Below are 68,015 nucleotides of genomic sequence, written 5' to 3' on the forward strand. Positions count from 1 at the left end.
GCTGACGTCGGGGAAGCAAACTTTCTCCCTCCCCTCGGCCGCCTCGCTCGCTCCGAGTTGCTAAAACGCGAGCTCCTCGGGCCACACGCCCCTTCTGGAAGCAGACCTCGCCCCTGCCTCGCCTCCTCCCTCCGCCGCGCCTCGCCCGCCCCCACCCTGCGGCTGCGGGGTGGGAGGGGGTCCCGCGCCGAGTCCGGCGGGAGGCTGGGGGCGGGGAGGCGGACGAGGGAGGGGTGTCCTCCCTTCACCCTCCCCACCCACATCGTAACGAGTGGGAAAGTTCAGTGTTTGGGGGTTTGTTAAATCCCCCAACAAGTGTCCGCGGGAGGCGACAGTGGAGGGATCAGCAGCGACCCCCCCCCCCACCGCCCCTTCCATTCACAAATTCCTCCTCAGGGGTGAAGGGGAGCGACTCTGAGACAGTTGACAGCGAAGAGCAGAACTCCCAACTCCACCCTCATTCCCCCACGCACCCCAGCTCTTTCTTAATCTGCGGGAAAGAAGCAGAAGCCTAGGTCCACCTTGGTCGCTCGACCTGGCCCCGTCGGCCAGAAAGCAGCTCATTCTGGAGCTTTCTGGGGTGTAGGCATCCGATGGCCCCCCAACACACACCCCTAGTAGCCCATCTCCAGGATGCTCCAGGCCCTCCCCAAGGAAAATCAAGCCGGTAGGAGAGAGTTCCTAGTTTAGATACAGAGAGGATAGACAGCCAGATGACAGCCAGACTGACAGATGGGGGACAAGGTAAGAGAGAGGCAGGCTTGGGTCTCCGCTCTTGTTTTTGTTTTTCAAGGAAAGCACGGAAAAGATGCCTCTGGTGGCGGAGCTGAGGTTGAAGGCCGTCCGGATGCCACAGGCCTTTCCCCGGGCAGCTGCAGGGGGACCGGGCCCTGTGCTCCTGCTGTCCCTGAACAGCCATCATGCCAAGTCACAGAAACAAGCCCCCCAGGAGAAGGCCTTCAGAGTGTCCTTTCTGGGCTCCTGCGCACAAAACCCGCCCAGTGTGCACCCCTGGGGGCCTGCAGCCCAGCAGACTGCGTTCTGCATGAGTCACTTTTTTCCCCCAGAGACAATGGACAAGCCCCTAAAATGAGGCTGAGTGTCCCCCAAGTGGAGTTGACCGGGTCGGTCCATGGAGGTGCACACTTGGGTAGATTGAGGGTTCGGAACTAATAGGGTTCTTCTTCTTTGGAAAGCTGCCCCCAAGGAGTGCCCAGTGGGAAAAGTGGGCGAAAGGGGAGCAGGGCACACAGTGTGTGTGGCTGAAGGATCTTCTGAGGGACCGAGCAGAGTGGGGCTGCTACTCGGCTCTGGGAACTCGCCCTGCTGGAGCGCCCACCAAGTCCAGGAGTGGGGGCTCATCCCAGGAAAAGGGCAGCTCAGCGTTCCGAACAGCTTTGGTGCCAGAGACCAGGTTCCAGGCCCAGCTCTGCTGGGCACCCCTGTGTGGCCTCCAGCGGGTCACCTTCCTTTTCTGAGCCCCAGCTTCTCCCCCTTAGGATGGGCCGAATGAAGTATCAGTCTCCCAGGCACTACGGGTATTCCGCAGTTGAAATCTTGGGCCCGGGGCCTAGAATACAGGGAGGGTACTGCCAGTAGGGGCCTGTGGAGCTGGGAAGGGCCTGAGGGGCCATATACGTCCTGTTCCCTTGGATGGGGAAACTGAGGCAGCAAAGGCAGAGGCTCTTTCCAGAGCTGGGAGAACCATGGAAACTGTTCAATCCAAGCCCTTCCATTGAACAGGTAGGTAAAGTGAGGCCCAGGGCTGAGAAGTACGGTGGTTGGGTCTCTGTCACAGTGACTTCCTCCATCAGCTCAATCATTCATTCATCCATCCTACACGCACAGAGAGGTAATGTCCTGTATCTGGGTACAATGATGGTGCTCTGGCCCCAGCCTTCTGGGTTCAAATCCAGACCTTGAACTTCCTAGCTGTGGACCTTAGAAGTCTCTTTAGACTGTTTCCTCTCAGTTATCTCATCTGTAAAATGGGCTGTTAGGAGAATTGAGTAAGTTGATATAGATATAGGTTGATCAATCAATCGATCTATCTATCTATATATTGTGAAGCACCTTGCATGGGTAGCTCAGTCGGTTAAGCGGCTGCCTTCAGCTCAGGTCATGATCTCAGGGTCCGGGGATCAAGTCCCGCATCGGGCTCCCTGCTCAGGGAGCTTCTCCCTCTGCCTGCCACTCCCCCTGCTTGTGCTCTCTCTCTCTCTTTCTCTCTGACAAATAAACAAAATCTTAAAAAACAGAACAAAACAAAACAAAAACCACATTTATTCCAAGAAGCAGTGCAGGGCAGTGATAACACAGTCAGACTCTGGAGCTGGGGGGACATGGGTTTGAATCTTTTCCCTGCCACTTACGAGCTGTGTGGCCTTGGAGAGGTCACTCACTAGTTCCCTCTGAGGCTGATCCATCATCTGTACCTAGGGATAATAAAGGGACCAACCCAAAAGAATTCTCACGAATGTGGCATTATTATTATTGTTGTTGTTGTTGTTGTTACTACCCTTGCCAGTCCTGGCACTGGGGGCCGGGGTGGTACGGGGATGGCAGAGTGAGGCAGCAGACATAGGCCGCTATACCAAAGCTGAGCCCTTGAGCAAGAGCTCCAGGCCTGTTGCAGCCTGGAAATGCACCCAAGGAAACTCCAGTTAATCCCAAGAGGACAAAACTCATTACCCCAAAGGGATACAGCTAGAAAAGAAATAATTTCCACTGTGATTTAGATCGATGCTGTGATGTTAACCCAGAGTGGGGAATGAAGAGTAAACAGGATCCCAGTTGGGAACCTCAGTTCAACAAGGCCTTACAGAACCAGGCCCTGCTCCAGGCAGCAGGGATGGGGAGAAATAGAGGAGAGCAGAGACGATCCCTGCTCTCCAGAGAAGATTCCAGGGAGAAGGAGCTGATCCTTAATTGGTGGCTCTATTGGAGGTTGGCTCCTAGGTCTCTCCATGAGTCGAAGTGCATATTTACCCGAGTCTCAAAAGCTCCTGTGCTAAAAAAAAAAAAAAAAAAAAAAGTTGATTTTCTTATCACAGAAATAAGATGCTTAATGTGGAGATTTTATTTTTTATTTTTAAGATTTTATTTATGTATTTGACAGAGAGAGAGCGTTAGTGAGAGCAGGAACACAAGCCGGGGGAGTGGGAGAGGGAGAAGCAGGCTTCCTGCGGAGCAGGGAGCCTGATGCGGGGCTCGATCCCAGGACCCTGGGATCATGACCTGAGCCGAAGGCAGACACCCAACGACTGAGCCACCCAGGCGCCCCTAATGTGGAGATTTTAGAAGACATAAGTAAAATTAAGAAAATAAAAATCACGTATATCCCACTGTAAGAGCTCTCTGACACACAACAGATATTCAGTACGTTTTTTAAAAGTTGGTTTAATGGAAGAGATTGAAGATAATCACTATACTTATTCAATATTGAAGGCTAAGGAAAAGGAGTGAGCTAAAAATAACTTTAGAGTATATCTTTCTAGCTTATATCTGTATCCTAGACAGACAAAGATCATCACGCATGTTATAAAAGTCAAGCTACAATGTAACAACTTTTTATAACTTGCTCACTGTATCTCCTCCACCACTATTTTTAATGAAAGCCCAGTGGTACATCATTCCCTACTCTGCTATACCTCCGTACTTCTTTTCTTGATAATAAATACCTAGGATATCTGGCTGTGGTGGGCTGATATTAGCCTCCCAAAGATGTCCCAGTCATAGTCCCCGGAATTTGTGGATTTGGTAGCAGATGGAATTAAGGTATCAGATGGAGTTAAGCTTGCCTATCAGGTGACCTTAAGATAAGGAGATCCTTTTAGATTACGGTGTAAACCCATGGGTCCTTTAAAGGAGAAGAGGGAGGTAGGAGAGCCTGGATGTGAGAAAAACTCAGCAGGCCAGCACTGCCTTTGAAGAAGGAGGAGAGCAGCTTCTAGAAGCTGGAAAAGGCAAGGAAACAGAGTCTTTCCCAGAGCCTGCAGAAGGAAATGCAGCCCTGCCCAGCCGGCCTTGATTTCAGCCCAGGACTATCTGATCTCTAGAATGGAAAGTTAAAATACATTTATATCGGTTTAAAAGACAAGGCTTGTGATCATTTGTTACAGCAGCAAATAGAAAACTCACACACTGGGTCAAAGATTCTGCAAAAGATTTAAGACTTTTGATCATATTGCCATATAGCCTCCAGAAAGGTTGCATCAGTGTCTACTCCTGGGTCTCTGCGTCCCGGTTAGCATGAGCTATTTTACTTGTTTGTTCATGGCAATGTCTTTCCGGTTTTATCTAACACAAATAAAACATGCACGTGAGCTATCTGCTGCTCTTTCCAGAACAGCTTTGCGGTTCTTGGGCAAAACCTTTTGAGGACCCCCATACAGTAAGCTCTGTTGCACACCAGCATCATTGTTACTTTCAGCTCCTCGATGTTGTGGACCAGAAACTTCTGGAAGCCACTGGATGGCAGGTACTCTGTTTTCTTGTTGCTCTTATAACCCCCGTTGGGCCTCAAGAACCGGCCCCCGAACCTTCCCTGAATCCTATGGCCAATGCCGGTTACATTTCATTGTGACCTATCAGTCTCACTGGTACCAGATGAACTTCTTGGCTCTCTTTGTGATGATCTCGGACTTCACCAGGGGTCCGAGGGCAGCATGATGCCAGCCGGGGTGGCGATGGCTGCCCCCTCTGCCGGCAGGGCTGAGCCAGAGTGGTAATCATAATTTATTTTAAATTTTGAAAGGCATTTCCTGTTTCAACCTGCATACATTGAATTATTGATGAATATTTTTGGTATATAATGCCCTTTTGCATCTCTCATTTGTAAGATGTCTCTTTATGGTCACTACTCATTTTTCTACTGCAATGCTTCTCTATTTCTTCCGGAGTTATATCAATGTCATTCTTTGGTCACGACAACCTTGGCAAGACACTTGGCCGTCAAACACTCAAGGACCAGGTCCATTTCACAGATGGGTAAGCAGAGACCAAGGATGACGTGGAATCCTGAGGCTCTTCTGGGTCACCTGATCAGCTCCAGGAGCCACATACCCAGGAGCCTCTTCCGAAGGAGATGGTTTCACAGGGACGGCACACAGGCTAAACTGTGTTCACTCTTGTGCGTCTGGGGAATCGTAAACACCGCAGGCTGATGTGACTCAGACGTGACCAGGCATGACCGTGACAGATCGCAGGGTTCTGTAAATATTGTGTCAGGTTGCGATCACAGCAGGGCTCCCCATGTATCCCGGACCCCGGTCCACCCTGTGGGAAGTAATGCCAAGCCCAACGGGGCAGGACATTTGGCTCTCCCCCTCAGCTCTCTGCCCAGACTTTTCCCAAGCCTCAGTTTCCTCCCTGGGGATCTCCCTACTGGGATATCCTGCTGAAGTGACTGGTTCTCAGCTCTTGGCAAGGGTTGAAATATTATGCCCCTTTGAAAAATGTTTCTGCCTCACCTGCAAATCCAAAGATAGAGATGGGCTCCATAAGAGAGGGGCTCACATTTCACGAGCGTTACTGTGAACCAGGCGTACTGTCTTGCAGCATCCTCACAACTACCGTGCCAGGAGGGGAAACTGAGGCTGAGAAAGCATACGCTCTGTGTCCTGCTAAGTTTGTGAGGCTCCTAACCATCATGCCAAGTTGTTCCACGAGAATGTAGGACTAGGAAGTTCTGTATTTCTCTTGAAGAATTATGGTCTCTTCCTAAAAAACAAAACAACAACAAAAAAACAAAACAAAACAACAACAACAAAAAACCCCCGAAATAATGAGACCTGGCCAATCATTGCATTTCCCTTTTTGCCTTGCCAACCAGGAGCCCCAGAGCTAATGTGAAGACAATCACAGTAACTTTATCTGTCCGGATGACAAGTCAGCGTATTAGCTTCTCTTTTCTTCTCCTTCCACGTGGCAATTTTTTTCTTTTTTTTAGGTTAGCCAAATGCAGTCATGAGAAGAGGGGAAACAGTAGGACAAGGGGCTCCATCTGCAACTGACTGAAATTCAGATAACCCGCTACCTCCGGACCAGCCTCCACGTGGCCTTTTTGTTTTTCCATTTCGGTTTTAGATTTTTGGGGATGCAGTGGCCTCGTGTTGGACACTTTCCAGCTGGGGGAGTGGGTCCCTTCACCTCTCTGGACTTCCGTTCCCTGGCCTGTCAGCCGGAGGTCACAACAGGGCCTACCTCACGGATGGAGTGGGCCTGGCGCGTGGGACATAGTGGACGAGCCTCACGTGCGGGTATGAAGAAAAGGCTTTGAACGGTGGGACTCTGATGAGGTGTTGTCCAGACTAGACTTGGATGCGTCGGCCATTCTGTTATGACAAACACTTCTTCCAAGCCGTGGGCTCTAGGCTGCTGGGACCCATGTGACAACCAGGAGGACCCCTGTTGGAGAACTCCCTCTTGTTACAGATAGAGAAACTGAGGCTCAAAGGGGAAAGGACCAATCCCAAACTGGGGACCCACCTCACGCTGCAGCTGGCTTCTGGAAGACTGCCCCTAGCACTCCAGCCTTGCCTTCTCTGAGAGTTGGGGGAAGGATGCCGGGGGCCAGGGGCACAGGCTGAGGCCCGGGAGCCCTGAGCTTGCTTCACAAAGGTCTCTCGAGCCCTCAGGCCCTGCCCTGGCTCCCTCCCGGCCCCTGCACCATCTTGCTGTGATTACTTTGCGGTGAGTGGGGTGGAGCGTATGGGGCTCCTCTTTGCACACAGCATGGGGGGGCATGTGCCACGAAGGGGGGGCAGCGGCTGAGGACAAGGCGGGGATGGAAGGGGGGGAATGAGGTTTTCAGCTCGCCAGCTTAATTGGGGATATAATGGTTATTATTATTTATAACTTGTTCTTGAACCCACGCCAGGAGAGTGTGTTCACAGCCTGCACGATCCAGGCAGGCGTTAAATAATTAAACCAAGGGCCTAATCGGCGGCGAAACTCCCCATGGGCTTCTACTTCCTTCGTTCGCTGATTGCTGATATTTTGGGGGTGAAATATGACCATTTTTACCATCAAAGAGATCAGAGTTCCAAAGGCAAGAAACGGAAAAAAGGGTGGGCGGGTCGCTCTGCCAGTTTTCTTTTCCTCTGACTTAGTGGTCTGGTAAAGTTTCTTTAGACATGCAAAGATTTACACACCTTTCTGCAGGGAGCCTTAAATTACTCCCCGATCCCTCACACATTTCCCCGAGCGCGGGAACAGTAAGTCATTGAAGAATGAACAGGCCTCCCCATAACGGCTCTGGCGGCCTTTGAGAAGGAGAATGTCTAATGACTTTTTTTGAAGTGGAGGTCAAGGTTTTTTAAATAAAACAATCTGTATTAATGCAATTTCCTTTTTAGCTGTAGCATTGGATTTTCCCCCCTCCTTTTTGGGGGGGGGGGAGGTGGGAGGGGAGGCAGGGGTGGGGAAGGGCATCATTTTTCTCCTGCCAGACAATATGTCCCTAATGAGATACACTTATTTAAAACTCTGTATATCATCACCCTGTCAGGGCCTGCAAGAGGGACCCTGCGTCTCCCTCTGTGTTTGTTTCAGATTAGCCGGGCTGCCGATGGCCTGCAGGCCACGGGTCTCCTGCTCCCTCCCTTCATGGAGCCTTGACCATTGCATTTTGTGCCCCTGCCCTACCACCCCACCCCCACTGAGTCACCCAGATCTTAGTATAGCCCTTCGGCCTCGGGGCCTTTCCCTTCCCCAACACCCACCTGCCTCTCATGGCTCAGAGCTGCTCCCTCTGACTCCTGAAGGCCTTCCTGCCTCCACCAGGAGGAAATAGGGAGTTCCAGTCCCAGCTCAGCCCTTCAACCCCACGACTGTGGGCCAGCAACTCAGTTTCCCCAAACCTTCACTTCTTTATCTGCCAAATGGGGTTAACAAGAGCGACCCACTCTCCCTCCCCGGGGGGACCGTGAGGCTGTAAGAAGGTTCTGCCGGGCCTCCCTAGCTTCTGCCTGGTCCCCAGCTCACAGGACACGGTCACCACCACTGTTACTGCTTCCCCAGACCTAGAGCAGAACCTGCAGGCAGGACTGGCCTGTTTCCACCCCCCCCCTGCCCCCCAGCTCACAAGCCAGATGCACCTGAATACAGGGCTCAGTACCTCTATGACAGGTTTTCCACTGAGTGCTGTCTGGTGCTGGTGCTGGGCTGGGGCATGGGGACAGAGTGGTGACCCAGATAGCCCAGAGAGAGAAGATAAAGAAGCAGCAAGAGCTGGGGATCATGGGTTCATGTGGGCGGGGGGTGTGGGGAGGGCTTCCCTGAGGAAGGGGCATTGAGTGGACTCCTGAGGCAGAGCAGGATTCAGCATGAGAAAGAAGCTAGCATCTTGGATGTCCAGGTGGGGGACCCAGCCTGTGCAGAGGACCCACAGAGCCTCTCACCTGACCTGTTCCAAGGGGCCTGGGCCCTGCTACAACATCCTTTTTGGTCTCACTGTGACTCACTTTCCCCTCCCTGCCAAGCTCTTGAGCTTGAATTTCATGATTAACTGCTCTGCACGCACCAAGGTCATGGGACACCCATTCCACAAATGTGTGCCTCGCTCCTTCCTGTGCCCACTCTTGGGCCTGGGCCTGGGCCTGGGCCTGGGACTACACTGGGAACAGGCCAGTTCCCACCCTCAGGGCTTGCAACCTGCAGAGGGAGAGGGAAGTGGATGTTGGATAGAAGTAGGACTTCAGGGTCCTGGGGTGGGGTGTGGTCAAGGGAGCCCCCCCCTCCAACCCGGGCTATGCCAGCTACAGGGAAGGAGCTGGGTTTGTGGGGAGGAAGGGAATCACCCCAGAGTTTGCCTGCCCAGAGTGGGGACCATGTTCTCCCCCTACAGCCCTGGCTGGCAGGAGCCTCTGGGAGCCTTGTTTGGGCCTGAGGGCTCTGGGACCTGGGGGGAGGGGGTAGGCTTGGAGACCAGGAACAGGATCGTTAATAAGCTAAAGTGGCTGAAAGAGGGGACTAGGCCCTTGTCGATGGCTCAGCCATGGGGTGAGGGCTGGGAAGCTGTTCCACTCATCCCCACACCTATAAGTACCCGCTCTGGCCCAGCTCAGGGCAGGGGCCTGGGGCCTAGAGGGTCCTGCTCCACAGGGGGCAACAGAGGGACCCCGATGCCTCTGTCCGCACCTCCCCTCCTCTCGGCTGACTCATTGCTCAGGCATAGGATTCACGTTAACTGCTGCTGACTGCCCAGGCGAGGTCCTCTTGTCCTGGCCCCTGCCAGCACCCAGCACTGAGCTTCCTGCCTGCCTTCCATGCGGCTGCCTCCCCAGAGTCCAGCCCGGGGCCAGGCACCGGCAAGCATGAAATAAATAGCCACCTAGTGCAGTAATAACAATCAGAGTGACCCGCATAGCCTGTCTAGACAGTATCGAGATAGGCCTGAGATCAAGCCCCCAACACACACTGCCATTCACGTGCTCTGCGACCTTAGGCCGGTCACTTCCCTCCCATCTGTAAATGGAGGATCTATGCCTCAGGGTGTGGGGACGATTCACCCCACAATGGGTGTTTCAAGCAGGCCAGGGGCTTCATAAATGCTGGCTACCTGAGGGACCCTTGGCTCGGTGTGCTGATTTCTGGAACCCTCTGGAATTACTCTCTTGGTCCTTTACCTCTTATCACCGCTGACACCTCCACAGCCAAATCTCAAGGCACAGCCTGGCCCCACACCCCTTCTTCGCCGGCCCTCCCACCCCATCTCCGTCTCAGACTTCATCTCTGTTCTCTCCCCTCAGTCTGTGTCCCCGCCTGTGGTTTCTCTCCGCCTCTGCCAGGAATCCGATCCCAGAGGAACCAGTACTCCAGGGCTCAACTGTGTTCCTTTTACGCAGTGACATGGGAAGGGGGAAGGAGGGAAGGAGAGAGAGGGAGAGAGAGAGAGGAGGAAAAAATCAAAGCCCACATATTGGTTCCAGATGTGGTCTTCTCTCATAGCTTTCTCCAGCAATTTAATTAAATTCCCCCAGACAGCCAGGAGGGTTTCTTAATGATCAAATTTCCCGGCTCCCCTCCTCGAACGGGCCCACTCTGTCTCCCTGACGGATGGCCGACCAGATTCTTCCTGCGTCCGCTCTGCCAAGCAGGGCCAGTGGGGGTGGAGTGGAGGGCTTTCTGGGGAGCACAAAGGACCCTGTGCCCACCTCTGCCCTCCCTCCTTCCCCAAGGGATCTGAGCCCTCCCTTGGCAGAGCCTGACCGCGCCTGGCTACAGCGGCTGGAGGGGGCCCAGTGGTCCCTTCCTTTGAGCTCTCTGCCTCTGGGCCGGCCTGCCAAGAACTGATGCCAACTGGGCACCAGCCGGCCTCAGATGGGAGAGTCTCTGGGATCAGGACTCTGGGCTCATGGACCAGCCAGAGATGGGGCAGGCTCCGACCTCCTGGGGACCCTCCCCACACCCATTTGGCTCAGAGAGGGCAAGGCCTGGGCCAAGACCACACAGACCTGCTTGCCAAGGACAGGAGAGGCGGAGGCAGGCTGACCAGCATTGACGAGGTGAGGATATGCCAGGGAGAGGCCCGGGCGCTATTTCTTGGGATGGTTACCCCATGTGAAGCTCAAGGTCACTCTCAGTAGGCCTCCTGATTTCTGGAGCAGGAAGGCACGGAGGCAAGCCCCGAAACCACCATCCTCTCGTGTAGCTGGGGCAGGGAGGCTGAGAAAGGGAAGCTCTCCTGTCTTGGGGCAAGGGGCCTGAGGGGCTCTGGATGGACTGAACACTCGTGCCCTCTGAGTTCATATGTTGAAGCCCTAACCTCCAAGGTGATGGTATTAGGAGGTGGGGCCATTGGAAGGTCATTAGGTTAGATGAGGTCACGAGGGTGGAGCCCCCAGAATGGGATCCGCGCCCCTCCAAGAAGAGGAAGAGCCGTCGGCATGCATTCTCTGCACACGCCCGCAAGGAAGAGGGCAGCGCGTAGCAAGACAGTGGCCACCTACCAGCTAAGAGCTGAGGCCTCAGGATGAAACCTAGCTTGCTGGCACCTTGATCTTGGACTCCCCAGCCTCCAGAACTCTGAGGAATAAATGGCTGTTGTTTAAGCGCCCCCCCCCCCCCCGCCACCTCCGTCTATGGTATTTTGTCATGGCGGCTCGAGCGGCTAAGACAGTCTCCAAGCACCTTTTCAGCCTGTCCGCCTGGGCTTCACCTCATCTGGAAGAGCAGGGCACCAGCACCGCCTGGCAGTGTTTGTATGGAGCGCGAACCATGTCAGGGAGGGGGCTGCCCTTGGAGCAGGGGGCTCTGGCCAGCAGGGGTGGGGCTCCTGGGTGTCAGGGTCCCCAAAATGCTCCTCGGTGCTTCTTAGGAGAGCAGATGGAAGGAAGGAGGCGACAGGAGAGTCTTCCCCGGCCCGGCCAAGGTCCTACCACCCACTCCTCCTCCTGGCCTCCTGGTCCCTCAGTTTCCCCCCCCTGAGCCCACAGAGGGTTAGGCCTCTGAGAGCAGAGAATCGGGGCCTTGTCCTTCCACACAGGGCCGAGCAGGCTCAGGTCAGGAGGGTCAGGGGTCAGGGTGGGGTCAGGGTGTGGGGAAGGGGGAAGGAGGGGAAGGGAGGGGGGGCAAGCAGAGAAGTGCAGACAGGAGGAAGCCCCGGGGGCACCGGTCCCTGTGACTGCAGTCCCGTTCCCTTCACAAATATGCCCAGCCCTCCATCTCCGAGCCTCGGTGCCCCTGGGACGTGCCAGGGGCTGAAGCTGGAGGCTGTCCACCAAGTAGAGAAAGCAGTATTCCTTGTGGCGGATTGCCACGTTGTCCAAATATCTCACTTTATGGAAACTCAGCCAAATCAAAAGAGGAGAAATAAAACGGGGGCCTTTCACCCCACTTCGCCCTTAAGGGCCTTATAAGGGACAGACCTGGCTGCTGACAGGGGTCTGGGGAGGGTGAAGGTCCTGGGAATGGAGCAGGACCAGTCGCCCCCAACCCCGGGGCCCCCAACCCCGGGTATGTGCGTGAGAGAGACAGAGAGGGTGTGAGTGTGTACGATGGTGTGTCTGAGGAAGTATGCGTTTGCGTGAGAGAGGGTGTGTGTGTGAGAATATGTTGGCGAGAGTGTGACAGGGTGTGAGAACGTCTTGTGTGACCAACACACATGTGTGAGCGTTCAGGACAACGTGTGAGAGTCTGTCGCCTGAGTACATGCGTGAGCGTGTGCGAGTGTGTGAGCAAGAGCGTGTGAGCGTGCGAGGGCCGGGGCTGGGCTGGTGGCAGGCGTCCTGAGCAGGGGCTCCGAGGAGAGGTTAAGAGCCAGGCTCTGGGTGTGAATCCAGACTGGGCCCCTCGGGAGGTCCCTAGCCATCAGCTGGCCAGTGGTCTCTCTGAGCCCCAGACTGTGAGGTGGGAATCCTGCTCCTGCGTCCTTCCTGGGTGTTATGACTAGTCAACGAGATCACGAACACTGAGCTTCTAATCCAGTTCATGGGACTCGGGATGAACTCGACCAAAGGCTGTCATTGTTCTCAATGTATCACTCACAGTCAGGCTGGGCCCTGTGGCGCCCCAGAGGACCGGGGAAGAAAATGAATGATGTGCTAATCCAGGCTGGGAGGGCCCGGAAGAAGGGGATTGGGGGTGGCCTCCAGGGCAGGTGACCTGGGTGCTGGGAAGGACGGCGCTGGGAGGAGGATTTTGTGGACAGAGCAGGGCCTGGTCCTGGTGCTCACGGCCTTCCCTCCAACCCTAGGTACAGGAGGGGTGTGCGGGGCCTGATTCCCTGCCTGTGGCTGATTTAGTGTCTTGAGTCTCAGGCAAGACACTCACTGGTAAAAAGGTAGGAAATACACAGAAACACAAAGAAGATCCATGTGCCCCAGATCCCAGCACCCAGAAAGAGCTGCCACTAACACCTTAGTATGCGGCTGTCCTGCTTACGGGCCCGTGCGTGCACGGGTACACATACACATACCACGTTTCCCTAAGTGGGAATCATACAGTACCCGCTATTCTTGGACTCGCTTTGTTGAACTGCTACAGGACAGAGTCTCGTGTGGGGTACGGCAGCTATTATCACTGTTGGTGTTGGACGGCTGGAGAGGCTAGACTTCTCTCCTCGTGTTTGTTAACAGTTTTTCATCCTTTGGGACTCACCTGTGCATGTCCTTTGCCCATTTTTTTGTTAGTGTTTTTGCCTTCTTCTTGTTGATTTTTAACAGTTCTTTATATATTAAGGTTATCCCTCTCTGTACATCGGACAGTCAGAGGGACTCCCAAACTCCCTGGGGCAGGGGCAGACCCAGCCAGAGTCTGGGCTCTGGGTGCTTGGCTCCAGGACCCCCAGCCTGCCTAGGAATCCTGGAATTCGGCAGCAGGAAGTGGCTAGGCTGGTAGGGCAGTGAGAGGCAGTGGCAAGGAAAGAAGAGAGAAGGTTCAGAACTTAAATCAGAGGCTCTGAGTGACAGAGCCTTAATGGGAGACAGATGGAGGAAATAAGGTTGCCCTTGCTGACAGGAGGGAGGTCAGGGGTCAAGGAGTTTTCTAAAGACAGGAGCCTGGGCGACAGGCAGTCGGCAGGGCCTGGCTCCACAGTGTGGTGCCCAGGGGCTGTGACAGAGCAGGGGTCAGCTCCTTACTCCTGCTTGTGCAGACCCTCTCAGGCCCACACCCAGAGTTGCTGCAGGACATCCCACCCCTGAAGGCCAGATGTAAGGAAGAGCACCCCCACCTCCAGACCTGGATTGGAGTCTCAACCTAGCTGTGCAACGTTGGGTAAGCCTCCAAACCTCTCTGAGCCTGTTTCCTTGTTTGAAAATAGTATAATACCATCATTTACTTAATGGGATTTATTGAGATTAACACAGTGCTTGGTGCATCAGAAAGGCTCAGTAAATAAAAGCTAACTCATTACCATTCCTTTACTGGTCACAAGACAATTAGAATTTTCTTGTTTTTTTTTTTTTTATAAAGATTTTATTTATTTATTTGAGACAGAGAGAATGAGAGAGAGAGAGCACGAGAGGGAAGAGGGTCAGAAGGAGAAGCAGACCCCCCGCCGAGCAGGGAGCCTGATGTGGGACTCGATCCAGGGACTCCAGGATCATGACCTGAGCCAAAGGCAGTCGCTTAACCAACTGAGCCACCCAGGCGCCTGACAGTTGGAATTTTCTTGTTGGCAGAGCCCACCAGCAACATCAAGGACCTCTTCATTGGCTCCAAGACTGTCAGAGCTGAAGGGCCTTCGGGTTACAGATGAGGAAACTGAGCCCCAAAGACCAGAAGGGCCATGACAGGGGTCATCCATCAGAGTGCTCTTAACTGTGTCCTCCAAAGAGACATGTTCAAGTCCTAGCCTCTGGTACTTTTGACTGCAATCTTATTTGGAAATAGGGCGTTTTGGTTTTTGTTTTTTTGTGGGTTTTTTGTTTTTTGTTTTTTTGAAATATAATCAAGTTAAAATGAATTCCTACCAGATTAGGGTGGGTCCTAAATCCAATGACTGGTGTCAGTTAGAAAGGACAAGGAGATTTGGACCGAGACACAGACACAGGGAGGAAGGCCATGTGAACACAGAAGTGTGCAGAAATGGGAGTGGAGCTGCCATGAGCCAAGGAAAGCCTGGGGCCACCAGAAGCTGGCAGAGGCAAGAAAGGAACTTTCCCTGGAGTCTTTGGATGGAGCTATGTCCCTGCCTGCCGACGCTTTGATTTCAGACTTCCCGCTCCCAGAACTGGGAGAGAGTACATTTCTGTTGTTCCCAGCCGCCCAGTCTGTGATGCTTTGTTATGACAGCCTTAGGAAAAGAGTGGAGCCAGGCAGAAGTAGGCCTCAGCCCAGGTGGTCCCCCCAGGTCTGTCCTGGACCCCATTCTAAACAGGCCTCCTCCAGTTACTCACCACGTGCCCAAGCGTGCCCCAGTCCCCCGATGTGTGCTACAGAGCAAGTGACCCTGAATCCAATGGGAAGGGCTGAGAAGCCTCTGGGTTGCCTGTTGGCTGCTACATCACTCAGGACCTTGGGGTCAAGAAGCGGGGAGTGGACCCTTAAAATAGGGGTAGACATTCCCAACGCCCCCCCCCCAGGGTAACACATGGGGAGACTGAGGCACACTTGAGCAAGTGCCCCATTCAGATGCTCATTGTTGCCAGATGGGAGTTTGGGCCCAAGTACCCAGTCATCTGATTTTATAAGATAAGATGGAAAGCTTCATATCAGTGTGAGCAGCATTTCCCAATGTCACTCAAGAAGACACTTCTTGGGGCATCTGGCTGGCTCAGTCAGTTAAGCATCTGCCTTCGGCTCAGGTCATGATCTCAGGGTCCTGGGATCGAGTCCCACATCAGGCTCCTTGCTCAGTGGGGAGTCTGCTTCTCCCTCTCCCTCTTGCTGCTCCCCCTGCTTGTGTTTTTTTTTTCTCTCTCTCTCAAATAAATAAAGAAAATCTGAAGAAGTAGAAGAAGAAGGAGGAGGAAGAGGAGGAGAAGGAGAAGAAGAAGGAGAAGGAAAAGGAGAAGAGGAGGGGGAGTAGGAGGAAGAAGACACTTTTCTCCTGGAGTGAGAACCCAGGCAGTCATGTACTGGGAGCCATGGACCCGATGGTCTGCAGTCCCTTCTGCCAAGCCCAAGCTGCGCACCCCCACCCCTCCTTCTGGGCCTTCTAGGCAATAGAGGCAGAGACAAAAAGGTGTTTTGAGTGCCCAGTGGGGATTTTGATCGCTGGTCATTTGATCAGCGCAACAACCTTGTAAACTTAACAACAATAACAGCCAGTAATTAATTATGCAGCCCCTGCTGCGTACTAGACCCTGCTGGGTCCCCATAGCCAGGCCTGGGGGGAGTGCTTTGGATTGGGTTTCCTTGGTAAATCTGTTCTGCTCTTGGTGGGGGAGCCGAACATACACATCGGATTGTCTTCAAATGCCTCTCTAGACCTTTTCTCCTTCACTCAACAACTCTCACCTCTGGCAGGTGCCAGATGGGAGAGACCTCCAAGGGCGCATGGGGTTGGGGCGGGGGTGGGGGGAGGCCAAGGTGCGATGCGAACGCTGGGACCCTTACGCCTCTTCAGAAAGGACTTTCCAGAATCATGAAGACATCAGGGCTCCGATGTGGGACTCGAGGCAGTCGAGGTTCACGTGGATGGCCTAAGGGAAGATGCCTAAGCCCCAGAAAGTGGCCCCAGGCTTGGGTTCCTTCCTGCTAGACTCCAAGTCCCTGACACTCACAGAGCTCTTGATCCAAGATCTTGGATGGGTGCGATTACCCCCGTTTTACGGGTGAATAAACTAAAGTTCACTGAGTCCATCAGAGCACGAAGTGGAAGGAGCTAGCCGCCTGCAGGGCCAGGAGCTCCAGGGGACGGGGACCGAGAGTAAGGAATTGTCCCCGCCGCCCGGCGGGGTGGGTGGGCGTCCACTCAGCGTGCGGGGAGGCGAGAGCCCGGCCAAGCCGGAAGAAGGCCGGGTCGGATCCGAGTCCAGGGCGGCTCGGAGGCGCCCGGGGCTCCAGTCACCTCCAGGGCCCGGGGAACTCGGGCAGCGGCCGGCCGGGGCGCGCAATGGGCGGAGCTCGGACGGCGCCCAGCGGCCGCGGGCGGGATCGCAGGGCGGAGCAGGGCCACGCCGGGCCGGGGCTGGCAGAGGCCGACCCGCCTTGAGCCGGGATCAGGTTTGCGGCGGGGGGCCGCGCCCTCCACTCCACCCGCGCCGGCCCCGCGGATACCCTCCAGCTCACGCTCCGGGTCGCGCCGCGGTCCTCCGAGCCCATAGGAGGCGCTGTCGCCACCGGTCGCTCTCCTGGCCGGCGCGGGCCGGAAGTGCGATCTGCGAGGGTCACTTCCGGCGCGGAGCAGCGGGGTGGGCGGCGAGGCGCGGGGGCTGGACCAGCAGAAGCCAGGTCAAGCCCGCGGCCGCCCGAACGCGCCCAGTCGGCTTCTCGGCCTCGCCCGAAGGTGCGGCCGCCCTGCCGCGCCCGAGGCCGGCGCGATGCCGTTCCTGCACGGCTTCCGGAGGATCATCTTCGAGTACCAGCCGCTGGTGGATGCGATTCTGGGCTCCCTGGGGATCCAGGACCCCGAGCGGCAAGAGCCCCTGGACGGGTAACTAGTTTCCTTGCCGCCGGCGGGCCGACCCGGCGCTGCTTCCCTTGAATTGTCACCACAAGCGCGGTGGGGGTGGCTGTGTCCCCACCGTACGGGTGAAGAGGCAGGCGGAGGCCGGAGTTGTGTTGCTTCGAGCGGGAGCCCCTGCACCCGGCCCAAATCTTGCCCTTTGCAGGGCGGAGGGTGCTCCAGGCCCGCGCACGGAGGCCGGGAGGGTGGAGTGCCGGCAGGGCCGCCGCCTCGGTGCCCCACCCAGTGCCCAGCCCGCCTGCTGCCGGTTGCGAGGGAGCAGGGTGGAGTCTGTGAGGGCCCCGGTTTTTACCCCAGAGCAGTGCGAAGATGAGCTCGTGGCTGAGCTTGCCTTTCACGTAGACAAGAGCAGGTGCATCCGCGAACCCGTGGGAAGGGTGTTCAGGGATGCAGCCGTGAGCTAAACAAAACCCCCGGCGTCGGTGATGCTTACGCTTCGGAGGAGGGAGACACGAGCATGAGTCAGGTGTCTGTACATTCGGTGTAATGGAGACAAGAGCAGAGGAAAGCGGAAGCAGGGCTGTGTTTCTGGGATCCGTTGGAATTTCAAACACCGTGGGTATTACGCGTCTGTCTAGGGACTTCGGTGGAAACAGGCTTGCTTCATCACTGCTCTGTTCACTTGGAAACACAGTGTAAGGTGTTTCCTTAACTCGGAGGCTGTCCTGGGGGTGAGGGCAGGGCAGCAAAGCGGGTGCTGCGTGGCCTTTTGTAGTCCCAGAATTTTTGCTTGGCATGGGTGGTGCACTGGGCACCCTCCCGGGCTGGGGAAACAGACGGAATCCCGCCCAAGCAGTAAGGATGGCACCTTGATCCTGATAACTGAAGGGCTGCAGAGGGGTGAGGCTAAGGGGAGTGGGAGCGTTGGTGAGGAAGGGAAGCCTCACCCGGAGGAGGTGGCGGCCTGTGAAGGAGCTGCGTACCGGTTCACAGAGCTGTCCGTGGGCCTGAGCTTTTGGGGAAAGCCGCAGAAGTCCTGGAGGTCAGGGCTGGCGGGCAGGTAGGGTGGGGGCTAGGGCGTGAAGGGCCGTGTGCGCGCAGCCTTCTGGGGACCGGGAGGGTAAGCGTCTCCGAGTGTGAGCGCGGCAGGAGGGCCTGGCCGCCCCCGCTGCGGGGGTTGCCTGGTCTGGCCGCCTCGGCAGCTCAGGGATGGTCAGTGTCAGGGGAAGGCCGTCAGTGTCCACTTCTTGCTCCTGGCTCTGCGAAGCCTCCCTTCAGGCCCAGCAGCACAGCTGTGTGAGGCTTTGTACCTGAGCCAGGGACCAGATTGTCTGGGCAACTGGGGAGGAGGCTGGAGTCAGCCCCAGTTCTTCCTCAGCAAACCCGAGGAGTCAGCTTGAGTTAAGAGATCCAGCTTGCTCTCTTGCTACCACAGGCCTTTTCCAGAGACTTTCTGCCCCACAGAACCAGGGCCCTACCTTGGAGGGAGGGGGGGTGATGACAGCAGAAAACCACCCACCCACAGGGTGCCCAGGCTAGCTGGTCTCACAGCTGCCTCCCGCCCCAACTGGTCCACCCCTCTGCTGCCCCAGGCCCAGTTATGTTGCCAGCGAGGAGAGCCGAATCCTTGTTCTCACTGAGCTGCTGGAGAGAAAAGCCCACTCTCCGTTTTACCAGGAAGGTGTGAGCAATGCCCTGCTGAAGATGGCCGAGCTGGGGCTGACCCGGGCGGCCGACGTTCTCCTGCGCCACGGGGCCAACCTCAACTTTGAAGGTCAGCTGGAGCCCAGAGGGGCTGGGGAGGGATAGGTGGCTTAAGGGTGGCTCTGCCTTTCTGGTTCTCTTGGGAGCCGCTTCCCTTATTTCTTCCGTGGGTGGGTGGCGACTGAGGAATCCCATCCCCCTGTGGGCTTTCAAGTGGCTCTGACCTGCTCTGGTCCGAGAGTGAGTTTGTAGCTGCCTCCACCGTGTGCTTCATCAGCAGACTTTCCCAGCTAAATCCCCGCTTCCATTAACATGAAAATGCGGCTGCTGGCACTGTGCCCAGAGCTCAGGGAGAGCAATTTTCTGCCACTTATTCTGAGCCATCTCGCATTTTTGCCCATGCCACAAGGAGAGGGGAAAACACAGAAGCGACGCTGGGTGTAAATCATGGCAGGGCCCGGTTAGCTTCTAGCCTGGAGGTGCCAGGGGATGGAGATGGAGCCATTTTCCTTTCCTCTGTGGCTTTCTCACCGGGGAGGGCAGGGTCAGCCAGGAGACATGCAGGGCTGACTTGTGACCAGTGCAGGTCTTTGAGCTGCCACAGTATGTGGCCGGGCACGCCTCCCCTCCCCATGTGAGGACAGGTGCGGAGGGCGCAAGGCTCCGGGAGGGCCAAGGAGCCCAGGGTGCGGGCTGTTAGGAAGTCAGTCACTTGGAGACTGGCTTCGAGAACGTGGCTGTTACTGTGAGGCTTCAGGAGCCGTCACTGGAGGTGCCTCTCCGCAGCAGCCTGAGAAGAGGCGCCTTGTCTTACAGTTCCATTTTACAGAAGAGACTAAAGCCCAGACTGAGGGGCTGCCTGCCCCTGGGACCCTGCCCGAGGTCTGACTCCAGCGCCTGCGCTCTGGCCTCTGCTGGGGATGGCTCTGTCCGGACCCCTCACGGTGCCAGAAGCCCGGGTCTCCTCCGATGGGAGGGCTGGGGCGAGCCGGAGGCCGGGTGCGGACAGGCAGGACTGACACGAGCCGTGTCCGTGCTTTCAGACCCTGTCACTTACTACACGGCCCTGCACATCGCCGTCCTGCGAAACCAGCCAGACATGGTGGAGCTGCTGGTGCGCCACGGGGCGGACATTAACCGGAGGGACCGGGTAAAAGCCGGGTCCGGCCTGCTCGGAAGCAGGGATGTGGTGGGGGGAGCCGCGAGCAGCCTCCCAGGCCCCTGGGCCTACTCAGCTGTGCTTTCTTGGCGCAGATCCACGAGAGCAGCCCCTTGGACCTGGCCAGTGAGGAGCCTGAGCGCCTGCCCTGCCTGCAGCGCCTTCTGGACCTCGGAGCGGACGTCAACGCAGCTGACAAGCATGGTGGGTGCCTCCCAGGGGAAAGCAGAGTGCCTTGTGAGGGAAACCCAGAGCACCCCAGGGCAGTGGCCAGGCATACAGGCTGGACGCAGCCTGTCTGATGACACAGCGCAGCCAAGCTCACAGTGGATTTTGTTGACCTGCAGAGGCTTTCGGGAAGTGGTGCAGCCAATGGCCCCACACCAGCCCCTTGAGGTCTGTCTGTAGGAGGAAGTGGGGCGTGCGCGCAGTCAGATTCTGGGGCGGGGTTGGGGGGGGGGGAGCCATGACTTCTTCTTGGCAAAGACTCAGCCCAGGGCTCAGGTGGCATCTGAGTGTCCTGAAAAATCCCAGCTCTTCTGTCCACTCTGCTCGTGGTTTTGTGTGGGTGGAAAGAGAATGACCAGAAACCGGTCACCCTCAGCCTTGGCTGAGAGGTCGATCGTTTTTAAAGGGGCACCTGGCTGGCTTCAGATGGTAGAGCACACGACTTGATCTCAGTGTTACGAGTTCAAGCCCCACGTTGGGTGCAGAGGTTACTTTAAAATCCTTGGGGTGCCTGGGTGGCTCAGTGGGTTAAGCAGCTGCCTTTGGCTCGGGTCGTGATCCCAGGGTCCTAGGATTGGGCTCCCTGCTCCGCGGGAAGCCTGCTTCTCTCTGTCTGTGTCAAATAAATACATAAAATCTTTAAAATAAATAAATAAAATCCTTGAAAACAAACAAAAAAAAGTTCACTTTCTCATCCTGCGTGGTTTCCCTTGCACCTCAGGGGTTGCCCTGACCTCAGCTTCCTGGTCCCCACTCCTCTTCATTCTCTTCCTCCTGTAGGAAAGACTGCTCTGCTCCACGCCTTGGCCAGTAGCGACGGGGTGCAGATTTATAACACTGAGAACATCCGGCTCCTACTGGAAGGAGGTGAGGCTCGTCTGCAGGCTGTTCCCAGGCCTTGCCCTTCCCTCCCACCATTACACACGAAGCACTACTTTGCAGGGGTTTAAGACCTCCCATCTTGTCTTTTCCCGACTGGCTCTCATAGGCGCAGATGTCAAGGCCACCACCAAAGATGGGGACACCGTGTTCACCTGCATCATCTTCCTGCTTGGTGAGACCGTGGGAGGGGACAAAGAGGAGGCCCAGATGATCAGCCGCTTCTGCTTCCAAGTCACGCAGTTGCTGCTCGCCCACGGGGCCGACCCCAGCGAGTGCCCAGCCCACGAGTCCCTCACACACATCTGCCTCAAGAGCTTCAAACTGCATTTCCCTCTCCTGCGCTTCTTGCTGGAGTCCGGAGCAGCCTATAACTGTTCCCTCCATGGTGCGTCCTGCTGGTCTGGCTTCCACATCATCTTCGAGAGGCTCTGTTCCCACACAGGCTGTGCTGAAGATGAGAGCCACGTGGACCTCCTGCGCAAAGCCGAGACCGTCCTGGATCTCATGGTGACTAATTCCCAGAAACTGCAGCTGCCTGAAAACTTCGATATCCATCCTGTGGGCAGCCTGGCAGAAAAGATCCAGGCCCTTCACTGCTCCTTGAGGCAGCTGGAGAGCTATCCTCCGTCCCTCAAGCACCTGTGTCGCGTTTACATCCGGCTCCATCTTCAGCCCTGGCCTGTGGACGTGAAGGTCAAAGCCCTGCCTCTGCCCGACCGGCTGAAGTGGTACCTCCTTAGTGAGCACAGCGGTACTGTTGAAGAGGACATCTGACCACTCCCAAACTGAAGGGAGCAGGGTCTGGGCAGCTCAGTCTCCTGGTGGATTTTGGTACCTGCGGCAGCCTTAGGGGAGAACCTTCTGGCCTCCTGTCAGAAGGTAGAGGTTGGGAGACGAGACTTGATCCTCACTGTGTACCAAGAAAACCAGGTGGAGCCCAGCAGCTGCAGTCATTCCAGTGGGAAAAGGCTTCGTCTTCCAGGGGGACTGCCCCCCTTCTGTTTGGCAGAACTCCCAGTCTCAACCACATTGGGAAAAAGGACCGGGTTTAGATTTGGGACGAGTGTACACCCTGTTCATCTGCGGGGAGCATCGGGCAGGGTGGCTCTGAGTCTCGGTCCTGGGAACTGCAGGAGGCTGGTCTGTCTTGCATGGGGCCCAGCTGAAGCCAGGAGGAAGCGCGGTGGGCCTGTGGGGGCACGACCCCACTGAGGCCCTTCCCTCCCACCTCTCCCCGTGCTAGATTATTAGGTCACTTACAAAAGTGCTTTCGGTGGGCCAGGGAGAAAGCTGAGCTGACCCCTGCCACCTTTGGCTGCTCTGGGGCCAGGTCATCCATGGCCCGGCCCACCAAGGCACGGGACTGGATTCCGGTGGCAGCTCTGTGCCAAACCTGGGATCTTGGGGGACCGTGCCTTCTGCTAAAAAGCAATCCTGCATGACCAGGGACAGTCCTTTCCAAAATGTGTTTTGTGAGGGGTTCATCTGATATTGAAAGCTACCAATACTGCAAGCTGACTGTACTGTCCATGCCGAACCTTCACGAAGCCGAAGCTGCTTCCCAGTCATGTGGGTCCTTGTGAATTGTGTGAATGCCGGGAGGCAAGCTGAGGCAACTAAAGGATACATTATAAAGTAAAATGTTTCTCTTGGCCTTCAAGGTCCTTGTATGACGTTTTGGCCCCCTCCGCGCCCTCCCCCAACCTAGGACAAAGGCTCCCACCGCAGCCATTAAGAGGTGAGAGGCACGAGGGGACGGTGGCATCTGGTGGGGACAGTTTCCAAGTAGCACCGCACTGCTGTCCCAGTAAAGAAGAGCACCACTCCAGACTGGCTAGGGCCTTCCCAGTACAGGATTTACCCTTTTATTTTTTGACTGAAAATGCTCACCAAGGAGGAGCTGCAGGGCACAGCCAGGAGTGAGGCTGCAGACTTCCCTTGCTGTAGCCCATTGTGACGATCACATTAGGGACACCAGGGCTCCCATCACCAAACAGGCCTCAGAACATGAACATCCCCAGCAGCTGCAGGCTCCACGGCCCGGCTCCTCTCATCCCCCCAAGGGAAAAAGTCCTCAACAACCGAGAGTTCTCTTCCTCTTAAGGCACCCAGGCCTGTGGCTGGAAGGCTGGGTGGTTGAAAGGGAGATCCAGAAAATCTCCCACTTGTGGTGGGATCGCTGTATTCCCATGTGGGGAGCCCCAGGGGCCCTGGAGTCCCATGGTCTGCACTGCCCGGTCCCTGCCTCTCAGGGCCACAGAGCCAGGCCCCAGCCTCACTGCTCTGTCCAGTGGTGCCCTCCCCACTGGGTCCCATTATGCCTTTTGAAAAAGAGTCTAGTGACGGACGGCAGACAGGTATATTTAGCAGTCTCGCTCAGCACTCGCGAACCATCATCATGGAGCCTCTGGGTCTTGCCCGGCTGCCAGCCCCCCACCCCACACTGGTCCCTTTCTCCTGCCATCCCCTGCTCATCTCAGGGCTAAGCTATAGACGTGGTAGATCTCATCGGGGAGGTTCTCCTGGCGCTCCTGGGCTAGGAGGCTGAGGCCTGCGCTGCGGACGATCCTGTGGACCACCTCGAGGTCCCGGCACACGCTGCTGTCCACGTCGTCCAGGATCACGCCCTCCTGGGCCATGTTGTCTTTGATGACAATGATGCCATTGGGGCGCAGGCCCTGCTTGCAGCGCCGTAGGAACTCCGCCAGGTGCTGATCGGTCAGGTGGCCTGGGGACGGCAGAGGCCAGAGTCACGAGGGAGGGAGTGGTGCCACGCGTGTACATACCACTGGCCGAGTCTCTCAGCCTCCGCTCACACTTACCGAGCTCTGTCTAAACGTGCTCAGCAGTCCAGAGAGGCTTACCAAATCCCGTTCTATGTAAGAGGAAGCTGGCTCAGAAGCCACTCACCCAAGGGCTGTCACAAAGTACACAGCTGGGATTGCACCCTGACTTGGTGACTTCTGGGCACTGCCCAACACCTACGCTCCAGGCCACCCCCCAGCCCCGAGGCCTGGATTAGGGAGTGCATACCAGACCGTTCCTTCCCTAATTAGAATTCCAGACGGGCTGTTAGGGACCACAAAATACAGGGCCAGACCCAGTGTGTCCCCAGCAGGGCTGTGGTGTCTGCTGTGGAGTGGGCGGCCAACTGCTGGTACAGTGGCCTGCCGGCCAGGTCAACAGCCCAGGGAGAGCACCCTGGGCGTGCTGTGGGGCTAAGTGGGTGCAGGAGGGACGGCAAAGCAAGGCTCACTCGCTGTGAACAGCAGGGGCAGCCAAGGCTTCAATTTTTCCTCTTAATAGAAAACATTTACTTATAAAAACTCATTTCCACGTTACTTGAATGCAGTTAAGTTATTGGTCATTTACATTTTTTCAACCAAAAACTGCACCCAAGTGGGTCATAACAGGTACTGACAAAGCATGGAAGGTGAGCCCAGGGAGGACTGGAGAAAGCCCTGCCCTCCTGCCTGCTGCAGGAGCACTGGGGCCGCCCTCCAAGGTGGTGGTGGGGGGGGGGGGGGGACACGGACCCGCCCCTACAGTGGGAGGTGCATGGAAGGTGCGTGGAGGGTGGAGAGGGCCACGAAAAGCTCACCTATCACCCACTGGATCCAGATGACATCGTAGGAGCTGGGCTCGGGGCTGAAGTCCTGGAGGCCGCAGCAGAAGTAGTTCCTCACCCTCTTGCCCTCGTCCCCCAGGTACGTCCTGGCTTTGACCAGAAAGTCTTCTGTCACGTCCACCATGTCCACCACCGCGAAGAGTGGCAGCAGCAGTCGCTTGGTGATCCTGCCTATTCCGGCCCCGCAGTCCAGGGCACAGGAGGTCCCCGTCTTGTTTGGGCCTTCCTGAGAAGCAGGGAAGGCACAGACTCCGTAAGGAAGGCTCAGAGAGTCTGAGGGACCCTGTCCCCGAGAAGGGGCTGTTCCTCCCAAGCTCCCAGGTACTCAAATCAGGACTGGGCACAGGCCGGGGGCTGGCATGGGGGGTCGCCAGTGGGTAGGACCACAGCATATTCTTGCCTGGGACACACATTCCTAAAACGCAAGCCGACTGCCACTTAAAAGTGATTAACTTGGACAGGTGCATTTATCTCCTCTCATTCCCGACACCCCAGTAAAACCACAGGATGAAAAGAATTCAAGCCGTGAAAGAATGGAAGGCAGTCGGTGATTTTCACAGATCAGGGAAGGTGGGAAGTGGGAGGGGAGACCCCACGTAGTGTGGGGAGCAAGCACCAGCCTCTGATGCTTGCCAGGGGAGGCTGCAGCCAGGGACACGCCAGCCTGGCCCAGGGAGGACAGAGCAGGTGAGGAACCAGGAGCATGCCTTCAGCAGAACAGCCCGCACCCCCAGCCCAACAGGCCGCAAACACGGCAAGAGCGCGAAGGGTTCGCCCCTGACAAAACCGAACAGTTAAAGGAAGACTCCATTCTGGTGCCCAGGAGCCCCCGCACAGCGGCCAGCTCCCATGTGGCAACCTTGAGACAGAGGCCCCAGTCCACACGTCACCCCCGCACCACCCTTCAAGGTCTGGGTGGTTGATGCCAACCGATAACCAAAGGCCCTGCGGTGGTTCGTGTAAAAGGTGGCACCCCGTGCAGACCAGGCCGGGCCACCAGGGCCACATCCTCTGCTCCTAGGCGGCACGCCAGACCTGCCTACCCTCAAAAACCTCTGCAGGAACTTCCGGGAGCTGCTGATGTCGATGCTGGAGATGTGGCCATACCCCCCGAGCATGCCGTCCACTGTGGGCGGGACTTCCTTCCAGTACGTCTTGGCCTTCGAATAGAACTGTTTCTCGTCTTCTATCACCTCACTTGTCATGCTGTCACCAACCGAGTCAGCTCAGGCACCAAACTCAGCAACAGTGCCTCCTGAACAACAAAAAAGAGCAAATCAGCCAGGTTGAGGGCCTCAGTCTCACCCCATGCTTCACGAGGTCACTCAACCCTGCCCGATGTAGAGAAATGTCCAGTGTCCCCCAAACCGCTTCTATCCCTTGGATGACAGTACCTTCTGTCTCTTGTATTCAAGTCATTTTGCAAAATTACCTTTGTGTCAGAGGAGAAGACCCAGAGTCCTGGGCTTCTAGTCCTTTCCTTACTAGACATGACACCTGACCTGATGGCTTCTAACACTAGGGCATAGAGAACTCCCAATCTACACTTGAGGAAAGTGAAGCAAGGAGCCCCAGCCTTCTACCGTGGGTGTTCTGGCTGATCCTGGGAGGGACCTGGGGAGTCCGCACGCCTCCCTCTCACTCGCGAGCACAGAATGAAGCTCGCTGTGGGGTCCGGTCTGTGGTTAACCATGTGCTGGGACAGTGTACCAGGCGCTGTGCCGGGAAGTGGGCAGACAGCTCCATGCACACACTGGCAACTGCAGGGCCGCAGACTAGTACAAGATGCGGGCACAGCACACCCGAGAGGAAGTGCTTCCCTGGGGAGTCGAGGAAGGCATCCCGCAGAGAACCACCATCAGCTGAAACAATAAGGAAGAGCTCACTAAGCCAGTGGGGCAAGCCTGCTCCACGAAGAGAGGTGTGGAAGGCACACAGAGAGTGCCTGCAACTGGAAACACAGGGTCGGGGCGGGGGCACATTTGTCGACTGGACTCCCCGCTGAAGAGCAGTGAGGTCGAACTACTCTAGGGTAAGCAGGGAGTGACAAGGGATGTGGGTTTCCGGAAGACCGTGTCAGCAGCTGTGTGGGCTTCGGGGGCGACAGTGAAAACAGACACAACAAGAGAGTGTTCCCATGACAGGTGGAGGGGTAACGACAAAGCAAGAGCCAGGGCCTGGGGGAGGGGGAGGGCTCGGCAGCTGCATACCCAGCCAGCCCAGCCACTCGTGCCAGGGAGGGACAGAAGGGGCACATCTCTATCCTGAGGCACCGGCCCCCGCAACACGTTCGCCATGTGCACGTGCTGTTCTAGTTGCTCTGCGGCTTGCTGAGACACCGTCCGACCCTCAGGGAGCTTCCAGTCCAGCAGGAGACAGAATCAAGTGGAACCAACTAAAACACAATGCAGAAACAGTGAGACCCTCACTGAGCCAAAAGTCCTGTGGAAACTCAACGAATGGAGGACTCCCTTCCGACTGGCAGATGGAGCAGCAGCCAAGAGAAGGCAACCTCGCTAGGCCCCAAAAGACAGGGGATGATGGGGGGGGGGGCTCGAACAAGGACAGAGGGGGTGGCGCCTGTGTGCCACCCGAAGACGGTTCTGGGGACGGCCTGGGCTGGTTGGAATGCAGACAGAGGGAAAGGGTATTATGGGAGACGAGCTTAGACAGGCAGACTGGGCCTGGATTACGGGAGGCCCCGACGGTAATGGAAAACCAATCAGCTGAGAGTTTCCGAAGGGCCCTAGGTGTGCCGGGCTGTCAGCGGCGGCGGGCCCAACGGGCAGAGTGGGGGCCGAGTGGGAGCGGCAGGAACCACTGGCAGTGGGGACACGCAGCAGCGTCGTGGGAAGACAGCTCTCAGCTTAGGGGTCACATCCTCAGAGGCCCTCCCTGACCGGCCCCGCTAAGGTGGCTTCCTCCAACACCCCAATCCAATGCCCACGTTTTCCTGCCTTCAGAATGTGTACTTCTATCTGAAATTACACTGTTTACTTGCTGTCTAGCCTCCACTGGGATGGAAGCTCCAGAGGCGCAACCTTGCCTTTTCGCCACTGTGTCCCCAGCACCAAGCCCACAGGAGTCCCTCGGTGCAGGGCTGAAAGCCTCCCACCCCCCCAACCCACCAGGAACACTGCACGACTGTGCTCCTGGGGCTTCACTCCCTCCAGCTTTACACCACTCCACTGGGTGATAGTTAAGTCACTCAGTCCTGGAACACGGGGTGACAGGAAAGCTTCATGTGGGACCCCGGGAGAGTGCTCAAACCAAGTGAAAAACCTCTAGGATGGAGGAATGCCTTAAGGGCTTCCAAGAGAAGTCATCCGATGGGAAAAAGAAAAGTGCCTTGAGGACAAGCATATATCCCTCGATACATAATTCAGAGACTGACTATAAGGAGAGAAGGAAAGGGAACAAAACAAGAGAAGAGGTGAAGAATTTTCACTGGCCACGTTTGTCACTAATCCCCAGTACACAACTGTACTCTGAACTTGTCCTAGAAGACAAGGAACCTTCCAGAAGCAGCAGGCCCACAACTGCCCAACAACTCAGGAACGCTCTTCACTGATGCAATCCTGCTTCCGCCACGGTCAGCCCTTTCCAGGGAGCCCAGCTAGCCAGCGGAGGCACCGGGGGAGGGCCCTCCTCCCCATCTCCTGGCTCCTTCCTGGATTTGGACATTCCTCACAGACAAGACCACACTGGTCCTCTGAGGAACCAGAAGAGAAGCGACAGCATCCATGTGCCCTAACAGGTCCAGTTCTTAGTTCTTAGACCTGTGACTGTCACTGTTTCTGCCCTCTAGAGCCCTTCTGCTGTGTGGAGAGAGTCCTCCAATCCCCTTCAGATTCTTGAATCAGCTCTCAGGCTGATGCTCCAGCTTCCCTGTTCAGGTTACAAGGGTCTGGGACCACAGTGAAGGCAAGTTTCAACTACTGTGTCAACTGAAGGGCCCTTTGGGGTAACAGGCTGGGGAGGCTGGTTCTAAATACAGCATCCCCTTACCCTGGCTCCTCGCCATGTCCCACACCAGCGTGGGAAAGAGAAAGCGGCACACTGCTCAACAAGAATGACAGCCCTGAGTCACAGGGTAAAGCAAAAGAACGCAGAAATCTGCTGATAGCTAGGAATGCTGTCATTCCTATATCACATACAGTGATGTCTCTGAGAGCTAACAGGAAAGAGAGCCACCGGCCTGAACGTCACCACGGAGCTCAGTCTGGGGGCTACCCAGCCCCCACCAACAGGCCCCACAGTCACCATGTCACAGCCTCTCCACCATTACCCAGGAAGGACGGCATCAAAGCCGGCTCTTCCACTCAGCACTCAGACGGGAGCTCGGCAACACCGACCCTGTCCCCATCACTGCCCACCAATCTTGACAAACTGCTGGTTTTGTCTTCTTATCTATCTCCCCACGGGCCTGGGAGCTCCTTGGAGAATGGTGGCGACACCCTGAGATGTATCACTGCATTTCTCTTGCGTCCCACATAGCATTCAACAAAAAGTTCACTCCCCACGAAATGAACGGAATAAATGTGGGGCCACTCCCCTGCCTGTACTCTCTCTGCCTGCCTGCCTTCCCTCCCAAGGAGGTCAACTTCCTGGGGACAGGGACATGACCTCATTCCCCATTAGCCCAGCACCGGACACAAAGCGGGGAGATGCTAATTGGTTGCTGAATGAACCAAAGAATGAGCTTTGTGGGGCTACATTTTCCACTTTTGAGAAAAATCCAACAAAAATCCAACCATTCAAAACTGGTAACACTGAAGGCCATTACCGACAATGTAATTTTTGTGCTTTACCAAAAGCCTTACAACATGATTTCTTTAAATGTCAAGGTCCTCTGAATAATCTAATTTACAAGAACTCCACTTACAGGCAGATTCTAGGAACAAGCCAGGGGAGGAACATCCAGGCCAGGAAATGCCAAGTCTAATTTTGACATTTGTTCCAACAGCTGATTCATTAGTAAACGTGACTCCCTGGGGCCCTGTCTCACCTTGCCTCCCGGTGTCCAGGTTGGAGTGGGCAGGAGGTCCCTAGGGGTCACAGGAACAGTGGGGTTGTCAGTCAAATAGCGGAAGCCCTCATATACTCTGCCCAGGCTGTGGTGAGGAGCTACATGGCTGCAGGGGTGGGCACAATCTGGCTTTGTGTGCACTCTCAACTAGCTTGTACGGGAGAAGCCCTTTGCTCATAGTGGACTCTGCTCCGCAGACAGAATGTGTTGTCCACCATTCAGTCATCTGGCCACCTCCTCTTCCCCTACGAGGTGTTTAGGGGGACAGGTGGGTAGGCGCCCCAGCTACTTCTCCCAGGATCCATGGAAAAGAACGGTGTTTAAACGGTCACTGTCAGTGCTCTGGGGAGGCCTCGCATCCTCCTCATTTACCAGTCTCGAAGAAAAAGCCTGGAATTAACAGGAGACAAGAGCCTGCCTGAAGTTATCTCCTCCCTCTTGCAGCCTGCTGAAAGGGCCTGTTCTCCCTGGATCTGAGACAGCAGCTAGACATATGGGAATGGCAAGGTGCTCTATGAAAAAGAAAGGGAAGGAGGAAGTAAAGATGACTAAAAAAGGCTGGGAGCGGAAGGGAGATGGGAGTGTTTAAAAACAAACTAACGCGGGCGCCTGGGCGGCTCAGTCGTTAAGCGTCTGCCTTCGGCTCAGGTCATGATCCCAGGGTCCTGGGATCGAGTCCCACATCGGGCTTCCCGCTCTGCGGGAAGCCTGCTTCTCCCTCTCCCACTCCCCCTGCTTGTGTTCCCTCTCTCACTATGTCTCTCTCTGTCAAATAAATAAAATCTTTAAAAAAAAAATTTTTTTTTAAATAAAAAATAAAAACAAACTAACGCTCCGGTGGAGTCAAATGAACCACGTCTGAATCCTGGCTTTGCTTCTCTCCGACTGTGTAAGCTCAGATAAGACGCTTAACCTCAGTTAGGAGGTAAGTTTCTTTATCTATAAAATGGGAACAGTGATGCTGACTTTACAAGAACGCTGTGATGATTAAAGGTGGGTGTGAAAGCATCACGTCATCAGTACAGTGGAAGGCACGTATCATCTCAAGTTTAGAAATCTCTGTCAAATGAGATTTTCACCAATTCTCTGCCAATTGTAGAGTCAAAAGGGAAAAATGCAGTGAAAGGCCCTAGAAACTGTAGTGTTGGACACACCCAAGGGATTATTACTGTGATGCTGGGGCTCAACCCAGCAGACAAACAGCTCTGCAAACGTGCAGGAGGGGAGTGAGCGTCCCATCCCTGCAAGCACAGAAACACTGCAGAGACTGTGGGGCCGCTATCTTTGTGACTCTATGGCTTCTGGTCCCCACCAAAGCATTCCACATGTACTCTCTCTGTACACAGCCTGGGCAGAGTCTATGAGGACTTCTGCTATTTGACTGACAACCCCACTGTTCCCTGTGACCCCTAGGGACCTCCTGCCCACTCCAATCTGGACACCGGGAGGCAAAGTGTAGACAGGGCCCCAGGGAGTCACATTTACTAATGAATCAGCTGTTGGCCCTCCCCCAAAACCCAGCTGAGGGACAGAAAACCATTCCACTAAACGAGTGACGTGCCTTAACACAAATACACACAGGAAACCAGGAACAGCGTAAGGAGGGAATCCAGACTTCTTAACACAGTCAAGGCCCTAGTCCTCCAGGGGCTCATCCCCTCTCTCTGGGCAATGGTTCTATATATCCCGACCATCTGCAAGACTATCCCACCCCACCGTCAGGGCCTCTGACACCAGCGGTTTCTATCCCAGAGAGATCCCGCCGTTGCTGGGCAGCAGAGCCTGGGCCTTTCGTTCGATAGGACAGCCCCTCCGCAAACTGGCTGACCTTGACTCCAGGGCTCTCGGCGGCGAGCTGTGTTCTGAGCCGGCACCAGTGTCGAGCCGTATCTGGGGTCGGGTCCAAGGTGAAATATGATAGCGACTCCCATGCAACGGGCACTACGCTGTGCCCGGCTCTGACCTGAGCGTTCTACTGCGTCCTGACACCTACCCTCCGAGTGCGTGCCCTCCTTAATCCCCATTTCTCACAGGGGAAACTGAGGCTCGGAGACGGAAGGGTCTAGCTACGGCCCCGGGACGGCGCGGGGGAGTGCCCCGTCCAGGGTCCGGGCGCCTCGGGCCTTCCCCCTCCACCCGCCGCCACCGGTGGCCCAGGTCCGACCACCCCGGAGCGCGCACGTGGGGGCCCGGGCAGCTCGCGCCGGGTCACGTGACGGGCCGGGGCCTCAGGGCGCCGCGGCAGTTGGGGGCCGGGACCTCCCTTCCCCCGCCGGCCACCGCTCCCCGCTCCGCCTCGCGCTACTCACCCCGGGCGGGGGCTCCCGGGACCCGGGAGAAGAGGACGGGAAAGAGGAAGGGAAGGCGGCCCGAGGCGGCAGCGAAGAACCCACAAGCCCACCACCAGCTCCGCCAAACCGCGGACAAACACTACACCCCGCGGCGCGCGCTGCCTTTGTCCGCACACGTCACTTCCGGGCGCCGGGGGCGGGGCCGCGGCTAGCTCCGCCCCAGACCGGTTCGCCCCGCCCCGTGGGCGGCTGACCTCGGGTGACTTTTGGGTCCCCGGAAGGACCTCTCGGACTTCAAAGAGCCTCGGCGCAGCCGAGCCTCCCCTGCCTCCAGCACGCGCGCCAGTCCGGTTAGAGGCCGAAGGCTGGGCTTTTAAAAAACGACCGTTCTGTGGGTTTTCCACTCTGTATAAAGGGGCGGGGGTGGGGGCAGGGCAGGGAGCCGTATTCCTCAGATCGTACCCATAACAATTTGCATCTTAAAATAATATACAGATCCGCAAAGAAAGAAAGAAAGCAATACCTTTGACAGTGCCAAGGGGTTGTTACCCCAAATAAACAGAACAAGTACTTGAGGTTTGCATTCCAAAAAGTCTGCCCTCCCATGGGCTCCTCCCATGTATAGAAATTTTGGAGGGGTCCCCGAAACAACCTTGATGGACTGTGAGTTTGCAGGTGGGTAGGCTTTGTGAACCTCTGCAAGCCTCAGTCTCCTCTTCTGCCAGTGTTAAATGCGTAGGATAGGGGCGCCTGGGTGGCTCAGCTGGTTAAGCGTCTGCCTTCGGCTCAGGTCATGATCCCAGGGTCCTGGGATTGAGCCCCCCAACGGGCTCCCTGCTCAGCGGGGAGTCTGCTTCTCCCTCTGCCTGCAGCTCCCCCTGCTTGTGTTCCCTCTCTCTATCAAATAAATTAAAAAAAAAAATGTGTAGGATATAGCAGGTCAAGCCTTCACCCCAGTGCCTGCAGTGAAATGATAAACTCATTTTTCCTAAACCGATGCCCTGGTCTTAGATTTAGAGTGCCCTTTTCTGGGAGGAGGAGATTTGCACACAGGAGATTCTTAAAAGTGTGTTTGCCGGAGTGCCTCAGTTAAGCTTCTGCCTTCGGCTCCAGTCGTGGGCCCAGGGTCCTGGAATCGAGCCCTGCATCGGGCTCCCTGCTCAGCGAGGAGCCTGCTTCTCCCTCTCCCTCTGCCTGCAGCTCCCCCTGCTTGTGCTCTCTCTCTGTCAAATAAATAAATAAATAAAATCTTAAAAAAAAAAAAAAGTGTGTTTGCTCTGACAAAATGAAAGCTATGGGGGGGGGGGGCGGGCAGAGTGCTGACTGCTGCTGAGTCCCCCAAATCTGTGTATGTATATATTATATGGCATCCTCTCCACAGTACTCCAGGTCAGACTTGGTTCCCCTGGCCTGGGCCCTTCTCCCAAGCTTCATTGTCCATGTCTCTAAGGGAAGGGGATTAATCCTGAAAAATCTCAATTGCTGGGTGTGTCTATAATCTTCTTTTGGGGGCAGCTCTGAGCCCAGCTCTTTTAGGGGTGCCTAAAAATCCACCCCCACCTTTTTTTTCCTATCAATGGAAGAGAAAGTCCCTTCCCTACACCTGGACTCTGAGGCCTTTCCAGATCTGGATAGCCCCGACCTCAAAGCCTCTTGCATCTCTGAATTCCCAAGCCTTGCACACAGTAGTTGGTCAAGAAACATTTGCAGCATGCAAGAGCTGGAGGGCTCCTTAGAAATCGTCTAGTTAGTCCGGTGTTCCTCATCCATTTTTTTAAAAAAAACCCACATGCTCTTAGAATAAATATAAAAAATGTTCACCTTTCCCACTCGATAGTCTAACTTCCTGAGGAGGTATATGCCCTTCCATCGCTCGTTGAGTATTTGCAGAGAATGGAAATGCATCAGCTATGATGCCTCCTCCAGGCAGACTCATAAAACTGTAACATGATACCATGCCAGCGAAATTACTGGTCCAAACAATCCTTCTCCCCCACTCGTTTCACAGTACAGACTCCTCCCAGCCAAGAGTCCCAGATGGAGCCCTGAGAACGGACAGACTCGTCCAGCATTGCATAGCAAACAGAAGCAGAGCCTGGATTTGAAATCGGTTCCCTTCCAGGCCCACTGCCTTCTTACTGTTGTACTTCCAGAGCTGCCCAGCCCAAACTTGACCCACCTGGGCCTCCCAGACCCAGAGAGGGGAGTGGAACCCTGGGCCCTCCACCCCTGGCTTGGGCCTGGTTGCCCTTGTCAGGGGTTCCACCACCCCTTTGTGAGTGCAGCCTTGACTTCCTGAGCACAAAGCCCCACCTTTGAGAGCTGTTCCTCCCATGGCCTTGGGTGAGGGGCGGATCACAATGACCCTGAAGAGGCCCAGGAGGCAGCAAGGAGGGTCCAGCAGAGGGATCAGGCTGGGAAGATGGGCTCTCCCAAGGACCAGCCCACTGGTTAGGGGGCTCTAAACTCAAGGGACCTTCTCTGGACCCACCCAGAAGCCCCCTGCGGTGAGTGTGACACCAGGAGCCAGCTCAGAGCTGACAACAATCTGGGAGTGGGGTGTGATAGGGAGGAAGCAGGCTCCAAGACCCCCCAGTGTCAGTAGCTGGGGGCAAGTGTGGGGCTCTGTCTCCCAAAGGGCAAGTTTGTTAAAAATATGTGTCTTGGGGCTCTTGGCTGAGTAGCTCTGGTAGAGCTTGCCACTCTTGATCTCGGGGTTGTGAGTTCGAGCCCCACGTTGGGGGTAGAGATTACTTAAAAATAAAATCTTAAAAAAGAAAATATATGTCGGGGCGCCTGGGTGGCTCAGTCGGTTAAACGGCTGCCTTTGGCTCAGGTCATGATCCCAGGGTCCTGGGATCGAGCCCCGCATCGGGCTCCCTGTTCAGCGGAGAGCCTGCTTCTCCCTCTCCCTCTGCCTGCCTCTCTGCCTACTTGTGCTCTCTATCTCTCTGTCAAATAAATAAATAAAATCTTTAAAAAAAAAAAAAGAAAGAAAGAAAAGATATGTCTTGGCCCCACCCCAGACCTACTGAGTCAGAACCTGGGGCATCTGTATTTTCAACAAGCTCTCCACCCAAGGGGCCCTGAGGCCCCAGCAGGACTGGGCAACTGCTGGGCAGGTCTCTCCTTTGGAGCTGGTTCCAGGTTTCCTAATTCCCAGGGGAGTGCTAATAGCATAATAGGACTTGAACACTCCAATGGGCTAAGTCACAAAGGAGCAGGTGCTCTGTTATCCCCATTCTACAGATAAGGGCACTGAGAGAAGTTAACCAGCTGGCTTGTCCAAGTTTGCAAAGCTAATAAGTAGTGGGACTCAGACTAAATCCTAAATAATAATAATTTTAAAATAGGGCGCCTGGGTGGCTCAGTTGATTAAGCGACTGCCTTCGGCTCAGGTCATGAACCTGGAGTCCCCGGATCGAGTCCCACATCGGGCTCCCTGCGCAGCAGGGAGTCTGCTTCTCCCTCTGACCCTCCCCCCTCTCATGCTCTCTCTCTATCTCATTCTCTCTCTCAAATAAATAAATAAAATCTTAAAAAATAATAATAATAATTTTAAAATAATAACAATAGTAATAGCAGCTAGCCTTTCGTTGAGCACGTACAGCGTGCCTGGCACTATTCTATGCCATTTACATGCGCTCCCACACCTAAACGCCCCCAGCAACGCAGAAAGGTGTGTACGCTTACGTGACCATTTTGCAGGTGAGGAAACAGAGGCTGAGCGAGCACGGGCCTGAAGCCGCTCGCTGCCTGACGAGGCAGCGGTGTTACCCCCGGGCCACAAGGACCCCCCCTCCGGGCACTATGGTCTGGGGGCTGGCCTATGCCCTCCTCTTCACTTGGCACGGCACCCACCCCGCCCCACTGGCGTGAGGATGCCCTGAGCTGAGCGCAGGGCCAGACATGCCCCGGCGTCCCCCCAACCCCGGGACCCAGCAGGTGGCGCCCGAGGGGCCCCCCGGCGACGGCGCTCGCCGAAGGAGAGACGCGCGACTGCCCAGGCTGCCCCTGCCCCAGCTCCGCGGGTCCCCCGGCGGCTTGAGGGCCTCGGAGGGCGGCGGCGCGTGGTGGCCGGGCGGCTCCTCGCACCCAGAGCTGGGGCTGGGCGTCAGGAGCCCCTCGCCGCGCCTGCCCGCCCTGCCCGCCCTGGCCCCGCGGGCGGCGCAGAACCGGACAAGGCGGAGGTCGCTCCTGCTCCTGGCCGGGCGCCCGGGGCCTGGAGAGCGCGAGGATCCCTGCCGGGGTGCGACCACCCTGCCCGCCCTCCTAGGAGAGTTCCTCCCCAGCGGGTTCCGGGAGCTCCTGCATCAGCTGGGCGCGGAGCGCGCGGAACGCCGGCCGCCGAGTGAGGCGCCGCCGGGGACCCCCCAGGGGGCGGGGCAAGGGCGGGGCAAGGGCGGGGCAAGGGCGGGGCAAGGGCGGGGCGGAGTCATTTCCGGGATGATCCCAGCTCCTGTTAGTGGAGTAGGCCTGGCAGAGTCCCGGCAACTACCCCTCGAGGGCGGGTCTACCATTGCCCCTCTTGTACAGTTGAGGAAACTGAGGCCCAAGGCCCTATAACTAGGAAGAGCCTAGTAAGGACTGTCCCCAAGCGAAGGCTCATATAGCTATTTCCACCTCCTCGTGGTTCCCAGCACCCTCAGCATCACAACCAAAAAGGAGTGTGTCAGAGCACTGCCACCAATCGCCCCGGTGTCCCCAACTTCCAGACCTGCGGTAAGTGTCAAGTTACCCGCTGATGGGGACAGGGTTGCCAACAGTGCTCCTAGGATGGGGGACCCCGACCACTCATGCCAGGTGTGGCTTGTTTGTCTTCAAGGGGCCAGTCATCGTACTTCCAGAATAGTCTTAAGAAGATTTTGCTCCATCAGATACCTGCCCTGGGGACCCTGAGGAGAGATCACTCACAGTTCACCCTCAAGAAGGCCAACCAGTGAGTTACAGGAGACTGGCGGTAGGGGGATGGGGAGAAAGAGCATTTCTTCTTTTCTTTCCTTTTGTCTCTCATCCATGAATTTATCCATCTGTCCACCTGTACATCCGTCTATGTGTCCATCCGTGAATCAGGTCTTCTGACAAACCATTCATAATCCATCCATGAATCCACCCATCCATCTATCCATCTATCCATCCATCCATCCATCCATCCATCTATCCACTTATCTATCAATACATAGTTCTATCCCAGAGCAGGTCTCCTCCCAACCTATCCAAGGATTATCCATCAACATCTATGAATCCATCCACCCATTCATCAGGTCTTCTGCCAACATATTCATAATCCATCCATGAATCCATTCAGATATTCCTGCTCCCATTCACCTATCCATCCTTGCATACATCTTCTCTGTGAACCAGGTCTTCTACAACCCATCCATGAATCTCTCCATCCATCCATTCATCCATCCATTCATCCATCTAGCCAGTCATCTTTCTAACCATAAACTCTGATGATTCTATCCACCCATCCATGAATCCAATGATCAGTCATCTCCAAATCCTCCCATGCACTTGTAAATCCAGGGTACTGTCCATCTATAACTTGTCAAGAAGCCATCTACGAGTCCACATACTCACCATATACAGAGTCATTCATCCACCATCCATACATCTACCCATCCTCCTAACATCCAGTCCTTCTATTCAGACCTTTTCATTAACTCATTCATGAGTCCATCTATCCATCCACCCACCCACCCAATCTTCCATCCTTTCACCCATCCCACCATTCATTCGTCCATTTCTTCCTCTTTTATTAGGTTTTACTATATGTCAGATATTGGGAGAAATGAGATAAGGGATGGAGATATAGGAGAAGAGCCTGGGCATTAGAGCTTACCTGGACCTCGATGCCATAGCTCTAATGGAGGGGAAAAAGAATGCAGAAAAAACTCCTTCAGCATAAACAGGCTTAAACCGAGGTGAAAGGTGAAGAGCATTGCCCATGAGTTTTTAAGACCAAAGAGAGTAAATACACAACATACATGCCATTCCTTCTCCTTCTGGACCCATGGCTGACAGTACTATTTGATCCCGGCGTTTTTCCCCCACTGGGCCTCGAACCCTTCCGGACACAGTGCTCCAGGCAGACACCACCGATGGCTCAGAGAAGGTGCCAGAAGTGAAACACATTTGCCAAGCCAGGAACTTTAAATCAATCAAATAAACGCACTACGTCTCACAAGATATAATAAATAAAAGTATGGAACTCATTATCTCAAATATGACAAACAGCAGGGGTGGACACAGTCACGGTGTTTCACATTTAAGAGCTAATACTTGAGTACCTCGTGGTGTGTGAGATTCCCTGGTAGGCCCTGCAGGGGACACCAGGGTGCATGGGAATGGGCTCCAGCAGCCTCTGATAGGAGAAGCTGAGATCTCAGTCCCCCCGGCAGAGCCAGGGTGCACCTGTGTCTAGCCCTGAGGCCAACACGGACCAGGGGTTGATAAGCAGACAACTGTTGGATCACTAGGTCTGGAACATCTTCCGACCGCCTGGCTCTTTTGTGGGCTGATGAAAGTATCCCTTACGTGTCCACACAGACATAAAGATGTAGTCAGATAAATGGATGCAGATACATCAATATGTGTGTCCTTAAGGTTGAACGTGGCATTTCTGAATAACAGAGCCATGGATGGATCAAGCAGGCCCTCCCGCAGCCTTGCCCTTGAGGCTGAAATTAATAAATATAACAATAACAGAATGCCCTTTACTCAGCGCGGGCCCCATGCCAGGCCTTGTACTAGATGCCTCCCATAAGTTATTTGATACTTACCAAACTCTTATAAGGATGCTATTACCATGCTTACACTATATAATACATAATTGAGAGGGGAAAACTGCAAAATGGAGGACTCGAGTGTGGTCTGCCCAAACTCACATGTGTGGGTAGAGGTGTAGCTGAGACTGATGATTATAAGAACAGTTTGAAGTCACAGATGTTTACTCTGGGCACCACACACCCTGGGTGGAGTGCTTTGGCACCCATTTCATCTTGCCACCCCGCGTGGTGGGCACAAGGATGATCCCCATTTTACAGATAAAGAAACTGAGGCTTAAAAGAGTTAGGGTTGAAACCCAGGCCTTCTTGACGCTCAAGTTCACATCCTTCTTCTCTCTGCTGAATTGCTCGATATATAGGATTGCCAGCTCTGGAACTAAGATTCAAATCTTGGCTCAAGGAAAAAAAAAAAAAAATCTTGGCTCTACCCGTTACCAGCTGTGTGACCTTGGGCAAGTTGCAAAACATCTCTGTGCTGTGGTTTGCTCATCTGTAAAATGAGAATAATGATCATGTTTCCCCGGTTGTGCGGGTGTGACGGGCTGATGCATGCTGCATGCATGATCCACTGCCTGGCAGGCATGAAGTACTCCCAGAAAAGGCGAGCTACTGTGGTGTCAGGATACACAGCGAGGGCTGGTCCAGTGGACATGGGTTGTTGGAGTGGAATGTGGGGCTGGGGGCTCAGCCTTGAGCCTCCCCTGCCCCTCTCGTCTCTCTCAGCAGGCCCCACGGTGCACAGGCCCCCAAGCTCAAGGCTGTGCTCACCCACAGCTCCTTGGGGGAAAGCTCAGGACAGCGCAGACGGTTTTGCCCCTTCCGAGTGCGATTCGCCGATGAGACCCTGCGGGACACAGCTCTCCGTTACTGGGAGCGCAGCTGTGCAGGTAAGCAGACAGGGCGGGGAGCCCCAGGACTCCAGAAAGTTCCAGCCTGGAGCCCAGAGAGCAGAGACTGTGGCCCTGGGTCCTGGGAGTAAGGGCCAGCCTGCAGAGGCTAGGAATCCACTGACTCTGCCCAGAAGTGTCAGGAGGGCCTCAAAGACCAAGTAGAGGGTCCGAGGTCCTGCAGAGGTGTCCCAACGTGGGTGGCACCGGGGAGCGTCACAGCGGAGGAAACAATGGCTGCCCAGGCCTGGCCACCACTGAAGGCTTTCTTGCTGCCACGGGTTCCCACGTGCCACATCTGCCCACCTCGCAACAGGCACCCACAGCCTCCTGACTCCCACGTCTGGCCCCCTCCGTGGCCTACAGGGGCTGAAGAAGGTGGCAAGGCACCTAAAGCATCTTCTTCCCATATCCATGAAGGCCTGCCTGGCTGAGGAGTTGCCCAGAAAGGTCCAGAATATCAAACCTTCTCTCTGGGGAAGTCTGGCACTGGCTGGTCCAGCAAAGAAGCTAGGAACCACCAGGCCCAGGTTCTGAGATGGAAGTTTGCCCTCGGCTCCTTGGGGATGGATGTGGTGGTGTCTGCCTTGGCACAGTTTCCAGTGTTTTCTGAAGTGGGTGTCAAGAAGCAGGTGGGAAGAATGCATGTCCTTGCTCTGGTATAACCTTTTACCAATCCCCCCGCCCCTCTCTCCATCAGCCCAGCCTCTTCGCTTCTCAGGAGCTAGCAGCCCCAGGGCCTCCAAGAGCTTGCATCTATTTATTGACCAACTACTGTGTGCAGTTTCAGGAAACGTGGCTATTCCAAAGCCTAGCTGTGGGTAAAGCCCTAAAATCCAGGATCTTTGCTGATTCAGGAGGGACCCTACCCAGGCCCCTTAGCGTCATAGGAAGTTGGAAATAGAAGCTGCAGTTTTGTCCAGTTTCTTGTTGTTTGACGGGGAAGCCAAAGCTTCCGAGAGCAGGTGACACAGCAGCCGAGAAGAGACGCCGGGGTGCCCCCAGGGAGAAACCGTTTCATGGGAATGGCAGCTAGCTAGCTCAGGAGAAGCTTCCTTGGGGGCCAGTGGCCGCAGGAGCTGTGGTCACATCCCAGGGCACCAGAGTGGGGCTCTCTCGGCTGACTGCTTCCCAGCCCTTTCCATCCTGAGGCAGCCGCTGGGGAACTTGGGGCCCCTGACCAGCTGGAAGGGCAGCTCTCGGGCAGGAAAGACTCCTAGCCCCTCCATCCCTGCAGGAGTCTCACCATTGTCTCTGGATTTCCACGGTGGTGTGACTGGCCTTCCCATTATGGGAAAGAAGGCCCATTTGGGGCTGCAGTAGGAGTGGGTATGTGGGGGGGGGGGCACAGTTTGGGTAATAAAGGCAGAAACAGTCACGCAAGATAGTTTTAAAACCTGAGCCTTCTCTGGAGGCAGCCATAAGGCACTGGGGAGCCTTGGGTTGCCATGGAGATGGGGCTGTGCCCAGCCTTGCCTGCCAGAGAGGGAGGAGGGGAGAGTGGGGGTGTTGGTACACCCCCCCACCCCGGGTAGAGATCTCACTGGAGTTCTCTCTCCTCCAGTCCGGCAGGGTACCATCGAGAATGGGATAGCTCCCCGGTCAACGACATCAGAAGGGGTGTTCGGGAGTGTCAGGAGATGGCTGGAGAGTTTGTCCAAAGCCCTGTGCCCCAGGGCCAAGGAGGAGGTCATGGCCAACATCTCGTTCGGCTGGGACTGCCCTGGCCTGTGAGGCTTTGGGGAAGGGGACAGGATTCATAGGCATTGCCAGGCACCCCCTCCTCACCCTGTAGACGACCCCACCCAGCAGCGGGCAGCCTAAGGGTCGGTGGCCTTGAGGGCCCTGCCAGCCATGGGTGGACGTGGGATTCAGGGTCCATGCAGCTCACGGGCTCCTGTCCCCCTCAGGCCCATCCAGGAGCCACCGGGTCACCTCTCTGAGGATGCCTCCGTGAAGAGCAGCCTGCCCTGCATCCCCAGGACCACCACACAGAGGCCACGAGGTGACCTCCAAACCTTGCTGGACACTGACAACATCCTGGGGCAGGTGGGCAAATCGCCCTGCTCCTGGAGCCGGAAGCTGGTGAGTGCCTGCTGACAGCCAGCCACCTGGAGAACCCCTGCCCAGTGGGGTGGCTGGGGTACCGGGTGAAGCCTCCCTGCATGTGGCTAAGGGCTGGGCTCTCGCACTGAGCTGGGTTCCGATTCCCAGCCCCATACTTGCAAGCGCTGGGGTCTTTTTGCATTTGCATTCCCTCATCTGTACAATGGGGCTGACCCCTGTGCCTGCCCCCTTGGGCTGGGATATAGAATCCCCCTGGGCCCAGGGAGCCACATCTCTGGCCCAGAGGGACCCCACAGCCTCCAGCTGGTCCTCCTGGTCTCTGTAGGAATCCTTCCTGCCCAGCTTGGTGCTGCACACAGTCCTGAAGCGAGGATGCCCTAAAGGCTACCAGCCCCTCCTGCCTTCCATGACACCACAGGAGGCTCCCAAGTGAATGGCTACTGGAGCCCAAGCCTGCGCATGGTCGCGGGCAGGGGGTGAGGAGAGGCCTTTCTCACCCCACAAATAAACATGCATTCCAGATGGCTGGGACCTGCTACCATGTCTCACCCCACAAGCCTCTCTAGGTGCCAGGGCTCCTGGACCAAGGAGAGGGAGAGGACAAAGTCATGGCTGGGATGAGGCTGAGGGGTGGGGGCAAGCCATTGTCAGGTGCCAGGACTTGTTCCAGGTGATCCCCTCTTCTGGAAGGGGGGAGGCCCTGCCACACACTTCAAACCTGGGACCAAGCTTCTGTCAACCTAGATCAACCCACACCTGAAACAGGCCCGTGCCCTGAGCCCCGGCCCCAGCTTCCATCTTTGACTGGAACCAAAGGCTACTTGCTGACCTCCACTGGGCAATGAGGGTGTCCAGACTCCAGCGGGGTGGACAAACGTTTGTCTTCTGCATTCCCCAGGTCCCTGGAGGGCAAGCATCCAGAGTGGGTGGGGACCAGCTGTTTCTCTCCTAGTGGTGGAGGGAGGAGGAGTGGGCAGTGTTTAAAATCACATCAGGGGGTGGCAAAAGACCAGGTGGCGTTGGTCTGACCGCTGCACTGACTCAGCATCGCCAGCCCCATACTCCCGGCGGCCAGGTTTGGCCCTGCCACACCTGGGTGTCAATCTCCTCGGCAAAGTTTAAAGCCCCCTCCCCTCTGTCCAGGCAGCGCTTTGGCCCCAACCCCTCGCCAAGCCGAGGATCCAGGTCTTTATCGCCACCTCCTGGCCAGTGAGGAAACAGCCACGGAATCCGCACTCAGGCACCCTGCAGAATAGGAAAGGATGGGATGGGGGGTGCTGGGCGGGGACAGGCGGTGGGGATCATAGGGCCAGGAGGGTCGTGGATGGGGAGGATTTGCTTTGCAGGGGTGCTCTGCCTCCAGAAGAAAGGCCACAGATGAAGGCAGTTTGGAGAAACCCTGTGGGGGATGGGATGGGCGCAACGCTACAAACTCCCCTTCCCTGGGGACTGAATGGGGTTTCGATCCCAGGGATGACTCCCCTTCATCCCCTTTCCTGCGCTTTCACGACACCCCCACCCCGCCCTAGTATTTCCATTTCCTGGGGAGCCTGATTCTACCGCGCCCCCAGCCCCGTGACCTTGCGCCGCCCGCCTCGCCCTCTCTGAGCCTCAGTTTCTCCCCAAGGGCCGCGGCGGGCCCTCGCCCCGCCGCCCGCTGCAGCGCCGCGCCGCGCCCACGCGGGGGCAGTGTTGGCCTGGCTTTGGCGCCGCCCGGTGCCGCCGAAACTTCTCAGCCTCCAGCTCCGGGGTCGCAAACTTTTCCCTCGCGCTGCGCTCGCGGCTCCCGCCCGCGCCCTCCTCCCGCCGCGGGCCCGCGCCGCCGCCCCCCACCTGCCCCGGGGTCGCGGCGGGGCCTGGGGGGGACGCCCCGCTCCCCACCCCACCCCCCTACTTCTCCTTGCTGCCTTCGGTTGCCATTAAGCCAGAAACTGCTAAGCTGGCCACGCGCGGCCAACTACGAGCCTGGAAATCGAGGCCCGCGTGGAGCGCACGGGGGATGGGGGCGGCCGGGACCAGGCCCCCCGCGGCGTCTGGGGCGGGGCGAGGGGCGCCCCGTTGCGAGCTGCTTACACCCCCCCCCCCCCCCCCCACCCCGGTCCCGCCCCTCCCCGCGCGGGGCTCCGCTCTTGCTCTCGGGCGGGCCTGCTCTCCTGCCCTCTCTCCGCCCTCCCTCTCCTCCCCGACAGCGTGGATTCTGTGTCCAGAGGACCTTGAGCGTGGGCCCTGAGCCTCGCACCTGCCACTCAGCACAGACACGCACACAGGGACACCCGCCCACAGGCCCACTGGACGCAGGGCGCACGGGCCAACACACACACACACCCCGCAGAGAAACACCGGAGACACCCAAACATCAGACACACGATAGAGACACCAGAGAAACGCGGCACAGAGACGCCGGGCACACAAAGACCCAAAGCACACACAGCTAGAAGCGCACTCACTCACGCATAGCCTCCCAGTGACCCCCGGCCCCCAAATTCCCGGTTGTCTTCCCCACTGCTTGGGTCAGCCATGCCCCTGAGTGTACTTGAACCTGGGGTGAGCAGCCAGGAGGGCGGGGAGGAGGGAGGGAGTGCTGGGTGGGGCTGGACCCCTTTCCAGCGGCCCCCAGGTTCTCAGTCTCTCACTCCTCCCTGACAGCACCCAGGGTCCTCTCCACAGGGGTCCCAATAAGGCCCTTTTTACTGGGACATTTCCACTCAGGGCTGGCAGATGGCCAGCCCCTCCTGGGCTCCAGGCAGCAGCATGTCGGGAAGGCCAGGAAAGTGGCCCTGGTGGCTTCTGCTTCCCCATAACCCTGCCCCCCCCCAACGCCCTCCCCATGGGGGGGCAGGGCAGGGGTACTCCCCCCCCCCCCCACCACCACTCATCCCAGCTCTTCCCGTTCCTGTCTGCCATCTCACCCTGAGCAATCATATCCCCCGGATCCCACTCCCTCCCCGCACCGCTGACCCTGCCCTGGGCCCTGTGCAGACCTGTGCCGGCTGGGTCTAGCTGGTGGGTGGCAGAGAGGAAGGAATGATTCCCTATCCAGGGCAAAAGGAAGTGATGGAGAGGCAGGAAAATCACTGCTCCTTTCCCCTGAGTGCTCCCTCCCTCCCTCCTTGGACCTCTCCACCCAGAGGGAGCATCTCCTGAGCCCCGCTTGCTGATAAGGACTCCAAGGCCCAGAGAGGTTAGCGGGATTTGCTGAGGCTGGCACAGCTGTGGGAGATGGGATTAGGGCTGCATGTGTCCTGCCCCAGAGCCCAGCCTCCAGCTCTTCTCTCATAAGCTACTCTTCTTTTTTTTTTTTTTAAGATTTTATTTATTTCTTTATTTCACAGAGAGACACAGCTAGAGAGGGAACACAAGCAGGGGGAGTGGGAGAGGGAGAAGCAGGCCCTCTGCCGAGCAGGGAGCCTGATGTGGGGCTCGATCCCAGGACTCTGGGATCGTGACCTGAGCCGAAGGCAGACATTTAACGACTGAGCCACGCAGGCGCCCCATAAGCTACTCTTAGTATAAGTATTCGTTGTCGGGGGAAACCAAAGCCCAGAGAGGTTAAGCTCTTTCTCAAGGTCACACAGATTAAGTGTTGAAGTCAAGAGACTGACCCCAACATACAACTGTGCCTCTTAGCAGGAGCCCATGTCTCCTGCCGAAAGCCCCACAGTGTGGGCTCCCTCTCCCCTGGGGCAAAATGGGGTGATCTGGAGGACCGTTCCTTCCTGGATCCATTCTCCAGCACAAGGGGCACTGGGGCCACCCAGGGCAAGGTCAGGGAGAGAGAGATTTCTCTGGAGCGGGGTGGGGGTGGGGGGTGAAGCCAGCCCTCAGTGGAGCTCTGGGGACAGGAGCTTCCCCACGGACACATCCACTGTCATTGTGCAGACAGTTTGTTGAGCACCTACTGGGTGCCGTGCACATGCTGGGCCCTGGGCACCCAGCAGGCACCAGAATGACCAACTCCGCTCTCAGGAGGCCACAGTCTGGTGGGAGACGTGGACTCAACGGACATTTCCAGGACAGAGTGTCATGCTTTGGTAGGAGGCCCGGGGCTTTGGGAGCACAGAGCGGGGGACCCAAGGCACCGCCCAGGGCATGGGGGGGGACACCTGGGCTCTCCAGGGCCCAGAGGTGGGGGCGCGTGGTGAGACCTGGACAGAGGAACAGGAAGCCGGGGGTGGTGGTGACTGACACAGTCTTTGCAGTCGGGCTGGTGCCACAATTCTAAACCCCGGTTGGGGGATTTGGGACAAGGGGCTCCGGAGGGCTGTTGACTAGAAAGAGGGAAAGGCTGGTATCCCCCAGCCAAGAGGGGCTGCCCCCTGCTCCTTCCAGCCCCTCTGCCTTTGTCTGCCATTATCTAAATCCCGCCGCCTGTGTCCTCCCCCTCCCCAACATTTCTGCCTCTTTGGGTCCCTTTGTCATTCTCTTCTAAATATGTCCTAAGTGACAGATGGTCTGCACCTTCCAGGGGCTCCTGTGGAAGGACATCAGAGCCCTCCACGGAGATAGTGCATGCTGCCACCTCCAAGCAGCCCCGTGTAAGCCTCAACATCCCCTATAAACAGCCTCAGGAAGGGGGGGCGATGCTGGTGGTGGTCATTGTACTTCTGGGACCCACTGGAACCAGTGTTGGGTGCTGGGCAGAGGCCAACCCAGAAGCCGGGATTGGACCCACCAGGTTGGGCTCTGGAACCCTCCTGAATGGTGGCACTGAGACCCCAAGAGCAGTAGCCAAGAGCAGCTTGCCTGCTATCCCCCATCATGGGGCCTTGGGGACCACTAATGACTCACCCACCAGGGTTTCCCTGGCTTATTGTGTGTACCTGGCAGCTCTGGGGACGGCAGTGACACCCCCAAGCTCCCAGGGAGCCCCCCACTGGGCTCTGAGCAGACTTCCAGCTCTCCTGGCTGCAGAGCCCAGCAAATCCCCGAAGAATCTCCCTACGGGAACCTGTTGGCCCAGGCACTTTCCAGGCACCTTGAGGACCCAGACTGTGTTCTCCAGGGGAAGATGCCTCCCCGGGTCAGCTCACGGGTGACTTCTAACAGCCACGGCCATTCTGTGGGCGAGCAGGAATCCACAAGAGCTGAGAGTGCAGCCAGGAATCACAGAGGAATAATGACAGGCATTACTGAGCTGGTACCACGTGCAGACGGGGTCTAAAGTCTGCCACCTTTACAGCTTACTTATCCAGGAAGGAGGGCAACACTCTGTGATGAAGGAGGCACTGCCCTAGCCCAATATTACAGAGAAAGAACCCAGGGCACAGAGAGGGTACGTCACTTTCCCGGGGTCACACAGCTACGCTCCAGAGAAGAAACCAGTGGTAAGTGCTGTGACCGGGGAAAGTACAGGCAGGTGTCCCAGGAGCACACAGGGCAGCTGCCTCCTCCAAGGCTGAGTCTTCCTCCTCCTGGAAGCTGGCTCAGATTTCCTCCAGCCCAGAGGGCAGGGCTGTAACCCGCATACACAGGTGGCTGTGGCTGACAAACTCTACCACTCCTCGGTTCCCCTGCTTCCCATTCATTCATTCATTCATTCACTCATTCATTCACAGAACACAGTAATTGAGCATCTACTGCATACCAGGCTCTGTCCTGGGCTCTATGAACAAGAGAGACGGTGTTTCTACTTCAGGGAGCCCCCATCTTGGTGAGGGAGATACGGATGGGGCTGGCTTCCCAGATGTGTGACCCCTGCAGGAGAAGCGTTCTGCACCCCGTTTAATGGTCTTCTGGTGTCATCTTGAAATTGTCCATTTTAAACAAGGGGCCTTGCGTTTTTATTTTGCCCTGGGCCCTGGCAAGTTGTGTGGCTGGTCCTGGACACAGACATTAAACTGTGCACATGGTGCACGGGGGCCACCCAGACTGCCCAGCAAGAGGGGGTTAGAACCACCTGCAGGTGCACTGGCCTGAAGGCAGGGCACCCCCCTCCCCAAACACACACAGGTTAGACGGCTTGTGGGGAGTTCCAGCTGGCCGGGCAGAGAGACTAAGAGGCCAGAGTGAGGCTGGGGAGAGGAGCAGATCCTGGGAGATGACACCACGGAGTGGGCTTTGTCCTGACCCCAAATCCCTGTCACGGGTCTCTGGATCCCTCAGGGCAGCTCCCTGGGAGCTGGGTCAGCGTCAGGCAGGAGGTCTGGACCAGCAAACCTCCAAAAGGAGTTTAAAAAACAAAAACAAAAACCTAGGAGCCCCTGGGTGGCTCAGTGGGTTAAGCGCCTGCCTTTGGCTCAGGTCATGGTCCCGGGGTCCTGGGATCCAGTCCCTCATCCGGCTCCCTGCTCAGGGGAGAGCCTGCTTCTCCCTCTCCCTCTGCCCCTCCCCCCTGCTCATGCTCTCTCTCTCTCTCTCTCAAATAAATAAAATCTTAAAAAAAAACACACCCTTGTGTCTGTACTGACTAGATAATGCAGGCGTGGGGCACAGCAGGACAGGCAGAAGCCCCAAACTGCTCCCAGCCACCCCCACCCGGCCGTGGTCCTCCTACTCGGTAACCCCATTTCCTGGGCACCTCCCAGAGATATTCTGTGCACATACAAGGAAGTACAGACATGCCTGTATTTTTAAAGATTTATTTGAGAGAGAGAGAGAGAGCACAAGTGGGTGTAGGGAGGGGCAGAGGGAGAGAGAGTCCCAAGCCGACACCGCGTTGAGGACAGAGCCCCGACGCGGGGCTCAATCTCACAACCCGGAGATCACAACCTGAGCCGAAACCAAGAGTCAGACGCCCAACAGACTGCGCCACCCAGGCGCCCCAACATGCCTCTATTTTTATTTTGTAATGTCAATTTTACCTACGTTCTGTATTGTACACACTACTATGCACTTAGGGTTCTCACTTCACAATCTGAGATGTCATGGAAAGCTCTTTCAAGGTCATTTAATTTTGTGGATGGAGAAGTGGGGACTGAGTGTCGCACAGGAAGTATGGGTGTCCTGGTCACCCACGCACAGTGCCTGGCCTTGGCCATACACCCAGGCCTCCCCCACGGCCCCTCTCCGGTTCTCATTACAAGGATTGCTGAGAAGGGGGTACTGCGTGATTCCCATTTCTCCAAGGCTCAGAGAGGTGCTGCCATCACCCTGGGGCCACATAGCCTGACCCAGATCGGAAGCCTCAAAGCCACGCTGCCTCCTAGGAGCAGGTTCACCCTCCCCGGGGTGGCACTGCCCCCTTCCCAGATACTCACAACTTCCCCGATGCCAGACGGGGAAGCCCCTCACTTCAGCAGGTAAGAATTGGGCAAAGGACCCTTCTTGCCTGACAGCCGCCGGAATGGAGCCGGTGGGAGTCCCAGCAAGGCCGGGAGGGTCTCACAAGAGGATGCCTGGCCCCGCAAGGCCCCAGCCTTAAGGCCTGAGTCTGTCAGGGAGGGTTGGCATCAGCTGGCTTAATGTGCCTGGGGCTGTGATTCAGCATTTGGGTTCCAAGAGTTATTTTTATTGTGTTTTGTTGATTCAAAGCTTGCCTTTGAAGTCTGTTTTCAAGCCTCCCCATCCTGGAGAAAGGAGCTGGTTTGGATACAACTGTGCAGTGTTGTCTCAGCCTGAAAAATAATACCCCTTGAGTTAGGGGCTCATCGTCCCTGCGCACACATGGCCCCCCATGCGTGGGTGCCCGTGGGGGTCTGCAGGACAGCCTACCACCCACATGCGGGCAGGTAACAGGCAGCCCTTCAAAAGTTGTATGAAGAGGGACCCTCCAGGCACAGGGGAGGCTGTCAGTGCTGGATCAAGGGTGCTCAACTTTTGGGGGGTCATGAGACTTTGTGATGAAAGCTAAGGACCTTCTCAGTTCAGAAAAACATACCTACACACAAAGCTTTGCAGTCAATTCCAGGAGCTTCTTGGGCCTTCTGAGACCCCCCTCCCTTCAGTTTAGAGCCCCTTCCTAAAGGAATCTTATTGTCAGCCTTTTAGTAGCTAAAATTGAGCACTTGCTCTGTTTCAGGGGCTCTGCTATGGGGTTTCTCAGATTAACTCATGAATTCCTCATAATTGAGGCACAGAGAGGTTGGGTCACTCACCCAAGGTCACACAGCTCACAAGTGTTTAAGCCAGGATCTAGGCCCAGCCTGTCTGGCCCAGTCAGCACTCCTAACCTAACATCTGCAGATGCGTGCTCTCTCTCTCTCTCTCTCTCTCACACACACACACACACACACACACACACACACACACACCTCTACACAGAGTGCCAGGCATCTGAGTAAACCTGTGGGTTAGGCCCAGAGAGAGAGAGGAGTACAGAGCCCCAGGTTAAGCGCCCAGGGTCTGGCTTGGGGTCTGGCTGAGCAGGGTGACTGGGGTCCAGAACTTTGTGAGGGTCAGCTGAGACCAACCTGGAGATTCCCCTGGCCTGGGGCCAGCACAGGGACACCCCTGTCAGCAGACTTGATGTTCCCATCAGGGAAGGAACAGACAGTGGGGATCACATGGGCACACACCTCGTTGCAATGATTGCTACCCAGCATGGACTTCTTCCCTTCCCTCTCTCCCTCCTCTCTGCCCCTCTTCCTCCCTCTCCCTTCTTCCTCCTCCCCCATCCATGGCCAAGGATAAGACTTGCCCACCCCCATAAGCGGTTGTGCATCCTGTGGTCAAAATAGCCCAACCCTCTATACAGCACACTTCCGAGAAGCCCAAACCAAGTCTGGGGAGCCCCGTGTTCTCCTTGGGAGGCCTCCCCTTTGCCCACATTAGCTGAGCCCACAGGCCAGGCCGGGTTGCCCAATCTGGGGCCTCTTGCTGCCCCATCCTCCTTCCCCGATGTAGGGAGGACAGGGAATGGCCTTCACCGGCCTTCCAGGCTGGGATTTCCAACATTTGTGGAGTTAAGACCCTAATACTATTTTTCAACAGCTTTTGGTGCTTTAGTAGAATTGAGGGTAAATCTAACTTGCAAATTTTCCCTTTTGAGCTCCCTTTTTCTTTCAGGAGCTCAACAGAGCAGGGTTTAAAACAGGACTGGAGACAGCTCCCTCCTCTCTCCTGCTCCCAGCCAGGGTTCTCCTGAGGTTGGAAGTCCTGGGGTGGTCACTGTGGGCTGGATTCCTAGTCGCCAGCTTTGACTCCCACTGCTTGCCTCCTCTCCCCCCATCCAACACTGACTTGGCCTAGGCAGGCTCCTCCAAGCCCCCAGGTCCTGCCCCCTCTGCCTCCTCCCTGGCTTCTCCCTCCATGCGCCCCGCCTCCCCACTCCCCACTCTAGCAGCAGGCTTCTGGCTTCTTTACTCTCCTGAGCCAAACTCCTTCATGCCCCAGGGCCTTTGCACATGTTTCCCCCTCTGCCTGAAATGTTCTTCTCACCAGCTTCACTGACTCCTACTTAAGATCAGGTTTCCGCTTAGATGTCTCCTCCTCAGGTGAGCCCCCCAGGATCAGAATTGAATAAAGGTAACATGAACAGCACCGACAAACCTTTCTCAGCAGACACTTGAGCTCGGGGAGCGTAGGCACTGAACAGGCCCCAACACACAGCCGGCCACACAGGAGGCCCTCAAGAGACGCCGGGGAAGGGGAGGGGATCCTCTCTGTGGGACTCTTCCTGCTGGGATCTGTGCCTCAGTTTCCCTGCCTATAAAGCGAGGGGGTTGGGTCACAGGCCCACACTTGCCATGTGATGATTTTCTGATGCTCCCTCTGGGTTTCTGGCAAGGATCACACTCATTTCACGGTATGTGACTTCCTTGATTATCTGATTTTCCAGGGAGGAATTTTAAATCTCTGGGTTGGGGTGGCATCTGCCTAATACCCAGGCACCCGTCCCATCCCACCAGCCTGAGTGCACCTGGCATCCTGGGGAGGCCCATTAAAAGTGCCCCCTCTTGGCAGATAAGGGGGGCAGAGAAGCCCTTCAAGGGCTCTGTCTGCATGGCTTGGCCCACGGGGGTGGGGGAAGGGTGGCGGTGATAGTCCCCCTCTCTGCCACCACAGCTGTCGAGGCGGGCCAGACAGGCCATGTGCAAGGTCTGACTCTGTCATTTCCTGGCCACTGTGGCCCATCCTTCACTTCTCTGTGCCTTGGTGCCTCTGCTGAATAGCCCGCATAGAACAGCACCCCCCAGCTGAGGTTCATGTGCTGACTCAGCAGGTTCCTGGCCTGGGGCAGACACACAGCAAGTGCTCTGGGGGTCAAGGGCTCTCTCTGACTTTCTCACCCACCCCCCTACCGCAGTGGCTAAGCCCCAAGTCCCTGGAGCTAAAAAACTAGGTCAGTACCCAGCCCTGCTACTTAGCCGGCTGTATGACCTCCTGGTGTCTCAGTTTCCCCATCTGTAAAATGGGGGTGATAGATACACCTTCCTCTCAGGGTGCTGCCTGTTGCCAGTGCCAGATCAGCGTCTGCTCTCATTACTCCCAGTCTGGCCTCCCCCTGCTCCGCTCCTGTGTGGTGATCAAGGCAGGGGCAGCGGGCATGAACAGCTGAGTGCAGACTCCACCAAGTGCATCCTGCCCACTGAGCCTGCGTCTCACTGGTTTCCTGGCTATGTGATCTGGGACAAAACGAGTCCCCTCTCTTGAGCCTCAGGCTGTTCACCTGGGAAAGGATGTCCTTAATCAACCACACTGGGAGGCTTATGTGGAAGAGTGTGTGGTCATTGTCATTCTTACTGTTGTGACATCCGAAAGTAGAGCCATGGGGCTCCTGGGTGTCTGCCTTCGGCTTAGGTCATGATCTCAGGTTCCTGGGATCGAGCCCCCCCCCAATCAGGTTCCCTGCTCAGCGGGGAGTCTGCTTCTCCCTCTCCCTCTACCTCTCCTCCCTGCTCGTGTGCTTGCTCTCTCTCTCTCAAATAAACAAAATCTTTTTTTTTTTTTTAATATATTGTTTATTTGACAGAGACACAGCGAGAGAGGGAACACAAGCAGGGGGAGTGGGAGAGGGAGAAGCAGGCTTCCCGCGGAGCAGGGAGCCCGATGCGGGGCTCGATCCCAGGCCCCTGGGATCATGACCTGAGCCGAAGGCAGCCGCTTAACGACTGAGCCACCCAGGCGCCCCTAAATAAATAAAATCTTAAAAATAATAATAATAAAGTAGAGCCATTTCGCAAGAAGGAATGTGTTCAGCCTCAACCGTGAAGAAGGACAAGCAATGTCGGCTCCCTCTGGCTTCTAGGAAGCTGAGGCCCGAGGGACGCCCCTCCCCCGCCAGCACAGCGGGGTTGGGGTGGGGGGGGGGGGAACGCTGCAGGGGGTCCCCGCGCCCCCCCCCCCCCGGCCCGGCCGGCTCGGGAGCCTCCGGGAGGCCGACTTGAAAGGGCAGCCGCGGCCGTCCACAGCCTTCCCCGGGCCCGCCCGAAGGAGGCGGGGAGGGGGCCGCGGGTGGCGGCCAGCCCGGTCCAAGGAGCGGGAGGGCGGGCCGTCCTCGGCGTTCAAGGCCCTGCTTCCGCCACCCGTTGCCACGCTTCCACTCGGCCCCCGGGTTTGTACAGAATGACTGTGGTTCCCAGGTATTGCCCCATCTCGGGCCCTAGCACTCAATGTCCCAACGGCCAGAAACACCCTTCCTGTCTTTGACTCCCCGGCCTTGGGTTCAGCTCCTCTCTCTGGGCTTCAACTCTCGATGTGGGCTTTCCCAGAAACCGCGCCCCCATCTCCTTCCCAGGTCCACCGCCTCAGCGACCCCCAGAGCGGCAGACTCCAGTAATCCTCCACCTGCAGACCCCTAGCTGGGAGCTCCAGGAGGGCACCCTTTGCAGCCAGTCGCCTGCCCGGACCGGGGTGGGCGGGTGCTGGGGAAAAGGGATAACACCAGTCGTGATAATAATAAGCCCTTGGGGCGAGCCAGCGTGAGGGTGGCCGAAGAGAGAACTCCCGGCTCCTCGAGTACATCACAGATTCCTTGGTTCCCCGTATCCTTGGAATACCAAGCCGGGTGGCCCTTCTCCCTACCTCCAGGCGGGGCCTTGCCCTCACTGCACAGCCCGCCCCCCACCCCCCCACCCCCCCGCTGCCTCGGCCCTTGGGATCAACCGCTGACAGCCCCCAGAAACCCCCAGCCCCTTGATTCCCTGCCCCAGAGTCCCCTGATGCTCTGCAGCTGCCTTCTGAACCCTCTGCCCGGTCCACTGATTTCTGTGGCCTCTCCCACCGTGGCACTAGGGCTCAGGAAAGAGCCCCTCCTTTCCTCACCCCAGGCTAGATTCCATCCCAGGACTCTGTTCAGCCAAGGCGCCTGGGAAGGGGAGCTGACCCAGGCACCATCCTGGGGGGGCCGGGGGGCGCCCTTCAGTACGTTAGGCGCAGGAGCAAATGGGCCAGGAACCTCAGTTTGGTTCCAATGTCTCAGGAACTGAGGTTTTCACACACAGAGCCGGCGAAACTGTGCACACAGACCCAAGGGCAGCCGTGAAAGGGGCCCTCTAGTATCTCCCTAGGAGGAGGAGCGGGGGAGGGGGGCTCCGCAGGGGTGGAGGGGGGTGGCGGTGATGCAGGGATGAATGTGCTGCCCGCAGGAGCTGCTGCCTGGGTGGGCAAAGCCAGATGTGAGCTTCAGCCTCCCCTCCCCGCCAGCTCCACCTTTTCTAGAGACCTCAGAGCTCAGCCCTCCCGTCCCCGGGGGTATTCGGTCTGCAGCTCCCTACCACCACTCCCGCTGCCCCCACCCCACCCCACTCTGCCGTCTGCTGGGTTCAGCAGGCAGAGGGGAGAGAGGAGGGGGGACAGAGGGCTCCCCTTGGGCGCGGCAGGCTGAGAGCTGACCCCCACCCCCACCCCCATCAACCCTGTTTTCTCTTGCTTCCTGAAGGGCTGGACTAACCTTCCTTCCTTCCTATCTTTAACGAAGGTGTTCTGCGCACCTACTATGTGCCATTGTGTGCAAGGATGGAGTCCTCATCCCGTGGGAGAAACAGACACAAATAAAATAGACCCATAAATACGGGCTATGATGACAGAGCTATAGGCAGCTCAGAGAAAAGGCTCTAACCCAGCCACAGACATCAGGGAGGCTTCCTGGAGAAAGTGGCAAGGTTACCTTGAAAGCAAAGGCAAGGGTGGGAGAGTGAGTGGTGGGAGGGGCAGAAGGCACAGTGAGTGGGCTGCATTGTGTGAGCGGGAGAGAGAGGAAGGATCTGTGTGGGGGCGGTGGGGGAGGCAGGTCGGTGTGGACAGGCAAGGGGCCACGCGGGGTCTGGGCAGGTGGAGCAGGACCTTGCAGGACCTGGGAAGCCACAGAATCCAGCCCAGGATGCCCCCACTCTCCCGGGGAGGGGACTCACTGGGCGGGACCCACAGAAGCAGGAGGGATTAAGTTGGGGCAGAAGAAAATCCCAGCCTGGATTTCAGACCCCACCTGGAACGGACTGGCCTGGCCAGAGGTGGGATTGGAAAAACTGGAAGCTAGGCTCTCAGGAGGTATGCTGGCTGGGGCTGGCCCCAAAGTGGACGGGAAGTAGAAGGGCCTGACCCACTCGCCTCGAACACCGTTTCTTCTGACTACCTCTTCTAGAAGAGGAGCAAAGAGCCCTAGCAGCGTGCGGTGACCCAGTCCCCACCTCCTGGCTTACAACACTAGAGGTAATAATGGTCATCAGCAGCATCATCACAGCAAATGTGTATTTAGTGTTGTCCTTTGGAGTCATTCACTTAATCCTCATAATAACTCAAGGTGGGGAAACTGAGGGGTCAAATCAGCTGCCCCTGGCCTCCCAGCTGATAAGTAGCGGACCTGGGATTTGAACCTAAGGCCTTCTGGCTCCAGAGCGGACATTTCTCTACCTCTCTGCAGTGCTGGCTTGCACAGATTTGCTGTAGAATGAACAAGGGACCCGATTGAATTTGCTCTTGTCTCCATGTGCCCCCTAAATGGACTAGGTGCCCCCTCCATATGGATTCCTTCCCCTGTCCCTGCCTCAGGACCTGGGCTGTGGCCTCCAGGACTGAGACTGGCCTGATCCAAGAGGACACAGGGAGGCCACCTCCTGGAACTTTTGAAGTCACCCACCTGCCAGGCTCCCGACAGATTCCCCGCAGGCTCCCAACCCAGCTTCTTGCCCACGTATTCAAGGTCCCAAGAGAGACAGGAAGGTCAGAGTCAGAGAAATTGGAGGAGGCTTTGCTGCTGGCTTTGAAGAAGGAGGAAGGAGCCACAAGCCGAGGACTGTGGGCAGCCTCGAGAAGCTAGAAAAAGCAAGGAAACAGACTCTCTTCTAGAGTGAAAGGAACACAGCCTCTCGACACCTTGACTTTGGGACTTCTGACCTCCAGACTGTAAGAGAATAAATTTGTGTTGTTTAAAGCACTGCATCTGTGGTCCTTTGTTACAACAGCAACGGGAACCTGATACAGAGGGGCCTGACCAGATCTCCTCCAGCTTAGCCAGGTCTTAGCCAGCTCTGATGTTCCAGAAAGAAAAGAAATAATATGAGTGACCCTGCTCTGTAAAGGGTTACAGGGCCAAGGGGCAGGAGTGGGAGCTTCATGAACCACCTGGTCATCCTAGGGTCCTTGTCTGGGACGTTCCATCTCTAGTTTCCCCAGAAAACAAACCCAGCCTGTTTGGCGGGCTGGGCGGGCGGAGCCGGCAAGGTGAGCAGGAGGAACTCCAGCCGGTCCTTCCAAAGCTGAACTGAGGCTTCTCCGGGTTGTTGTCTGCCGGCTACCTCTCCTCACCAAGGGGCCACCGGAGCCTGGGGGTCACGAGCACAGGCTGGAAACAGGTTGCCCAGGCGTGGAGTCTCTGCTTTGCTGAGCCAACATGTGTTTCTCTGGGCAAATCTCCCCAGCTCTCCAAGCCTCGGTGTCCTCCGTTAAATGCAGAGACCGGGCAGAATCTCCCTGCAGGGCCAGCCTGGGTGTTCATGAAGAGCTCCGCGCGGGGCCGGGCACACAGGTGTGTCCCTGTGTGTGTCTGGCTGTGCGGGGACTTGGGAACAGGGACACACACACAGGCATGCTTGTACGGGAACGCGCATGCAGGTGTATACACAGCCTGGATACGCATTCTGAAATTCACGTTTGATCCTTCACTCCCCTGCTCACTGCCTTCACTGCCCAGGGGAGAAGTTCAAATCTTCTCCGTGGCCTACAAGACCCAGCCCAGTGTCACTCTGGCAGCCCCTCAGCCTTACCCCCAACTCTCCAGTGTGCGCCCCAAGATCCAACCCTGCCGGCCTCCTATCCATTCCTCAAGGCGGCATGTTCCCAAGGGAGTCCAGACCTCCCGTCACGCTGTTCCTTCTGTCTGTTTCCCATTTCCCTTCTCCTCATTGACTAGCTCCTGTTCAGTCTTTGGGTCTTGGAAAGCGATCGCCTCCTCCAAGTAGCCTTCCCTGACTGCCAGCCGTGCTGGGGTGATTGTCTCTCCCATTTCACTACATGGTCCCTCCCTCCTGTGTGCTCCCCTGGTGTCAGCACTATTTTGTACAATAATGGCTCATGAGCATCTTGCTTCCTTCTGAGGCCATGTGTGCCCCATGGCAGGAAGCCAGAATGCTGCGTCCTCCCCTGTTGCCAGCACCCAGCACAGGGTCCAGCCCAGAGCAGGTGCTTAGAACACTTTATTGAATGAATGAATGAGTGCGCATGTCTGGATGCGTGAGCAAGGAGCTGCGATCACATATGCGTTCCTGCAGTTAGTGATGGGGGGCGGGGCGGGCCGTGATTTGGCTCAGACTTGCCTTGGGGGGGGCTGGAGCAGGGGTGGGGCCAGAGTGTGTATCTCTCCCCTGCGCTGAGTGGACTTACTGAGGTTGCTTTGTTGCTGGAGGGGGAGGGTAGAGCAGAGTGAGCGGGGAGGGGAGGCCTGCAGCCCACAGCTTCTCCTTCCTTCCTCCCTGACCCCCCTCTGACCTCCAGCCAGCCTCCACTGAATGGGGGAAGGGGCAGAAACCTCCAGGGTCCCCCTGGGGAAGGCACTTCTGGATCCCCCTCGGTGTGCCCCCAGGCCTCCCCCCACCCCAACCTCAGGTCTGGGGCCTGGGGAGGAGCTGGTCAGGCCCAGAGCAGGCTCCTCGGGAAGTGGGTTGAGGGCCTGGCCTGGCCCTCCCTGGGGACGTGAGGTAGGTCACTCCACATCTCTGACCCTTAATCCTGTCATCTGTGCAATGGCCCAGCAGCAGTTGCTTGCAGCCATGTGGCAATTAATGAGATCATGTTTACGGAAGGCTCGACACAATGTCTGGCAATGGAAAATGCCCAGTAAGTGTATTTTGTCATCATCATTATCATTTCCCCATCTCTCCCTCCCCGTCTCCCTCCCTCCCAGCCCTCAGGACCATGCACTTTGGCTGGTGCACCCTGGGAGAGAACAGCCCCGTCTTGTTCACCTCTGTACTATCCCCAGCCTCTAGCACACTGCCTGGCACCTAGTAGGTGCTCAGCTCAGTAACTGTCCAGTGAATGAACCAGCAGCGTCACGGGGCGGGGGCTGGTGGGGGGGGGGGCAAGACAGCTCCTCTCTCTGGGCCTCTGCGTGTCCACAAACTGGGAAACTCCGAGGTCCCTCCCGCTTTGAAATCCAGACTGGATGTTTGTGTCGCCACTGTGCTGAGTCTTGGGTCTCTCTCTCTCTCTCTTTTTTTTTTTTTGAATATTCATGCCCGCTGTCACTTCCCCAAGCCCTCTCTCACCGGGACACAAGCCAGCCTCTCTCGCTTTTCTGCCTGCTTCTGTGCTTTGACCCTATTCTCCATCACACAGAGCTGAGGCAGGGGTCTTCAAAACACAAATCTCTGCTGAATAACGACAAGAGCCTTTAATGTGGCTCATGGGGCCCTGCACAGCCCAGCCCTGAGGAGCCCTTTCAGCCTCTTCCAGAAACTTCCACCAGCTCTAGGGCACAGGCCTCCTTTTCTCTGACCCTCCCTGTGCAGGCCCTTGGCACATGCTGTTCCCTCCCTCTTCATTTGGGTAACTGCTGCTCATTCTCCAGATCTGCCACTCCTGTTATTGATTGCCTTCGTCCCTCCCAGCATCTGTTGAGTCAGAAAGTTATATATAGGGGCGCCTGGGTGGCTCAGTCGTTAAGCGTCTGCCTTCGGCTCAGGTCATGATCCCAGGGTCCTGGGATCGAGTCCCGCATCGGGCTCCCTGCTCGGCGGAGAGCCTGCTTCTCCCTCTCCCACTCCCCCTGCTTGTGTTCCCTCTCTCGCTATGTATCTCTCTGTCAAATAAACAAATAAAATCTTTAAAAAAAAGTTATATATATATATTTATTATTTTATTATTCTATATTATTATATTTATTATTTTTATTATTTATTTTTGTTATTTTATTTTTATATATAAAGTTACATATTTTTTTATTTGAGAGAGAGAGCATGAGCAGGGGGAGGGGCAGAGGGGGAGTGAGACTCCCCACTGAGCACGAAGTCTGATGTGGGGCTTGATCCTAGAACCCTGAGATCATGACCTGAGCCCAAGGCAGATGCTTAACGGACTGACCCACCCAGGTGCCCCGAATCAGAAAGTTATAGCTGCTAGTGGGATAATTGGGTGTGTTTTCTCCACTAGACCAAGTGCTCTGGGATGGGGGAGTCACGCATGTCTTGGCTAGACCACTAGACCAAGTGCTCTGGGGTGGGGGGGTCAGGCCTGGCTTGGCTCCCCTTTCCATTGCTATAACACAACAGAGCTTGGCACAGAGCAGGTGTTCACAGAAGGCTGGTCATGGCCAATAGCCCTCCCCCTGGAGTGGGAGGCTTTGAGGGTCTCCGCAGAGCACCCTTTTGCCTGAGGGGCAGTTGGCCACAGAGGAATGAGTGCGGACTGGGTGAAGGTTCATACTTGTCCCTCGGGGAATGGAGCTCCAGAGGGGCAGGTAGCCAGGGAGGAGGTGACCTCTGGCTGCACTGCTTAGCCCTGCCCTCTACCCCAAACCACAACCTGCTCTCAGGGGAGGTCCTGTGTTAGCCATGACATTTTGGAATAAATTCCATTCTGTGGGTTTGGCCAGGATGAATCCCAGCCCTACCACTCACTGCTGTGTATCCTTAGGCAGAGCCCTGCCCTTCTCTGGGCCTCAGGTCCACTTCCTGGCACGGTGCTCAGGCAGGAGGGGGCTCAAGAGTGTCAGGGACACAGGGAGGGACAGGGTGTGGTCTTCGGTGGGGGGCACCCCCAAAGCCACTCTGCAGCTAGTCTGCAGAAGGCATTAGGAAAGATGGTAGAGAGAGCCTCCGAGTGGCTGCCAAAAGGAGGTGAGCACTGAGTGTGTGTGTGTGTGTGTGTGTGTGTGTGTGTGCTGTGAGCGAGCTAGCTGGTGAGGAAGAGCCTTCAGAGGAGGGGAGGAAGAGAATGAGCTGGAAAAGCTCAGCACTGCACCAGCAGTGAAACCAGAAGTCCAGAGGCAGGGAGCTTGAGGGGACTCTACAAGGGCAATGCAATCAAAGCATGTGTGTCTGGGGGTGGGGGGGCCTAGATGGAGGGAGGGACTTCTCAAACTCTGGAGAGGAGGGGAGGATTTCGGGGCCAGAGGGTCTCACTTGGTTCCCTAGCATCCCTGGTGTCAAGGGCTTGCCCTCTGCCTCCCAGGACCCCTGTTTGAATTTGGGCTCTTCCACTTGCTAGCCATGTGACCCTGGGTGAGTCCTTTGCCTTTGGAAGCCTCAGTTTCTTTGGATGTAAAACTGGGATGATGACAGAACATACCTGTGTATCAGTTTGCCAGGGCGGCTGGGGGTACCCCACACTGGGGGGCTTAAACAACAGAAATGTATTTTCTCATGGTTCTGGAGGCTGGAAGTGCAAGATCAAGGTGTGGGCCGGTTTGGTTTCTTCTGAAGCCTCTCTCCTTGGCGGGTAGACAGACACCTTCTCTCAGTGTCTTCACATGGTCCTTCCTCTGTGCGTGTCTGTGTCCTAATTTCCTCTTCTTAAAGGACACCAGGCATATTGGATTGGGGCCCACCCTTATGACCTCATTGAACCTTAATTTCCTCTTTAAAGACTGCATGTCCAAAGAGAGTCACATTCTGAGCTACTGGGGGTTAAGACCTCACCGTATGGATTTGGGGGGACACAATGCAGTCCATAATGCCTGTTTTGGTCTGAGTTCCCCTGAAAGCAGGCTAAAGGAAGGGCCTGGGGGGTTGGAGGCAAGTATATTCCCAGGAGCGAATGAGGGATGGGGAGGCGGGGAGTGAAACAGGAAAGAGCAGATACAAACATACATTATTGAGCTCACCATTATGGAAGTCTGGGTGGCCAGTCCCCTGGGATTGTCTGAGATTCTTTATGAAGTATGTCTCAGGCCCATCAGCCTGAAGAAGAAAGGGGGAGGCTTTTACCCCATGGCTCCGTTTCCCCTGGATCAAGGGTTGCCCTGTAGGGTGTTGCAGCTGGCCATGTGTGACCGCTGAGTGGGTTCCTGGGGCGGGGAGGGGTGCCCACACGGGGCATCCGAAAAGCCCCGGGGGGGAAGCGAGACGAAATTCGTAGGCTGAAGCATCCCCATCCTCATCCTCATCCTCATCGGGCTGTGGCTGCCTGGAGCTGGCCAAAGCCGGCAAGGGCTGTCCACCCAGCGCCCTGGCTGGATTAAGAGGTTTGAAGTCCTGCGTAAGAGATGTTCTCTACCCCTTGCGGCACTCAGCTCTGTCCCTGTCCTCCAAGTTGCTGGCTACCTGCAGACCCTGCAAGACGTTATGCAGACAGTTTGCTGCATCTGGGGTCTGTTATCCACGCCTGAACAGGTACTCACCGCTCTGAGTTCCATGAGACCCACACTGTTCGAGGCTTCCTGGTTTCCCTTCCCCCCTCTCCCTCCTCCAGCCCAGGTAACCAGGACCTCTGACCTAACAAACCTAAAGCTGCAGGGAAGAGAAGCACAATTCCAATGGGGGAGGGGAGCGGTGGAAGGGATCCGGGGGGCAATCCTGTGTCCACAGCTTGTTCCTGGACTGTGTGTACCAGCTAATGGGGACCCGGCACCATTGACCTGCTGTGGGTTCTGTGCCCAGCGGGCCAGAACACGAAGGTGCAGAGAGCCCAAGGAGCCTGCCTTGGCCACCAGGGGGGCCCGAGTCCAGCCTTGACTCCCAATCCAGTGCTCCTAGGACAACACTCCAAGAGAAAATGTGGGGGTCATGGGGAGAGAGAGGGAGAGGCTGGGACAGGTGGGGACCTTATGCCCACTCTCCTCCAGAGTGCTTCACATACAGTTGGTGCTTACTAAATATGTGCTGGATGCTGGGTGGGTGGGTGGATGGACCGACGGACAAACAGGTGGGCGGGGCCTAGCCCCGGATTCCCAGGCGGCCAGTCTGGCGCTCCCCTTCTTGGCTAGCCTTGTCTGCTTGCTAGCAATCTCCCTTTCAGTTCTGCGGAGTCACCGTTCTCGACCCCTTGTCAGCTCTGTGTGCCAGGAATTTGGAGGGAAGAAAGACCGACAGAACCTCAGAGCCTCAACACCACCTGACCTTACTCAAGATGAGAAAACCGAGGCAGGGGGAGAGTCCTGAGGTTTGCTCAGCCCTAGAATGCCCCACCCCCACTCCCCCAGCAGCGATGGGCTCCTACCCCTGCCTGGCTCACCTACCACTGTGGGGAAGAAGCCTTAGGACTTCTCTGTCCGATTTTGGTAACTAGTTTGCCTTTCCCCGGGCGGGGTGGGGCGGGGCCGGGGCGGGCCGTGGGGGCGGGGGGAAGGATCTGGTCTGCTGATGGGGTTCCCTGAGCCCCAACCAGTCATTCTGAATCCTTCCGAAGTTGTGCTAACACAACCCGTGAAGCTCCAAGGAAGCTCTGGCTGGCCTCCGAGAGGAATGGCAGGACTCCCCAGCATCTCCTGGCCCAGTCTATGGGCTGCCCCCCCACACCACTCCCTCCACTCCATGAGTCTCTCTTCTCTCCCCTCGTGGGCCTCTCACCCTTCTCCAGGGTCTGGAGACAAGACCCAGGAGCCCACTTCTGTCCCCCACCTATATATGGCACGGGGCCGAACCCTGCCCCTCTCTGAGCCTCAGCGGGGCAGGTCAGCGACCTGAGTTGAGTCCCTTCTGACCCAGACCCTCCAGGACTCCTTGGCCATCAGAACTCTATCTTCCCTTCTCCCTCTGTCTGCACCCCCTTTCTCTCTGGCCCCCCTCTTGCCTGCACTCTGGCCTCTCTCTGACGCCCCTCTAACTCCCCCGCTCCATATTCTGCCTTCTCCCTCCTCTTTCTCTCGCTCCTCCTGACCACCCTCCTCCGAGAATGCCAAGTCTGCAGGTTTCCCGCGACCTTGAGCAGCCAGCAGGTCGACAGCAGAGCTGGTAGCTCAGAGCTTTGCAAAGGGGCCTCTCCCAATGGAGCCCTGCGCGTGCACTCCTCTCCCATCCCCTATCCCGCTTGCCCTGCTCTATTTTCCCCCATAGCATTTCCTATCTTCTCACTGTTTACTTCACTTATACATTATATTTACCGGCCATCCCCTCACGGGAACGTCAGTTCCATAGGGGCAGGGATTTTTGTCCCCAACGCCTAGAACAGGCCCGGCGCACAGTAGGTGCTCAGTGGGTAACTGATGAAGATCTCCCCTCTCGCTCGCTAACGAGAGCCACCGTTTATGGAGCGCCTTCTGGGGCGCCACCTCATTGCCTCTGATCAACAGCTCTGTGTGCCCAGGACTCTGTCGGGCCCCTCTGGGAAGATGGGGAAAGCGAGGAAGGGCCCAAACGCAAGGACGAGTCCAAGGTCACCGTGGTAAGCGCTGGAGCCGGGATTCGAACCCTCACGTCCAGACCCCGGCGCCTGCGCGCTCGGTCCTTCCTCCGAGCAGCCCCGGGTGGCATCGCCCGCCCGCCCGCTCCGGAAAAACCGAAGGGGGCGGGGCCAGTCGTGCTCCGAGGCCTTCGGCCACGCCCCTGCCAGTAGAGTGGAGAAACTGAGGCACCCCCACGCCCACCCCCGGCTTCCTCGGATTCCCTGGAAGCCTCCTTCCCAAACCCAAGTCGACCGGGCACCGGCCCGCGCCCCCCTCCCTGGACCCGCCCCTACTCCCCCTCGCCCCGCCCCTCCCAGCCCCCCGCCCGAGGCGGAGCTTAGCCCGCGCCCACCGGGAGCCGGGGAGGGAGAGAAAAATGAGTTTTCCTGCCGCCCGGTGGCGGTGTCCATTGATCGGGCGCGGGCGGGGGCCGCGCGCCGGGCTGGGGGCCTCGCTCGCAGCTGCCGCCGCACAATTATCGGGAAAAAACTGGGGCGGCTGCTGCGGTGAAATTAGTTATCGATCCCTCGGCGGGGCCGCGGGGCCGCGCTCGGCGCTGACGGCTGCACACCCGGGCCCGGGCCGCTGGGCGGCGGGGGGGGGGCGCCCTCTCCCTCCTCTCCTGCCCCCTCCCCCCGGCCACCCTCCCCCTCTCCCCTCCTCCCCCCGCCGCCCTGCTCTCCTCTCCCATTCATTCCGCCGCAGTATCGACCCACGCCGGCCCGCGTGGACAGGCGCCCCCTCCAACTGCCCGGGCCCCCCCATCACTCGACCACCCCGCCGCGGGCCCTGCTTCGGGGGAACCCGCGAGCTGGCCCCGAGGAAGGAAGGACGCCGGGGGTGGGGCAGGGTGGCTCCCGCGGAGACAGGGCAGCAGGTGCCCAGGGTGGGAGCCGGTCCTGCCCCTAGAAGACGGGCTTTGGGGCCCTGCTGCCTGGGGAGGTGCGTGACCTCTCTGAGCCTCATCTATAAACCAGGGTAGGTCCCACACCTTGCTTTATCGAGAGGACACAATGAGAGGGTTCAAGAGAAGTGCTTGCGCTTGTCGCTCCCGGGGAGCGTGTTGGGGGTTTATTTCGCCCTTATACCGCCTTTTCTCCCCAATGCCTCTAGGAGCTGTGTCATAGCCCCAATTTAGAGATGAGAAAACTAAGCTCAGAGAGGGGAGACGCTTTATCTGTGGCCCCAGGACTCTACAAAGCCAGCTCTCAGAGGGGAGACCCCAGGTGGGTCTTCTCAGTAGGCTGCTGACATATCCCAGAGCTTGGGCTGGGGGTGTGGTCAGGGAAGAAGGTCAGGTCTGGGACCCCCAGCCCTTTGTCTTAGGGCAGCTTGGCCCTGCAGCCTCTAGGGAGGAGGGAAAGAGGAGAGAGAGAGAGGGGAAGGGGAGTGAAGACGGAAGGGCCTCCCATCTCAGAACTAGGCTGGGGGGTGCGGAGGTTCTGAGTTTTAATCCTGACCCTCCACTCACCAGCGTGTGACCTTATGCAAGTCCCTGTCCCTCCCCAGGTCTCCTGCAAAGAGGGGTTAGACCTTGTGCCCCCAAGGCTCCTTTGTGCTCACCCACCTTGCCTCTGCCGCCTCTCCCCTGCCTGCCTGCTGCAGCCTCATTCACCCCTCCAGCCCATCTCCATTGAGCACCTGCTGTGTGCCAGGAACTGTGTTGGGCACAGTGGGCACAGCTGAAAGCAAGACAGTCCCTGTCCCTGCTCTCTTGGAGCAAGACGGGTATTGAGCAAATCAAGAAAAAGCCGCATATGGATACCTGGAGTCCAAAAGGCACCTTGTGGTCAATCTGGGAAAGACAGGTGTGCTAGTGGGCAGGGAAAACGGTGAGGTTGGCAAGGTCAGGCCATGGAGGTCTGGGGATCTATGAAGGAGCTTTGTCCCCAGTGAAGGGCTTTGAGCAGGGGAATGCCAGGGTCAAGTTCGGCCCCACAACTGAAAGCCTGAGGTTCAAAAATCCTGCATGGGAGTCCTGGTTCTGTTCTTGGTCTCTCCGAGCCTCAGTTTCCTCATCTGTAAAATGGTAATGATCTGCACTGCTAAAGGAGCTATGGGGTTTGGAGTGGGTCGGCCCTGTGTTCGAGTCTTGCCTTCAAGCCGTGGGACCTTGGGCGGTATCAACAAGGGGCTCAATGGAAGGATTGGGGCAGTATAGAAATTCAAGGGCTCTGTGCTCCTTCCTTTCAGCTTTCCTGGCTTCCAAAACGGGGCTGCAGAGGTGTGCTCAAGATCTGGAACAAGGTCTCCCCTCTGACAGAGAAGGTGGTGGCCCCTCGGCTGGCCAGAGGAGCCCTGACCTGATGCAGAGAGACAGGGCCAGAGGGTGGGGGCTGGCTAGTGGTTCCCGCCTCTTATCCATGTGGGCTGCTGGGACCCTGACTGATGTGAAGAGGTGAGGGTGGGGTGGCCTGGGGCAAAGGGGTCCTGAGCCGAGTGTCCCCTTGCTGGCTACAAGGGATGACAAAGACAAAGCTACAGATGGACATTCTGGCCTGTGGGGACTGGGATTGCTTTAAATAAAAACCAACTCTCCCTGGCTTCTAGAGAGTGGAATATGTTCTGTTTCTTGATTTGGATGCTGGTTATACAAGTGGGTTCCTTTGTAGATTCATACAGCACATCACCTAGGGTGTGCTTCCGTGAGCTCCCAGGAGAACTAAGTCCTCACCCTATGACCTGCCTATGGGTCCAGAGGGAGCGCAGGTTTGTGCGTATGGGTGAGGACCCTACGCCAGCTTCCCTGAAGAGCCCACCCTGCAGCCTCTCAGATTCCCAGGACCACAGATTTGCTCATGCTAGAGGGACCACCGAGAGAGGACAAACAGTGATACCTAAGCATCAAAACCATCTTCCCCCTAGCCAGGTAAGAAAACAGGCACAGGGGCATCTGGGTGACTCAGCTGGTTAAGCATCTGCCTTCGACTCAGGTCATGATCCCAGGGTCCTGGGTTCGAGCCCCCTGTGGAGCTCCCTGCTCAGCTGGGTACCTGCTTCTCCCTCTGCCTTTGCCCCTCCCTCCTGGTTGAGCACGCTTCCTCACTTACTTTCCCTCTCTGTCAAATAAATAAATAAAATCTTTATTTATTTATTTGACAGAGAGAGACACAGTGAGAGAAGGAACACAAGCAGGGGGAGTGGAAGAGGGAGAAGCAGGCTTCCCGCCGAGCAGGGAGCCTGATGCGGGGCTCGATCCCAGGCCCCTGGGATCATGACCTGAGCCCAAGGCAGCCGCTTAACGACTGAGCCACCCAGATGCTCCCAAATAAATAAAATCTTTTTAAAGAAAAAGAAAGAAAAGAAAACTGAGGCATAGAAAAAGCCAGCAACCTGGCCAGGTCCCCCAGTACTAAGATAGAGCCAAGATTTGAAACAAGACCTGCCTACCCGGCCTCAAGGCCACGTGTTTTCTATGACCCCTTTCCCTCCTGCCCTACGTTTTGCCCCTCTGCCAGTATCTGACTACATCTGCCATCAGTCCATGTGAGGGGTGCAGGCGAGTGCAAGTGGGGAAGGACGGGGAGCAAGGGAGGGGAGAGGAAGATGAAGTCAAACATGACCTGGCCCAGCAGGCTCCTGGAAGCCTTGGCCGGTGTAGTGTGCAAATGTGCATCTGTGTCTACAGATCCATAGGAATGTGTGAGAGTGCCTTCGGGAAGGCTTTCATAAGCGTGCGTGTCTGCAGGTACAGCCGTGTACGTGTCTAAGGATCTGGGCACTGTGTACATGGGCATGACTGCGCATGTGTGCATTGATTGCTGAGTCTGCGTGTACATATGGGTAAGTGTGAGTAGCTCCGAATATGCACGAATAACTGTGTTCCGGCCCCTACGCACGTATGCGCTTATGTGTGTGTGCATCTTCGAGCGTGTTCGTATGTGTGCCTTCCGTGTGCCTGTGGGTATCTGTTTGTACTTGGGTTTCAGTGCACACCTGTGTGTGCGGGTGAACCTCCCTGTGAATGCTTGGAAGCGCACAGAATGGAGACCTCTGTGGGTCCCTGGAGTCGCATGGGTGTGTATGAAATGGCTGTTTGTGCTGGTGCAGCCGATATACGTCTGCATGCTGGTGCACCGCGTGTGCACGCTGGCACGCACGGTGGGCAGGTGCACGGGCTGTACGTACCCACCTCTGTGCTTCGTTCCCTCCGCGCTTGCATACGAACGTGTGTAATTCCTCTGCACGCATATGCACACGTGCCCAAGTAGCTGCTCCCCAGTACACGCACATTTCTGAGGCTGCTTACGTTCGCGCCTGGGTCTGCGTCTGCCTCCTTGCACATGCGGAGCATACACGCGGGTCATCCCACACTCCGGGAGGCGGGTGCTTTTTGGTGCTTCAGCAGAGCGCGAGGGGACAGAGAGAGCAGGGCCGGGCTTGGCTTCTCCTTGCCTGGTAGAGGGTGCTGGAGAGGGAGGCCGAAGCCGGCCAGGACCGCCTGGCTGCCCTCTGCACCCAGCTGGGATCCAGGGGAATGGCCTCCAGGGCTGGTGGGGGGCAGGAGACAGCAGGTGGCCTTGATGAGCAGGCTGAGGGCTCCCCCCCTCCCAAGGCCCCTTGCCAGGAGATGCTCTGGTGAGCCTCTGAGCTTACAGAGACCAGCGGCCGCCTGCTTGGGCCTCCTACACCTGCATGCCAGCCTCTGCTCGGGGCACGGGGCTCCAGGGGCCAGGCTGTGGGGCCTGGCTCCTCTCA

At 56.8% G+C, this 68,015-nt stretch overlaps 3 protein-coding genes across 9 annotated transcripts; 2 read left to right on the top strand and 1 right to left on the bottom strand.

Annotated features, from left to right (window-relative positions):
• Nucleotides 1-16,741: 16,741 nt before the first annotated feature.
• Nucleotides 16,742-22,647, top strand: ASB6 (ankyrin repeat and SOCS box containing 6). 2 transcript variants are annotated; one of them, XM_035015639.1, is made up of 6 exons: nt 16,763-17,044; nt 18,610-18,791; nt 19,765-19,871; nt 19,976-20,084; nt 20,889-20,975; nt 21,097-22,647. In XM_035015639.1, the coding sequence occupies exons 1-6, from the start codon at nt 16,932-16,934 to the stop codon at nt 21,762-21,764; spliced, it is 1,266 nt and encodes a 421-aa protein (XP_034871530.1). In that variant the 5' UTR covers nt 16,763-16,931; the 3' UTR covers nt 21,765-22,647. The 2 variants fall into 2 exon arrangements, with proteins under 2 accessions (XP_034871531.1, XP_034871530.1); XM_035015640.1 differs by lacking the exon at nt 19,976-20,084 and having other exon boundaries at nt 16,742-17,044; nt 21,097-21,201.
• A 183-nt stretch (nt 22,648-22,830) lies between these two features.
• On the bottom strand, nt 22,831-32,112 carry NTMT1 (N-terminal Xaa-Pro-Lys N-methyltransferase 1). Of its 6 annotated transcripts, XM_035015642.1 has the most exons (6): nt 31,957-32,112; nt 26,829-27,013; nt 26,329-26,480; nt 25,662-25,873; nt 24,592-24,844; nt 22,831-23,718 (listed from the first exon to the last, which is right to left on the bottom strand). In XM_035015642.1, exons 4-6 carry the CDS (start codon nt 25,821-25,823, stop codon nt 23,462-23,464), a joined length of 672 nt encoding a protein of 223 aa, XP_034871533.1. In that variant the 5' UTR covers nt 25,824-25,873; nt 26,329-26,480; nt 26,829-27,013; nt 31,957-32,112; the 3' UTR covers nt 22,831-23,461. The 6 variants fall into 6 exon arrangements, with proteins under 6 accessions (XP_034871533.1, XP_034871535.1, XP_034871532.1 ...); XM_035015644.1 differs by lacking the exon at nt 26,829-27,013; XM_035015641.1 differs by lacking the exons at nt 26,329-26,480; nt 26,829-27,013 and having other exon boundaries at nt 31,957-32,111.
• A 3,735-nt stretch (nt 32,113-35,847) lies between these two features.
• On the top strand, nt 35,848-42,504 carry CUNH9orf50 (chromosome unknown C9orf50 homolog). The gene is made up of 7 exons (XM_035016581.1): nt 35,848-36,294; nt 36,509-36,660; nt 36,764-36,877; nt 39,453-39,616; nt 41,181-41,346; nt 41,527-41,701; nt 42,009-42,504. The coding sequence occupies exons 1-7, from the start codon at nt 35,848-35,850 to the stop codon at nt 42,114-42,116; spliced, it is 1,326 nt and encodes a 441-aa protein (XP_034872472.1). The 3' UTR covers nt 42,117-42,504.
• The last annotated feature ends 25,511 nt before the right edge of the window (nt 42,505-68,015 follow it).

This window comes from Mirounga leonina, unplaced genomic scaffold, assembly GCF_011800145.1.
Source record: "Mirounga leonina isolate KUSES-001 unplaced genomic scaffold, KU_Mleo_1.0 Mir_170, whole genome shotgun sequence".
In the NCBI taxonomy this organism is placed as follows: Eukaryota; Metazoa; Chordata; class Mammalia; order Carnivora; family Phocidae; genus Mirounga; species Mirounga leonina.

What these genes read in the sequence shown, in the direction of transcription:
- ASB6 (XM_035015639.1), top strand. Translation starts at nt 16,932, where the DNA reads ATGCCGTTCCTGCACGGCTTCCGGAGGATCATCTTCGAGTACCAGCCG. An exon ending in GGCCAACCTCAACTTTGAAG is followed by an intron (nt 18,792 to 19,764) that starts GTCAGCTGGAGC and finishes CCGTGCTTTCAG; the next exon opens with ACCCTGTCACTTACTACACG. An exon ending in ACATTAACCGGAGGGACCGG is followed by an intron (nt 19,872 to 19,975) that starts GTAAAAGCCGGG and finishes TTCTTGGCGCAG; the next exon opens with ATCCACGAGAGCAGCCCCTT.
- NTMT1 (XM_035015644.1), bottom strand. Translation starts at nt 25,823, where the DNA reads ATGACAAGTGAGGTGATAGAAGACGAGAAACAGTTCTATTCGAAGGCC. An exon ending in TCCTGCAGAGGTTTTTGAGG is followed by an intron (nt 24,845 to 25,661) that starts GTAGGCAGGTCT and finishes CCTGCTTCTCAG; the next exon opens with GAAGGCCCAAACAAGACGGG. An exon ending in CTGGATCCAGTGGGTGATAG is followed by an intron (nt 23,719 to 24,591) that starts GTGAGCTTTTCG and finishes TGCCGTCCCCAG; the next exon opens with GCCACCTGACCGATCAGCAC.
- CUNH9orf50 (XM_035016581.1), top strand. Translation starts at nt 35,848, where the DNA reads ATGCCCCGGCGTCCCCCCAACCCCGGGACCCAGCAGGTGGCGCCCGAG. An exon ending in ACCCTCAAGAAGGCCAACCA is followed by an intron (nt 36,878 to 39,452) that starts GTGAGTTACAGG and finishes CGTCTCTCTCAG; the next exon opens with CAGGCCCCACGGTGCACAGG. An exon ending in GCTCCTGGAGCCGGAAGCTG is followed by an intron (nt 41,702 to 42,008) that starts GTGAGTGCCTGC and finishes TGGTCTCTGTAG; the next exon opens with GAATCCTTCCTGCCCAGCTT.